Source organism: Artemia sp. Qi Xiang Cuo, chromosome 2 (assembly GCF_049724085.1).
Source record: "Artemia sp. Qi Xiang Cuo chromosome 2, ASM4972408v1, whole genome shotgun sequence".
Taxonomy (NCBI): domain Eukaryota; kingdom Metazoa; phylum Arthropoda; class Branchiopoda; order Anostraca; family Artemiidae; genus Artemia; species Artemia sp. Qi Xiang Cuo.
This window is the reverse complement of record NC_142795.1, coordinates 14,956,783-15,028,871: the sequence shown is the minus strand read 5'-3', so window position 1 is coordinate 15,028,871 and position 72,089 is coordinate 14,956,783.

Genomic DNA, 72,089 nt, shown 5'->3' with positions numbered 1-72,089 from the left:
TTGTCTCCAGGCTATACCCTAGAGTCACTTTGGGAATCTTGGTTCACCGAAAAGCCCACATTAGCTCCAAGCAGATCGCAAAACCAAGACCAAACATGGTTGCATTTTCTTTTATAGCCTGTCCGTGAGCAATGGATGATTTAAGCAATTTAGCAAAATTGCCCTGGGGCTCTGGGTAATGTGACCCTTGAGGTATACCTAAAAGACCTTTCGTTGTTTTCAAACACTGTAACTATATCAGAATTACGTGTTTACGTGGTTGAAACAAACCTTTATACATTATAAGATAAACAGTTCCCCATATACAATTTATTATGAGCTGTATCTTCATAACAAAATACAGCTGATTCAAAATCCATCAAATTTTGATTCGTTTGTTTTTCTATCGTTCGATTTTTACCGAGAATCTGAAATCCGAAAATCCAAAATCCGAAAATCTGAATTAGTTTTTTTTTTCTTTTCTTTAGGTGCAGTTTATAATGGTGCTTGTTTGTATATTTTACATTATGTAAAAGTTTATTTATCACTTTGGTTTTTAGATTTGACTAACTTTAATTTGGCGTTCAAGAACTTCCATGAATATCAGCCTGAGATATCTGCCACTTTTTTTGTTTGCTATATCAGCCCAATGTTGTGGGTATCGTGAGATATTCCTAAGGTCCTGATTAGCCTTCTGTATATAAGTACACAAAAATCAATGCATAATATGCCCAACTTTTTATAAATATATTTGACAAATACCTACTCCCATCCCCCTCGAAAGGTGTGGTGGTGTTGAAAAGTGTTTTCACCCCCCTTTTATGGGCTAATTATTCTATTAATTTAGTTTAGATAAAACGTTTAAATCAGATGTTAATATTCTTTCCTTTCAATTTGTATTACCTAGTATTTGTAAGTTTACTCCGTCCTAAGTAATTCAATTTGTCGCTGATACGGCCCGGATATTCATATTTGGTTTCTAAAGCTATATGCTTATTATATAGCCTTTTTTTCGTAGTTCTTATCCTTTCTGTATTTTATTCTGTTTATTTCTCATTCTTTTAGTGTCAATTTACAGTTTTTTTTGGTAGTTGTAGATGTGAAATACCGGGATTCCGGTTCAGTCACTAATAAATTATAAATCTATTTTCCTCGAAACAAACCCTGCTATCTTTTTTCTTCCTTTTTTTTTATCGAAGCTCGTTTTGATCGAGAGGTAGATTTTTCGTCGAGTTCTTTGAGGCCTTGTGATAACCTTACCTTAGACCTTAGCTCCTCCTGTACCTCCAGAGGCACACAGGGCGTTTTTTTTTTTTTTTTTTTTTTTTTTTTTTTTTTTTAGTGATAACCACGAACTTCAATTCCAAAGAAAACAATTTCAAGAGTTATGTTTATGCAGGACTCGAACTCACCAACAGGAGGTGCTTTAGGGGCGAAAAGCCAAAAAGGAGTTAAATGAGGAATATAGGCCTACTCTTTCATTGTTACCACAGTAAAAACAAATCTACAAATTACTATAAATCTTTTCACGAATATGCAGTACAGTTTACAATAGCTCAAGTTATAGCAGCATAATTATAATACAGCGCTACTATAACTCTGCACCATTATCGTGATAATACTCAGGGGCAACCCAGGTCATGGTATGATTGACGACTGTAGAAGTATGTATTTTGATTACATTGATGAGATTCAGTTATTATGATTATCAGACTGAATCATAACAATGAAAAATTGACATGGCAATCTACTATTTATCAACAGTTCACGAAGTACTTTTCTTTTGTTTTATTAAATAAAAAACTAGTTTTTTCAACTCAAAGTAAGGAGCAACTTTAACATAGAGTCTTAAAGTTCTTCCGGAATACTTATCATTCAAATTCAATGGACCTTGTGTTTGAGCAGTCTTTAATAAGGAATTGTGACAAAAAGTCAAACTTTAGCGTGAAACCAAGGGTATAGGAATGGGCAGCTCCCTCATATATGAATAATGTCTGTTCATTTTAAGTTTGAATGTTGGTCCTTACTTTTTGTTTAAGAAAACTCGTTTTTTATCTAGTTTCTGATAGATTTTTAAATAATACCGGCAAACCCCGTTCCCCCTCAACGGAAAATTCGCCCTCTGAAAATCCCTTTTTCTAAAGTTCCTCCCATGTAAAATACCCCCCCCATACATGATAATTCTCCCCAGGCAATTCCTTTCTCGCCAAAAATTCCAACCGGAAAAAATTCTTGCGGACCATTCGGCTTGAAATATTTTTCATATCACGCTTTCATCTGAAAAAGACTTTAATTTCTGATTGTTTTTCAAATCATGCAAGAAATCCCTTCCTCTCTGTAAACTTTTTCCCGTAAGTCAACCTCCCCCTCCCTAGTAAAAATTATCTTCACGCAGAAAATTCCCCCTGGAAAATTTATCCCGTGGAAAACTCCCCCATGGAGAATTTTTCTCGTGGAAAATCCCCCTCCCCCTACGGAAAGATTCTCTTAGACAATTCTGACCTGGTGAAAATTTTCCCTGGACAATTACCCTTAAGATTTTCACATTGAATCGGTAAAGACAAAGTAAGACAAATAAAAATAATTTTACAGATTTTTTTAAAATTCAATTTCTACCGTTTTCAAATCATGCCAGAAAATCCCCTTCCCTCCTCCCGTGTAAAATTTACCATGGAAAACTCCCCCTGGAGACTTTTCTCTCTACGGAAAATTCCATATATTTCCCAATAACAAATACTTTATGTGAGGAGCGGGCAACTTTCGTAACTTACAACCCTTTTCCCAGGTACTATGGGGGGTTATATCACCCCAAAGGCAAAGCTATTGGCCTATTCTATCATGCTGAATCAAATGGCTGTCTAAAAATTTTGATCAGTATATATTGTCTTTATTTAATCTGTCTCTTATTTTGTGTTCGAATGTTTTGATTTGAGATTATTTGTAGAAAATGTACAAAATATCGGATGTTTGTAGGCTATATTCATGAACTAGGATACAAAAGAATATTTTGCTTCCAGGCGGGCGAACTACGCCTAGATAACGATAAAACCTTTAAACCACGAATCTTCAAAATACTAAACAACAAGAGGTATTTACAAAGAAACTGCACTCTAGCGGGAAGTCTTGACAATAATGGTAAGTGCTCATTGTATTTTATTGATTTGATAGTTTATGTCTTATATTTTCAAAAGTGTTTAAGTTAATGTAATTTTATAAAATAAAAACACCAGTTTTCCTTGGTTCCAGTTTAGTGGCTGGCTTCTCCAGAAGGAAACAGTACAATTATGAAGACTAAAAAAAAAAAAAAAAAATCTGAAATACCTGCTTATATCTTACGTCAAATTCTAGTTTAGCTACTTTTTGCTATCTTGAAAAGGCATTAAGTTAGGGAACTGAAACTTTCAGGAATGAATCCAGGACCAAAAACATAATTTGGGAAGGTATTGCCAACCTATTGAAATTTTGACAAAAAAATATTTTACCTTAATTTTCAGTTATCAGTTTCTTTTTCTCTGGTTTTACTTCTTAGAATGCAATTCCTGTATTTTTTCATTTTTCACTGTCATTTTTACTTGACTTGGGAAAATTGGCTCCAATTCTGCCCTCCCCCCTCCCCAAGATTTCTAACAAAATTACGCAAATGCATGCTATTTTAACGAGTCAGAAATAAAGAAAGGTTTGATCAGGTCTTTATTTTCTTATACTGCTATCATTCCTACATAATCTTTGAAACAGTCTCCCGGGCGGGTTCTTTCGGGTATGATCGTTATCTAAAAATTAATTAAAAAAAGCTTTCTTAAACATAAGTTATTCAAAGAAAAGTAAAGGCCATTTTAAACTTAAGCTCAGCAGATACAAATACCTGTTAAAATTCAAACTCAAAACCACCAGAAATTACTATTAAAGAATAAATAAACCCCAAAACGAAGAGAAATTGAAATAACAATCATAGAAAAAAAAACATACAACAGGTAATAATATAAATGAATAAATAGATCTTAAAGCGAGTAATGCTTAGATTGAATATGAAAATCAAGCTTAAAACGAAAGAAAATATTTCGCTACTGAAGTAAAAATGAAACCCAAAACGAACAGAAATTAAATAAACAATAAATACAAACAAACATACAATAGATACTAATATAAATGAATAAACAAACTTTAAAACGAGTGAAACTTAAATTGAATATGCAGATCAAGCTTGAAACAAACAAAAATCACTACAAACAAGAGTTTGGGTGTCGCCTCCTTCTCTCACTGTGTAAGTCTAAGACCTACTGCCTCATTGTCTCTTTACTGAAAACCAATTTTATTACAAATATTTTATTATGTACTTATTATTGAAAATAAACATTAAAATTATAGTAAAATTTTGAACTGATGAGCTTTCAGCAATTAATATCGTTATGCATCAAATATTCAGCTTAACTTCTTAGTTCTTTATAAAGTTCTTCTAGACGAGTATACTTTCACTACAAACAAGAGTTTGGATACTGCCCCCTTCCTTAACTGTAAATAAAAACCCAAACCCTATTGCGTCATTGGCGCTTCACTGAAAACGAATTATATTACAAATATTTTCTTTTCCAATTCTTACAGCATTGAAAATAAAAATACAATTACAGTGAAATAAATTCTTGAACCCATGGAACTTTCAACAACTAATATCATTATATATCAAATATTCAATTTGAGGTTGTTTATACTTTCCAAGACTGTTCAAGACGCATATAGTTTTCAAAAAGTGCCAATGATTTTAAAAAGTTTTCAAAAAGTATGATTTTATAGTTGATATTATAGTTGATAATGATTTTATAGTTTTCAAAAAGTAGATTTTAAACTTTTACAATGAGAGAAGGAGGCGATACCCAAACTCTTGTTTGTAGTGATTTTTGTTCGTTTCAAGCTTGATTTGCATATTCAATTTAAGTGTTGTTCGTTTTAAGATTTATTCATTCATTTACATTAATATCTATTGTATGTTTGTTTGCATTGATTGTTTATTTAATTTCTGTTCGTTTTAAGTTTCATTTATACTTCAATAGCAAAATACTTTTTTTTTTGTTTTAAGCTTGATTTTCATATTCAATCTAAGCATTACTTGCTTTAAGATCTATTTATTCATTTATATCATTACTTGTCGTATGTTTTTTCATATGATTGTTTATTTAATTTCTTTTCGTTCGGGGTTTCATTTACTCTTTAATAGTAATTTCTGGTTATTTTGAGTTTGAACTTGAACAGGTATTTGCATCTGCTGAGCTTAAGTTTAAAATGGCTTTTAATTTTCTTTGAAAAACTTATTTTTTGGAAAGTTATTTCTAATTAATTTTTTTTCATTATTATTGCAAAAAGTTTCAAGTTTTGAAAAATTCCTTATTTCAAAATCAAAGTTAAAAAAAAAAATCAAATCTTCATCAAAATATCAAAACTGGTATCAAAGTAAGAATATCAAAGTGAAAAAAGTTTGCCTCCTTTAAAATGAGCCTCCTTTGAAGTTTATACGACGACCCCTTCTATATGAAGTGCGTCTAGGAAAAAACTAAATGGAGAGTGGGGGGAGGTTACCTGCCCTCCAATCACGTTTCACTCTTAAAAAGTGAATTACAACTTTCAATTTCCAATCAAACAAGCCCTCTATGAAGTTTGTACGAGCATCCCTTCCATAACAACCATATATGCCCCCAGGGCATATCTTTTTTTATTCTTAAAAGTTGAACAAGAACTTCCAATTTCCAATCAAATGAACCCTCTCCGAAGTTTATACAAGCATCCCTTCCATAAAAGCGATATATGCCCCCAGAGTATTACTTAGAACGCCTGCCTCCAGGCCATGGTTGCGTCGAGACAGGAGTTTTTCTTGTCTGACCTTTGAATTATTTTTATTGAAATGGCTATTTTAAAATGTTATCGGATAGCCTTGGTGAAAAACGGTGTGTGTGTGTGGGGGGGGGGGGGGGGGTTAGTTGCCCTCGGATATATTTTGACTCTTAAAAAGTGAACTACAAATTTCAATTTCCAATCAAATGAACCCTCTCTGAAGTTTATGCGAGCATCCCTTTCATAAGAACCATACACGCCCCCAGGACAACACTTACACCGCCGACCCCCTGGGCCCTGGGGGGTTGTGTTGACACCCGAGTTTTGTTATCTTATTTAAAAAAAACTGGCTATTTCAAATTTTATAGCAGATGGGTTTGGGGAAAAAGGGCATGGAGGGGGGCTAGGTGCCCTTAAATGTCTTTAGTTTGAAAAACTGAACAAGAACTTTCAATTTCCAGTCAAATGATCCCTCTATGAATTTTATGCGACCGTTCTTTCTATAAATATCATACAAGCCCTTAGGGCATAACTTCAAATGCCTTTTCGCGGGCCCTGGGGGTTGTATTGACACCGGAGCTTTTCTTACCTGATATTTGAACTATTTTTTTTGTCTATCTCAAATGTCTATCTCAAAATTTTCATCAGATGGGCTTGGAAAAAGAAGACGTGGGGGAGGGGGCTAGTTGCCCTCGGATCTCTTTTAACTATTAAAAAGTGAACTAGAACTTTCAATTACCAATCAAATGAGCCATCTCTGAAGTTTATACGAGTATCCCTTTCATAAGATCCATATATGCCCCAGGCCATAACTTACAAGGCCTGCCTTCGGGCCCTGAGGGAGGGGGGGGGGGTTGTGTCGACCCCAGAATTTTAGTTATATGGTAATTGAACTATTTTAAATAAAATAGCTATATCAAACATCTTATCAGATGAATTTGAGGAAAAAAAAATGACGTAGAGGGGAGGATAGGGGCTCTTCAATCTCTTTTGACTCTTAAAAAGGGAACCAGAACTTTCAGTTTACCATAAAATGAGCCCTCTTTGAAGTTTATACGATCCCTTCCATAAGAACCATAAATGCCCCCAGGGCATAACTTACAACGCTTGCCCCCGGGCCCTGAGGGGTTGAGTCGACACCGCAGTTTTTGTTATATGATCTTTGAACTATTTTTAACAAAATAGCTATCTAAAAATTTTTATCGGATTTATTTGGGAAAAAAGGGCATAGGGGGGGGGGGGGCTGGTTACCCTCCGATATCTTTTGACACTTAAAATTTGAACTAGAACTTTCAATTTCTAATCAAATGAGTCCTCTAGAATGTTTATACGAGCATTCCTTCCATAAGAACCATATATGCCCCCAGTGCATAACATGTAACCCTTGCCCTAAAGACCTTGGAGGGGAGTGTTATGCTCAAAGATATAATTTCCAGAATTTTTAACTACGTTGAACAAAATGACTATCTCAAAATTTTGATTGGATGTGTTTGGGGAATGTTGGGCGTTGAAGGGGTGTTAGTTGGGTTCCAATCACTTTTGACTATTAAAAAGGGTACTAGCCATTTCAATTTCCAATCGAATGAGCCCTTTTTGAAGTTTCTACGACAACGCTTTCTATAAAAACCATATATACCCCCAGGCCATAACTTACAGCCCTTGCCTGAGGGCTGAGGGGGGGGGATCCTCAAAGACTAAATTTCCAAAATTTTCAACCACTTTGAACAAAATGGCTATCTCAAAATTTTGATTGGATGTGTTTGGGGAAAAGGTGGGCGTGAGGGGGCGGGGTTAGTTGCCCTCTAATCACTTCCGACTATTAAAAAGGGCACTAGCCCTTTGAATTTCCAATCGAATGAGGCATTTTTGAAGTTTTTACGACAAAATTTTCTATAGAAAACTTATATGCTCCCAGGGTATAACTTACAACCCTTGCCCTGAGGGCTGTGGGGGAGTGTCCTCCTCAAAACATAATTTTTATGCGGAAAACAACTACTCAGAACAAAATGGTTATCTCAAAATTTTGATTGGATGTGTATGGGGAAATGGTGGGCATGGAAGGGGTGTTCGTTGCCTTCTGATCACGTCTGACCCTTAAAAAGAGCACTAGAACTCACGATTTACAATCGAATGAGGCTCCTTTGAAGTTTTTACGACGACCTCTTCCATATGAAGTGCCCCTGGGAAATAGATAATAATAATATAAATAAATCAGAGGCAACGCTGTAGCGTTGCCTATAGTAAAGGCCATACGGCTCCAATGTTTTATTATTTATTTATTTTTTTCCTCAGAGGCACTTGATATGGAAGGGGTCGTCGTAGAAACTTCAATGGGGGCTCATTCGATTGGAAATCGAGAGTTCTAGTGCCCTTTTTAATAGCCGACAATGATTGGAGGAAAACTAGCTTCCCCCCCCTCCGCCCATCATTCCCCCAAACACATCCAATCAAAATTTCGAGATAGCCATTTTGTTCAGCGTAGTTGGTTTCCTGATGGAAAATGTGTTTTTGAAGAGGACACTCCCCCACAACCCTCAGGGCAAGGGTTTTAAGTTGTGCCCTGGGGGCATATAAGGTTTTTATAGAAAGAGTTGTCGTAGAAACTTCGAAAAGGGCTAATTCGATTTGAAATTGAAGTGGCTATGGCCTTTTTCTATAGTCGAAAGTGATTGAAGGGCACCTAGCCCCCCCACGCTCATCATTTCGCCAAACACATCCAATCAAAATTTTAAGATAGCCATTATGTTCAGCGTAGTTGATTTCCAGATAGAAAATATATTTTGAGGAGGACACTCCCCCACAACCCTATGGGTAAAGGTTTTAAGTTGTGCCCTGGGGGCATATAAGGTTTTTATAGAAGGCGTTGTCGTAGAAACTTCAAAACAGGCTCATTCGATTTGAAATTCAAAGGGCTAGTGCCTTTTTTAATAGTCAAAAGTGATTGGAGTACAACTAGCCCCCCCACGGCCATCATTCCCCCAAACACAGACAATCAAAATTTTGAGATAGCAATTTTGTTCAACGTAGTTGGTTTTCGGATAAAAAATATGTTTTTGAGGAGGACACTCCCCCACAACCCACAGGGCAAGGGTGTTTAAGTTATGCCCTGGGAGCATATAAGGTTTTTATAGAAGGTGTTGTCGTAAAAACTTCAAAAAAGGCTCATTCGATTGGAAATTCAAAGGGATATTGACCTTTTTAATACTCGAAAGTGATTGGAGGGCAACTAGCTCCCCCCCCCACGCCCATCATTCCCCCAAACACATCCAATCAAAATTTTGAGATAGCCATTTTGTTCAGCGTAGTTGATTTCTACATAAAAAAATATATTTTTGAGGAGGACGATCCCCCACAACCCTCAGGGCAAGGGATTTAAGTTATGCCCTGGGGGCATTAAAGGTTTTTATAGGTGTTGTCGTAGAAACTTTAAAAAAGGCTCATTCGATTTGAAATTCAAAGGGCTAGTGCCCTTTTTAATAGTTGAAAGTGTTTGGAGGGCAACTAGCCCCCCCGCCCCCACCCCCATCATTCCCCTAAACACATTCAATCAAAACTTTGAGATAAACATTTTGTTCGGCGTAGTTGACTTCCAGATAGAAAATATGTTTTTGTGGAGGACACTCCCCCACAACCCTTAGGGCAAGGGTTTTAAGTTATGCCCTGTGGGCATATAAGGTTTTTATAGAAGGTGATGCCGTTGAAACTTCAAAAAAGGCTAATTCGGTTGGAAATTCAGAGTGCAAGTGCCCTTTTTAATAGCCGAAAATGATTGGAGGGCAATTAGCCCCTCCCCACGCCCATCATTCCCCCAAACACGTCCAATCAAAATTTTGAGATAGCCATTTTATTAAACATAGTTTTAAGTTCTGGAAATTAGGTCTTTGAGGATGAAAACTCCCCCACAGCCCTCAGGGTAAGGGTTGTAATTTAAGGATTTTCCAAATCCTTCCCATTATTTCTTATGGAAGGGATGGTCGTATAAACTTTAGAGAGGGCTCATTTGATTGAAAATTGAAAGTTATTGTTCATTTTTTAAGAGTCAAAAGAGATTGGAGGGCAACTCGCCCCCCCCCCCTCCACGCCCTAAATGCATCAGATAAAAATTTTGAGATAGACATTTTGTTAAAATAGTTCAAAATTCTGATAACAAAAAACTCTGGTGTTGACACAGCCCACCAGGGCCCGGGGGTAGGTGTTGTAGGTTATACCCTGGGGGCATATAAACAATCAAACAATCATTAAATAAACAATCAATGCAAACAAACATAAAATAGATATTAATGTAAATTAATAAATAAATTTAGTGTTGATATTAATGTAAATTAATAAATAAATTCCTGCTGGGTGGAATTTACCGCGGGGGAATTATCAGCAGGAAAAGAAAATGTTCTTTGAGGGGGGAGGAATTTCCCAGGGGTGGGTTTTCCAAATGTGAATTATTCAGGGAGGGGACGACTAAACCCATTCGATAATATTCTAAATTTTACATCTGAAAGTAAAGGGAATAAAGAATCAACGGAAATGTCAGAGATAGCACTTCAGGTTCCTTAGACGATTTTGTTCGTGTCTTTTGAAAAAAGACATTTTCAAAAGACAGATTATTTTCATTTGTATTACTTTCTCTGTTTCTGCTCAATTACGCATGTGAGGAGAGACTTCCCCCCACCACTGTCTACGCTAAGGTTTCAGTTTTTATGTCAGGGCTTAAAAATGAACGCAATGCGATAAAAGTATAACTCAAAATAACATATATAGAATAATATATGCACACAACACGGAACAATTACTCAAAATTGCATATTATGAGTTGAGGCTCACCCAGATGATGGGCCAGGAGGCTCATCATTCCACAATCTATGAAATCAATTCTGCAATAACTAACAATATAAAGTATTTTTGAGCATTTTAACGTCATCCAAAACTCAAACGGTCCAACATTCTACAGCCCAATGAGTCTGTCTAATCTCCTAAATCGGGAACGGAGGAGATAAGTGACGTTCCGCCCTATATTGGATGAGTCTCCAACCTTACCCTCCTCCTCTCCTACTGTCTACGCTAAAGTTTTCTTCTTTATGCCAACTACGCCACCCCCACCCCAAAGACTTTAATAAGGTAAAGTTTTGTATCGGAAGAACACATAGTAAGTCTATTATAATTATCCAATTATAAGGTTAAAATACACACTCTGTGATAGATGCAACATTGCTTTGGCACACAAAATCCTATTAAGGTCAATTCCAAACAGTCGTGATCCCCCTAAGGGGGTCTAAACCCCCTTATTGGAGCTATTTTTTCAATTCATTCATCGCTGTCCGCAAGCTATGCAAGCTGTCCATTGTTCATATATAAGGTTTTTATCAAAGAGGTAATTGTATAGACTTTGAAAAAAACCTCATTCAATTTATATTAAAGTTCTAGATCCGTTTTTTGAAGTCAAGAATAATCGGACAGTAATCGGACCCCATGCCATAAATCTTGAAACTTTTTGAAATAAAAAACGAACAAAAATTATTAAAAAAAAACTTTCCGAAAAATAAGTTTTTAAAAGAAAAGAAAAGGCCATTTTAAACTTAAGGTCAGCAGATACCAACACCTTTTGAAATTTAAGATGCAAACGACCAGAAATTACTATTAAATAATAGATTATACCCAAAACGAACAGAAATTAAATAAATAATCCTAGCAAAAAACATACAACAAGCAATAGTATAAATGAATAAATAGATCTTAAAGCGAGTAATGCTTAGATTGGATATGAAAATCAAGCTTAAAACAAAAAAAAATATTTTGCTATTAAAGTATAAATGAAACTTAAAACGAACAGAAATTAAATAAACAAGCAATGCGAACAAACATACAATATATGTTAATATAAATGAATAAATAAATCTTAAAACGAGTGAAACTTAAATTAAATATACAAATCAAGTTTCAATCGAATAAAAATAACTATATAACTGAAAAAATTTTGCTAAGCCCTGAACATTCTTTTTTTTACATGTACCCTGAATTTTAATAAATTCCCCTTCGATTGTCTATCAAAATACAGAAATTCAATCATTAAACAAAAACTTTAGGCTATAGCAATTTTTAACAGTTCCCTCCGAATATGAGTACCATTACAGCATTCACACAGTAATGGGATATGTATCAATTATTGCTTTCCAAAAACTGTCTATTTCCGGGTTGTGGCAGTTACCTTTTGGCCCATGGTTCATTTTAGACTTTGAAAATAACGGAGGAAAATAGCTTCTTGAGGTTTCAAGTTACTTCCGGAATATATCCTTTTCCAGCAAGAATGATATTCAATGGCAGTTTAGGCTTCCATATGAGCTGTCAGATAGTGTTAAAAAGATTTAGAAAAAATTGATTACAGGAATAGACAAAAAGGAAAAATTGATAGAAGAAGAAAAAAAAAACTAGAACAGAGTTCAGAGTTTGTCTATTCAACAACAAATCATTACAAAACACAAAAATAAGCACACCCCCTCCCCGAAAGCTCTATCGCTCCACAACAACTTTATGTTTATTATACCAAAACAAAATTATAACAATTGAAATACACTAAAAATACTTCAACAATAATAATAATGAACAAAAAGTTTACAATTTACTATTAAATTTAGAGTTTCATTTTAAACCTATAAATTAAACTGAACTGAAAAAAAAAGAAAATCCAACACCAATTTTTCGGGGGCTACCAAGTTAGAATTTGTAACCGGAAAAAGTTTTTTTTGTAAGACTGATCGTCTGAGTTGAAATCTACTGTTAGTTTTTTTGTTTTGATTTTTGGAACATTTTTTTTTTAATCTGACGTTTAAGATTGAATTAGATTTATTAGATCAATTTAACTTTCCGATTTATTTATCCGCAAAAACGTAATAGTCACAGGAGAAAATATACTGAAATCAGTTAGAAACTACACCAGCAAAATTTTTTTTCTAACAGTTCGTGGTAATGAACTGTAAGTAAGGAGCGCCGCGGCTCAATAGTAACCGCAAGTCTAAAAAATAGAGTTCTGATATCGATAGTTATATCAATAGAATCGAATTAATATGCTGATTCCAAATATATAAAATTCATTAAATTTAGCGCTACCCATCAAAAGCTTGGAGCAAATTTACAGAAAATTTCCCTGATCTTCAAAGGGGGGATATTCCCTAAAAGTCAAGGAATCTTGGAGAAAATCACATAATCAAATTCAGTGTATCCGAGAACCCTATTGTAGAAAATTGTTTGATTTTAGTTTTTGTATCGTTTTCTGATTTATTTGAAAGAGAAAAGGTTTATTTTTTTAACACTGCTTAGAAACGCGTCCTTCTCACAGCTTATGTAATTTTTAATCTGTGTATGAAATTGAACATAGATACATAAACGAAATTTAAGACAGGAATCATCCAAAGATGGGTATGTGAAAATATAGTGTATGGGTATTCCGCTGGACAGAGAAATCTTCCAAGAAATTTCACTAATAGTCAATGACCAAAAGCATCCTACGCGTTGATGTGGTGAAATTCAGTTCATCCGAAGCAATTAAAATTTTGGCTTAGGTGTTCAAAAATAATTGTAGCTAAAATCATACTTCTATAAAAGCTGATACATAATAAGCAACTTTAAATAACGGAGAAACTTGTAATAAATTCGCTACTTAGCTGCAAAGGAGCAATGGGCCAAGACTTATAAGATGTCTCATACACACTCTTGCCAAAAATAGTCCAATTTCAATTTACTCTCGCGCATAATTAGAGCCTGAGCAATTATTTTATTTTTGCTTTCACTACAGCCCATGAACAGGGTTGCCGGCTTAATGCTATACTAGTCGAAATGGCAGGAGTAATTAGCCCAATTCAACGCAATTGGACTGATTTTGCTAATTCTTTAACACAAATTATTTTCACCTAGCTTTTTACTTAATTGAACATTTTACTTTTTTCATTTGCTGAATTGAACTTTTACTAGCCTAACCTGGCAGCCTTTCTTATGAATAATTAAGTAAAAAAAATGTTTTGTCATCTGAAAATAAGGAGCAACGTTAAAACTTAAAACGAATAGAAATTGTTACGTATATAAAGAGAGTCGCCGCCTCCTCAATACCTCGCTCTTTACGCTAAAGTTCGAATTTTGTCCCACTTCTCTAAGAATGACTCCTGGATCACAAAGGCAGAATAATTAGTATTGAAAGCTCTTATGAAAGTACAAAAAAAAAAAAAAAAAAAAAACGTTAGCGCAAAGAGTGAGGTAATGAGGAGGCGGCGACTCCCTTCATATACGTAATAATTTATGTTCGTTTTAAGTTTTAACGTTGGTCCTTACTTTCAGTTGAAAAAATTTGTTTTTTTAAATTTAATTTCTGATTGTTTTTTAAAGAAAGAAAAACGAGCAAAAATGGGGTTTTTAAAGGCCAAATGAAAATACTGAAAAAACACGTCAAAGCGAATATATCGAGGGGACAAACGCCTCTCTTCTTCAGCACGAAACGAAAAAATATAATCAATGCGAGTGTCGAAGAACAAACCAACAAATAAAACGTGGAAAGTCAATATGAATACTAAAAAGAAACTAATGAAAAAAAACAAAAAATTAAAAGATGAATAAAAATCAATACAAACCAAAAAAATTTAAGATTTAAAACCAAATACATAACAACAATAAAAGTGAGTCATTCAGCAATATAATCTTTTCTTTTGCTGAGTTTTCAATAAGTGAATCCAGCAAACCTGTGTAACTTTATAGATATAACTTATTTACAAAAATAGAATTCTCGACACAACCATGGATTATTGATATTCAAAATAAGAATGAATCAAATTGAATAAAATAAGAATGGATTATTGAAAGGAAGATATTCAACTGGAATCAAAATGGAAAATTGAACTGTAACTGGTGAAAGTAAATGTTAATAAAGGTAAAGGTAAAGAATGTGGCATTAGATTTCACAATCCCTACCGGCAGTGTTCATCTCCATGGTGGCCCTTCAGCCAGGGAGTTCAATGGGGTGTTGGGGGATAGGCATCCTGTACTTTCACACACCCTTCCTGTTCACCTTCCCCATATTTTTCCACATACCTATTTAGAGTTGGGTTGACTCTGGCTAAGCTTACAGAGTCACGTTACTGACCCTCGTTCAAACCTAAAAGCTAATAATCTTCCCTAATTTCAAAAAATACGCAGAATTAAAACCTTTATTCTCAGAAATTCGTTGTACTATGTGCATGCACGGTGCACAAACTAAAATCTTTTAAAAATAGTTGCCTTCCAATCACTTTCGATTATTAAAAAGGGCACTATCCATTCCGATTTTCATCCGAATGAGCCCTTTTCCAAGTGTCTACGACAATTCCTTCGATACGAAGTGCCCTGGTCCAAAGAAAAAAAACAATACACTGTGCCAACGCCGTTCTTTACTTAGGCAGCGCGATTGCGCTGCCCATGATTTATTACTATTTTTTTTTCCCAGAGGCACTTCATATGGAAGGGGCCGTCATATAAACTTCAAAGGGGCTCATTCGATTGGAAATCGAGAGTTCCAGTGCCCTTTTTAAGGGTCAAAAGTGATTAGAAGGAAACTAATACCCCTTCCACGCCCACTATTTCCCTCAACACATCCAATCAAATTTTTGAGATAGCAAATTTGTTCTACGTAGCTGATTTCCAGATAGAAATTATGTTTTTGAGGAGGACACTCCCCCCACATTCCTCAGGGCAAGGGTTATAAGCTTTGTCCTGTGAGTATATAAGGTTTTATAGAAAGCTTTGTCGTAGAAACTTCAAAAAGGGCTCATTAGATTGGAAATTGGAAAGTCTAGCTCATATTTTAAGCGTCAAAAGATATTGGAGGGTAACCAGCCCCCTACGCAATTTTTTCCCAAATGAATCCCATAAAATTTTTGAGATAGCCATTTTGTTGAAAATAGTTCAATGATCAGATAACAAAACTCCAGTGTTGACACAACCCCCAAGGGCCTGGGGGCAGGCGTTGTAAGTTATGCTCTGGGGGAATACGTGGTTCTTATGGAAAGAATGCTCGTATAAACTTCAGAGAGGGCTCATTTGATTGAAAATCCGAGGCTAACCAGCCCCCCTTCCCACACCCTTTTTCCCTAATGCATCCGATAAAAACTTTGAGATAGCTGTTTTGTTAAAAATAGTTCAAAGATCATATAAAAGAAACTTCAGGAAGGGCTCGTTTGATTGGAAAATAAAAGTTTGAGTTCACCTTTTAAGAGTCAAAAGAGATCCATGGGCAACTAGCCAAACCCCCCCCCCCACGCCTTCTTTTTCCAAACCCATCTGATGAAAATTGGGATATAGAAATTTTGTTAAAAATAGTTCAAAGGCTGGATAAGAAAAAACTCCGGTGTCAATACAACCCCCCAGGGCCCGCGGGAAGGTGTTCTAAATTATGCCCTGAAGGCAAGTATGGTTCTCATGAAAGGGATGCTCGTATAAACTTCATAGAGGGCTCATTTGATTGGAAATTGAAAGTTTTAGTTCACTTTTTAAGAGTCAAGGGATTGAAGGGTAAATAGCACCCCAAGCCCAGTTTTCGCCGAACCCATCCGCTACACATTTTGTGATAGCTGTTTTTTTTTAATTTTTCCAAAATTTAGATAACAAAAACTACGTTGTCGAAACAACTCGGCAGGACCCGGGGAGTAGGTGTTGTATGCGTTGTCCCGGGGGCGTATATGGTTTTTATGAAAGGGGTGCTCGAATAAAATTCAGAGAGAGCTCAATTGATTGGAAATTGAAAGTTTTAGTTCACTTTTCAAGAGTATAAAGAGATCTGATGGCAACTAGCCCCCCCCCCACACACCCTTTTTTGCCAAACCCATCTGATAAAAATTTTGAGATAGCCATTTCGTTAAAAATAGTTCAAATGTCAAATAAGAAAAACTCCTGTGTCACCGCAACCCCCCAGGACCTGGGGGCAGGCGTTGCAAATAATGCTCTGGGATCATATATGGTTGCTATGGAAGGAATGATCGTATAAACTTCGGAGAGGGGTCATTTGATTGGAAATTGAAAGTTCTCTTTCACTTTTTAAGAGTCAAAAGAGATCGGAGGGAAAATAGCCCCCCTCCGTGCCCTATTTTCTTCAAAACCATCCGATAGGAACTTTGAGAGAGTTTTTTTTTTCAAAATGGTTCAATTATCAAATAACGAAAACTCCGGGGCCAACACAATCATTTAGGGCTCGTGGTAGGCGTTGTAAGTTATCTCCGGTGGGCGTATATATCTGTTATGTAAGGGATGCTCGTACAAACTTCAGAGAGGGTTCATTTGATTGGAAATTGAAAGTGCTAGTTCAGTTTTTAAGAGTCAAAAGAGATCAGAAGGCAACTACCCCCCCACGCATCTTTTCCGCCAAATGCATGCGATACAAATTTTGATACAGCTATTTTGTTAAAACTATTTCAAAGGTCAGATAACAAAAACTCCGGTGTCGACACAACCCCCCGGGGCCCTGGGGCAGGCACTGCAAGTTACGCTCTGGTGGTATATATGGTCCATATGGAACGGATGCTCGTATAAACTTCATAGAGGACCCATTTGAATAGAAATTGGAAGTTTTAGTTCAATTTTTAAGAGTCAAAAGAGATCGGAGGGTAGCTAGCCCCCCCCCCCACACCCTTTGTTCCTTTAAACTATCCCATAAAAATTTTGAGATGGCCATTTTTTGAAAAATAGCTCAAAGGTCAGATTACAAAAACTCCGGTGTTGACACACGCCCCTAGGGCCCGGGGGCTGGCATTGTAAGTTATATACTGGGGCCGTATATGGTTCTTATTAAAGGGACGCTCGTATAAACTTCAGAGAGGGCTTATTTGATTTGAAATTAAAAGTTCTAGTTCACTTTCTCAGTCAAAAGAGATCGAAGAGCAACTAGCCCTCCCTCCACGCCTGTTGCTTTCCCAAACCCATTCAATAAAAATTTTGAGGCGGCCATTTTGTTAAAAATAGTTTCAAACATCAGATATTAAAACTCCGGGGTCGAACCAACCCCCCCCCCCCGAAGCCCGGAGATAGGCGTTGTAAGTTGTGCCCTGGGTGCATATATGGTTCTTATAGAAGAGATGCTCGTATAAACTTTAGAGAGGGCTCATTTGATTGAAAATAGAACGTTCTAGTTCACTATTAAAGAGTCAAAAGAGATCGAAGGGAAATTATCCCCCCATGCCCTTTTTTCCCCTAACCCGTCCGATAAAAATTTTAAGATAGCCATTTTGTTAAAAATAGTTGAAACATCAGCTAATAAAAACTCCGAGGTGGACATAAACCCATTTTTTTTACTTTAATATTGTTACTTTGATACTAGTTTTGATAATTTGATGAACAGTTGATTTTGAAAAAAAAGTTTGATTTTGAAATAAGGTATTTTGAAAAACTTAATAAAAACGAACCAAAACTAATTAAAAAAAAACTTTTCGAAAAAGAAGTTTTTCAAAGAAAAGTAAAGGCCATTCTAAACTTAAGATCAGCAGACACAAATACCTGTTAAAGTTCAAACTCAAAACGACCAGAAATTACTATTAAAGAATAAATGAAACCCAAAACGAACAGTAATTAAATAAACAATCATAGCAAAAAAACATACAAGTAATACCATAAATGAATAAATAAATCTTAAAGCGAGTAATGCTTAAATTATAATATGCAAATCAAGATTAAAACGAAAAAAAATATTTTGTTATTGAAGTATAAATGAAACTCAAAACGAACATAAATTAAATAAAGAATCAATGCAAACAAACATACAGTAGATACTAATGTAAATGAATAAATAAATCTTGAAACGAGTGAAACTTAAATTGAATATGCAAATCAAGCTTGAAACGAAAGAAATCCCAACAAACAAGAGTTTAGGTATCGCCTCTTTCTCTCATATTAAAAGTCTAAATCCTACTGCGTCATGGCACTTTACTGAAAACTATAGGTATCTTGAACAGTTTTAGAAAGTATAAACAAAATCAAATAGAATGCTTGACATATAATGATGTTAATTGTTTAAAGATCCATCAGTTCAAGATTTTATTTCACTGTAAATTTATTCTAATTTTTAATGCTGTAAGAACTGGAACATAAAATATTTGTAATACAATTCGTTTTCAGTGAAGCGCAAATAACGCACTAGTCTTTGGGTTTTTACAGTTAAGGAAGGGGACAATTTTTAGGGGTCTTGAACAATTTAAGAAAGAACTGATAAATTAAACTGAGTATTGGATGTATAAGGATATTAATTGCTGAAAGCTCATTAGTTCAAAATTTTATTGTATTTTTAATGTTTATTTTCAATATTAAGCACAAAAGAAAATATTTGTAATACAATTCGTTTTCAGTAAAACGCCATGACGTAGTAGGTTTTAGACTTTTACAGTGAGAGAAGGAGGCGATACCCAAACTCTTGTTTGTAGTGATTTTTTTTTTCGTTTCAAGCTTGATTTGTATATTCAATTTAAGTTTCCTTCGTTTTAAGATTTATTTATTCATTTACGTTAGTATCTATTGTATGTTTTTTGCATTGATTCTTTATTTAATTTCTGTTGATTTTGAGTTTCATTTATACTCCAATAGCAAACTATTAATATCGTTTTAAGCTTGATTTGCATATTCCAATTCAAGCATTACTCGCTTTAAGATTTATTTATTCATTTATATTATTACTTGTTATATGTTTTGTTGCTATGATTGTTTATTTTATTTCTGTTCGTTTTGGGTTTCATTTATTCTTTAATAGTAATTTCTGGTCGTTTTGAGTTTGAATTTTAACAGGTATTTTTATCTGCTGATCTTAAGTTTAAAATGGCCTTTACTTTCCTTCGAATAACTTCTTTTTTGGAAAGCCTTTTTTTTAATTAATACAAGGAAAGATCCGTAACCTAAGGTAGAAGAAAAAAGTTCTCTTGCTAGTTCTGGCTCTGAAGATCAAGTGTCGCTTGGCACTGATGGCTGACGAGGGGTGGGTTACTCTCCTCTCTCTTTTGAGGCCCGCCCAAGTTGGTCTGAAGCTGGTGAGTGGGGTTCTTCGGACGAGCGAAAGTAATGGTGAACACCTTGATGCTACGAAGGGTATAGGTTCATCATAAAATGGGGAAAGAGATAGCCCTACCGCAAACTACCAAGGTCGGATATTCCAACAGCTATCGTGTAAATTATGCAAAAAGATGTTTCATTCTCTGTAAGACGTAAATGACACTTCAGCCTTTTAGTAGAAAGGCCTCATGAGGTCCCACCCCTCACCCCTGCTGCCACCTACAACTTTTTTACATAATTTATGCATGTTTTTATGTCTGTTCGTTGTCAGTGAGAATTAAAAAATAAAATTTTTCTCTATTTTATGGATGTTTTTTTGGACGGTTATGAGTGTTGGTCAATTTATTTGATGTTTTTCATGGATGTCAACATCAATTTATGTTTGTTTTACGGTTTTTGTCAGTGAGAATGAAAAAACAGGATTTTTCTCACATTGATGGATTTCAACATCAATTTATGGATGTTTTATGGTTTTTGTTAGTGAGACCGAAAAAATATGATTTTTCTCACTTTGATGGAAGTCAACATCAATTTATGGATGTTTTATGGTTTTTGTCAGTGGGAATGAAAAAACATGAATTTTCTCACTTTTATGGATGTTTCAAGGTCGATTTATTTGTTGTTGTTTGTCCAGGTGTAATGACAATGGGGTGATTTACATAATCAAGGGGAATTATTGATTCACGAAAGGAGAATTAAGAAACAAACATGGCTTCTTTGATCTTTAGGCTAACCTAACCTGAGAAATTGATTTACATAATCGGCTAGGGAATTGTATATTCACGAAAGGGGGAATTAAGAAATAAACATGGCTTCTTTGATCTTTAGACTAACCTAACCTGAGAAATTTATTTACATAATCGCTCGGGAAATGTATTGATTCACAAAATTGGAATTAATAAAAAAACATTGCTTCTTTGTTGTTTGGCTAACCTAACCTGAGAAATTGATTTACATAATCGGCGGGGGAATTATTGATTCACGAAAGGGGAATTAAGAAACAAACATGGCTTCTTTGTTGTTTGGCTAACCTAACCTGAGAAATTGATTTACATAATCGGCGGGGGAATTATTGATTCACGAAAGGGGAATTAAGAAACAAACATGGCTTCTTTGATCTTTAGACCTGAGGGATTTATTTGTTGTTGTTGTTTTGGCCAAGTGCATGCTAGGGATGGATGTCAAGGTGTCCAGGAATAGGAAACCGGAAGTACATGCATCCTTCTCAGCCAATCAGCGACTCGGTTACATATCCTTTCTCAGCCAATCAGAGGCTTGCTTACATATGGTTTCCTCCACCTTGAATTTATCCGTCGGCAGGGACGATCAGTTTCGTTTTAGCTGTGATAGAGTTGACATCGGAAACCAAAAATGTTCTATACATGTCCACTGTGCATGTACACTATTGGCAGTTGGACTCAATGTGAGAATTGTACAATTATTGATGACTATAGTGAAAAGTGCAAATTATGTAATACTTGTAAATTACATAGAGACGGTGCAGTACAGATTAAAAGATGTGATTCATGTCTTGAAGAGGTTTGTGACTCAATCTAGAAGGAACCTGTGCTCCAATTGTCACTATGATAAATGTGATCAGAGGGAGAATACTTACCCCGCCATGATTAGAAAGAATCCCAAACATGATTTTAGTTTATTGCTACGAGATTGGTGTCGTCGTGGATTTAAATTATTCTGGGAGGAGGAGCCGGGTCAGCGATTCAACTATTGGAACAGCAAAAGAATATGGTTTCTACGTCATCGTTGTGACGAAACTGTCTATTATGACTATAAACCAAATGATTTTTATTTGGCAGATACTGAATGTGATTTGCCATTTGAAAACACTGTTTATAGTATTGCTTCAATTAGTCAGATTGAAACTCGTCAATTATATAATCTAAGTACAAATAGCATCATTGACTATACAAAGAGTTGTGAGAAGAGTGAAGTTACTTTGGACTGTAGAAAATGTGACCCTGACTTTGCGTTGAATCAAGATCAATATATAGTGAATCCAAATTATTTACCAGCATTAGTGGTTCACGACAGTTGCCTATACACCGAAGAAGAAATCTAAATTGAAGATTTAAAGACATTGTTTTATAAATATGCATTTAATTAATAAACAAATTCACAAACATTCTTTAAGCCCTTTACTTTTAGGGCCCTTTTCTCACTTTGATGTATTTTCATGGTTTCGATGAAATTTATTTACATAATCGAGGAGAATTATTGATACGCGAAAGGGGAGAGAATTTTTGAGAACTTGATTTAGATAATAGCTAGAGGAATTATTGATTTACGAAAGAGGGAATAGAGAAACAAGTATGGCTTCTTTCATCTTAGGTCTGAGGGATAAACACTCTTTAGGTTAGAGAGAAAAATTAATATTCTATTTTTCAATAAGGCTTCTTTGATCTTTAGTGTCAGGAATTAGAAATGACATCATTTGTTATCTTGGAATTATGCGGGAGTCTAAAGAGATAGAAATTCTATTTTTAAATATGGCTTCACTGATCTTTAAGTCGGAGAGATAAATTGATATTCTAACGAAACCTTAATAGTGTAGCTAGGAGCATTTATGAGATGACGAGATTAACGCAGAAAAAGGTTTTCTTAGTAATTTGAAATGTGACAGCGCAGGGATGCCAAAAACAAAAGGAACACGCAGAAATTACGTTTAGGGGTTATATAAAAAGCTTCCACTTCAGTTCATATTTGTTCTCAAAGAGTTGAAAAAATTTAAAATACTGTTCCAAATTTTTCTTAGAAGATAGAAAAGTTCAAGTTCTCTTATAAGTTTTATCAAAGAACATAATTAAATTCTAATTTCTACAGAGAAAATAAAAAGCTTCAACTTCAGTTTTAACTTCACCAAGACATAAAAAATTTAAAGTTCACTTCTAAATTTTTTAAAAGTGAAACTTTTTTAAGAATTAAAGTGAAACTTTTTATCTTCATAGAAAATAATCACAATCATAGTATAACTTTTCCTATCTTCTACTGAAAAATTTAGAAGTGAACTTTAAATTTTTTATATCTTGGTGATTTTTTATGTCTGGTTTGCATGATGGAAATTCTTGGGTACTCCAAAGGAATCTAACTTCTCGCTGTCATGACAACGCATGCATACATTTCCAATAGTTTTACCACTTGCACTCGTTTCATAGTTCAGGTATTTCTCCTTGTCAGCATTCAACACGACGATGATTTTATCATGTGTACATACTTTCGTCGAATAATTCATCTTCACTTTTTTACAGATATAAATTGTGTGTTTATCCTTCCACTGCGTAAAAAATACTGATTTAATGCATGCAATAAACTAGGTAGTGTCGATAACCTGCCATAGAGTACCAGAGGGAAAGCCGCGTCGTGTCTATGAACAAGCACAGAGTACGATTGGTAGAGTCGTAAGCATATTTCATGTCATTTTAAGATTTAAGAAAATTTAGAATTAAACTGAAACTTTTTATCTTCATGGAAAATAATCACAATCATAGTATAACTTTTCCTATCTTCTACGGAAAAATTTAGAAGTGAACTTTAAATTTTTTATGTCTTGGGACTTTTCTTCTTCCGGGAAAATATTTGGAACAGAACTTTAAATTTTCCATCTCTTTGAGAAAAGTCGGAACTGAATTTAAGAAAATTTAGAATTAAAGTGAAACTTTTTATCTTCATGGAAAATAATCACAATCATAGCATAACTTTTCCTATTTTCTATTGAAAAATTTAGAACTGAACTTTAAATTTTTTATGTCTTGGTGAACTTAAGACTGACGTGGAAGCTTTTTTATTTTCTCTGGAGAAATGAGAATTGATTTATGTTCTTTGGTAAAATTAAGAAGAGATCTTAAACTTTTCTATCTTCTTTGACAAATTGAGCCTGCTAGTAGTATCTTTATCTCTAAAAATTCTTTTTCTTACATCTCTGACCTTTTAATAGATATTCTGAACGTTTGACGTTCTAGTATACCCTAAAAATAATGAGCACTTAACAAAATAATGCATAAGATATTTTAATGAAATAACGACATGTAGAATATTAATATAAAAATACGTTAAATACATTATTATACATTATTAGTACACTTGCGCTTCACTTTCCGTCAATTCATCTTTATATTCATTGATGATATTGTCTGCTAATGTCCTTTTTATTCTGCCTGCGATTTCACTGTCTATTGTCAATTATTTTTACATAGATAGCAGTTTTGGCATATTGACAAGATATGATTAATGACATTATTGCAGGAGTATGCTTGTCTTCTTCTTGTTCTCTTTAAAATGCTAATACCGGAAAGATGATTATAGGATGTATCAACAGGTAATGTGTTACCAGCATCAGTAGCAAGGAGTTGTCCCCGATCATCGACAATTATTTTTATGTTTGCATTCTCTTTGAGCACTAATTTCTCTGGTAATTTTACTCTCGCATATCCACCATTTACACGATTGGAATTCTTGGGTACTCTAAAGAAATCTAACTTCTCGCTGTCATGACTATGCATGCATACATTTCCAATAGTGTTACCACTTGCACTCGTTTCATAGTTCAGGTATTTCTCCTTGTCAGCATTCCACACGACGATGATTTTTTCATGTGCACATACTTTCGTCGAATAATTCATCTTCACTTTTGTACAGATATGAATTGTGTGTTTATCCTTCCACTGCGTAAAAAATACTGATTTAATGCACGCATTAAACTAGGTAGTGTCGATAACCTGCCATAGAGTACCAATGGGAAAGTCGCGTCGTGTCTATGAACAAGCACAGAGTACGATTGGTAGAGCCGTAAGCATATTTCATGTCATTTTAAGATACTTAAAAAATTTAAAAAAATACCCATGTTAAAAAAATTCAAAAATTATTTTTAAAAAATGGGGGGGAGGGGTCCCGGTGGTCTTGGGGGGCTCGAGGGGCATTAGGGGGACCGGGGGCCTTGGGGGTTGGGTAGGGAGACCTCACGACACTGTTCAAATGGAACTTGTGTATTATAACGACCACAGAGTTTCACCCTCAAATCCTCTCCTATAACATCTTCTAAAATCATCTTTTAAAATATCTCTAACTGTTTCGCCGAAATAATTCCCTAAAACATCTAAAACGGTTTCACTCAAGTAACCCCTAAACGTAGTTTCAGCTTGTTCCTTTTTGTTTTTGGCATCCCTGCGCTGTCACATTTCAAATTACTAGAAAAAACTTTTCCCGCGTTAATCTCTTCGTCTCATAAATGTTCCTAGCTACACTATTAAGGTCTCGTTAGAATATCAATTTATCTCTCCGACTTAAAGATAAGTGAAGCCGTAATTAAAAATAGAATTTCTATCTCTTTAGACTCCCGCAGAATCCTAAGATAACATATGATGTCATTTCTAATTCCTGACACTAAAGATCAAAAGAGCCTTATTGAAAAATAGAATATTAATTTTTCTCTCTGAACTAAAGAGCGTTTATTCTTCAGACCTAAGATCAAAGAAGCAATACTTGTTTCTTTATTCTCTTTTTCGTAAATCAATAATTCCCCTAGCTATTATGTAAATCAAGTTCTCAAAAATTCTCTCCCCTTTCGCGAATCAATAATTCCCCTCGATTATGTAAATAAATTTCATCGAAACCATGAAAATACATCAAAGTGAGAAAAGTGCCCTAAAAGTAAAGTGCTTAAAGAATGTTTGTGAATTTGTTTATTAATTAAATGCATATTTATAAAACAATATCTTTAAATCTTCAATTTCGATTTCTTCATCGGTGTATAGGTAACTGCCGTGAACCACTAATGCTAGTAAATTATTTGGACTCACTTTATATTGATCTTGATTGACTGTAAAGTCAGTGCCACATTTTCTACAGTACAATGTAACTTCACTCTTGTCATATCTCTTTGTAAAGTCAATGATACTATATGTATTCATATTATGAAATTCACGAGTTTCAATCTGTCTATTTGAAGCAATATCGCATACAGTGTTTTCAAATGGTGAATCACATTCGGTAACTGCCAAATAAAAATCACTTGGTTTATAGTCATAATAAACAGTGTCGTCACAACGATGACGTAGAAACCATATTCTTTTGCTGTTCCAACAGTGGAATCGCTGACCCGGCTCCTCCTCCCAGAATAATTTAAATCCACGACGATACCAATCTCGTAGCAATAAACTAAAATCACGTTTGGGATTCTTTCCAATCATAGCGGGGTAAGTATTCTCCTACTGATCACATTTCTCATAGTGACAATTGGAGCACAGGTTTCCTCTAGGTTGAGAGTCACAAATCTCCTAAAGACATGAATTACATCTTTTAAGTTGTTCTGCATCGCCTCTATATAATTTACAAGTATTACATAATTTGCAATTTTCACTATAGTCATCAATAATTGTACAATTTTGACATTGAGTCCAACTGCCAACTGTGTACATGCACAGTGGACATGTATAGACCATTTTTGGTTTCCAATGTCAACTCTCTCACTGCTAAAACGAAACTGTTCGTCCCTGCCGACGGATAAATTCAAGGTGGAGGAAACCATATGTAAGCAAGCCTCTGATTGGCTGTGAAAGGATATGTAACCGAGTCGCTGATTGGCTGAGAAGGATGCATGTACTTCCGGTTTCCTATTCCTGGACACCTTGACATTCATCCCTAGCATGCACTTGGCAAAAACAACAACAACAAATAAATCCCTCAGGTCTAAAGATCAAAGAAGCCATTTTTGTTTCTTAATTCCCCTTTCGTGAATCAATAATTCCCCCGCCGATTATGTAAATCAATTTCTCAGGTTAGGTTAGCCAAACAACAAAGAAGCCATGTTTGTTTCTTAATTTGCCTTTCGTGAATCAATAATTCCCCTGCCGATTATGTAAATCAATTTCTCAGGTTAGGTTAGCCAAACAACAAAGAAGCCATGTTTGTTTCTTAATTCCCCTTTCGTGAATCAATAATTCCCCTAGCGATTATGTAAATCAATTTCTCAGGTTAGGTTAGTCTAAAGATCAAAGAAGCCATGTTTGTTTCTTAATTTCCTCTTTGTAAATAAATAATTTCCCCGCCGATTATGTAAATCAATTTCTCAGGTTAGGTTCGCCTAAAGATCAAAGAAGCCATGTTTGTTTCTTAATTCCCCTTTCGTGAATCAATAATTCCCCTCGATTATGTAAATCACCCCATTGTCATTACACCTGCGGGGGGGTGCTACTCCCACGAGAACCACGTGGTTTATGGTTTTGTCACTGAGAATGAAAAAACAGAATTTTTCTCACTTGAAAAAACATGATTTTTCTCACTTTGATTGATGTTTTTGGACGGTTATGTGTGTTGGTCAATTTATTTGATGTTTTTCATGGATGTCAACATCAATTTATATCTGTTTTATGGTTTTTGTCAGTGAGAATGAAAAAAACAGCGACGAGTACAGCAATTTATGGATGTTTTATGGTTTTTGTCTTACTGACAAAAAACATAAAAAATCAATAAATTGCTGTACACGTCACAGTTTTTCTCATTCTAACTGACAAAAACCATTAAACAGAAATGAATTGATGTTGAAAGAAATGGAAAAAGTCCAACAAATCTAACAACACACAAAGACATCCAAGAAACATCAATAAAGTTGGGACACATCATGTTTTTTCATGTGAGAAAAATTCTGTTTTTTCATTCTCACTGAGAAAACGATAAACCACGTGGTTCTGGTGGGAGTAGCACCCCCCCCCCTTTCTACTCCTTTTGAGGTTTGAAGGCAGCAGTGTCGCCCTAATAAGTGGCAAATAATTGCTTTAAGTTTGGCTACAATGTTCATTGTAGTTTCTGGTTGCTGTAGGCTTCATTTCTTCATTCGTTATATTATTGTTTGTTTTAGGTCTGAGATCTTATGTAACCTAATTTCCAGAACTTTTTACGGTTTAAATTCACTCTTTACCTTTCACGGAAAACTTTGCTCTTTTAATTTGCACTAGATTAAAACTTTACTGTTCTTCTTTAAGTACCAAGGATATGAAAATAAAAACATTTTTTTCTCTCTCTGTACCCATATTAGGTATAGGCTATTCATACTTGAAAACAGGAATTTTCTCTGATTTTTCCTTTTCTTTTTAAATTATAAAGCTTCTAGGGCAGTACTACACTCTCATCAGTGTTGCCCAGTTGAACCGTGAAAATATATAAGAAAAACTATTTAGTTAAATCTGACTACTCTTTTCTTCTTTAAAATCCAAACAAGGGATCATTGATCAGTTCTTGGAGTTGTGTTTTATTTGTGTGTTTATATTCAATTAAGTCAAAGTCATTAACATTTTGTTAACTCTCGGAGACAACAACACCTTCAAAGAAAAGCCACATCGTTCTTAAGCTGTTTGGCATAAGTTTTAGCTGATTTTTGTGCTGATTTTTCCCCCTCGTTACTTTTTATTTAATTTAGTGCTATAGTAATTCAGTTTATAAATATTCGTGTTTATGTTATACATGTTTTAATATGTTTCCACTCGACCAATTCAAACAAACGGATTTCATTTTCACTGTCCTTTGTTAATTTAAAACTTCTATTTGGTTAACCTTCTTTCGAAAGGCGTCTATTAAAGTTGTATCCTGGGTTAAAAAAATAATTGTTGTTAAAATCAGTCTATTAAAAAAGCCGATGTATGAGCAAGCTGATAAGCAGTTTAAGATAACAGAAAAACTTTAACTAAACTCTGTACTTAAGTTGAAGTACTTTTCTCCTCCCTAGTCTTGCCAAAAACAGTATAATTTCAATTTATTCTTGCTCATAATTGGAGTCTGAACAGTTATATCCATTTTTGCTTTCACTGCAACCTATGAATAGTCAGAGGGCCTTCAGGTGATAGCAAAAACCAATTTTTTTTTCCTTCCTCTATTATCTATGCCTTCAGGAAGGCGAGTAGATCTTAGTGTTTGACTTAACCAGCTGGTTCAATGATATGATTCTGTCAAAGTCATTTATTTATGTTAGGATAACAATTTATGGATGAATAGTTGAATGAAAGTCTATTCTGATAACTATCTGTGCATAATCAAACAAGTATTTTCATGTATGTATATAGCAATCAATTTATTTAAAATAAAACTGGCTTTTACAACCTACTGAGATATTAGAATTAAATTTATTCAATCTTGTTTTTGTTAATTATGCAGACACAAAAGGTTTGTTGATGTAATCTTTCATGTTTGAAAAAGTGGCTGTTGCCGGAGAGAGTCTGTTGTAGTTGAATAGACAGTTGCGCGTATTAAAGGGAAAAGCGGGGCAAATGCCTCCTTCTAAATTCCAAAAAACACCTTTTTTATGTTTTTCTTTTAAAAATATAAAAAACTCAAAATGTCGCCCTCCTAGATTATGGAAAATACTTTTTTTGTACTTATAATTTAAAAATCAAAAGGAACACCCTACCAGGTTTGAAAAAAACATCTTCCATTAGGAAAATAAAAAACTTCTTGGCTCTCCTACAATTTCGTGAATTAAAATCGTTTCCTGTCATCATTTCGAGACTGTGGATATACCTAAGTAGGTACCCGCTTAATGCGTTTCTTGGACTTTAAATCACGCATGTGAAGAGTTTGCGATTTGTTTTTTATTGATGGTCCTACTAGCGGTTTTGAAGCATGATTTTCAAAGAAAATTTACTTAAAATTTAGCCTAGTTTCTTAATATGAATATGACTATTATTTTCTTTGGTACTCATGCATTATATATAACACAGCGCTATAGACTGCACAAGGAATTACAAATGGAAACCAATCAAACGGGTATTTGCAAGAGATAATGGATTGCAAAGCGGAATTTCTTATCGCGTTTACAATATTAAACTGTTGTTTTTTGGGGATTAGGGGGGGAGGTACCTAGGTTAGGTTAGGTTACGTATTTAATATATGCTATGCTTTACCCCTCACTCTTGCTAATGTGCAAATATATAGCCCAAATTTGTTTCTAAACTATTACATTTTCATCCTATTTTATTTTATTTCATTAGCTTTAACCAAACTTGACTTCTTTCGTGTGTTATATATAAAGCATAAGTACCTTTTCTTTTTTCGTAATTTGTTGAAACTTTAAATAAATTTTGGCGTATTAATTATTTGAATTATGGTCAAATTTCATGTTATTGTATACCCCTGAGAGTATACAAATGAATAAATTGGTGACCAGGGATATCGGTGCCCTATGCATATATAGATGCTTTATTACATGTCCTGTTTATCAAACAAAAACTATCATCTTTGTATCTAGAAATCCCAAAAGTTTCGGACATTTTCAACAAATTTCATCAACTGCGTGCAAACTTCTGTATCACTTGAGGTTTATTTCAGTCTCAAAGCCAAATTAACTGATTGTATTTTTTCCAGTTCAGCGAGAGACAGAATAAAGGAGGTCAAAAGTGAAAACGTACTTCTGTTGAACGAACCAAGAGCTTAAACCACTGGCGTCAATTCAAGATTTTTTTTTTAGGGAGGAGATGCATTTTTCAGTATCTAGAGGGGGAGATAAATTTGTTATTGTTTTTAATTTTCAAATGAAAAAAAAAACCTGAAGAAGGGCATTTTCCTATGAAACGAATACAACTACTTCTTACAACTCAATGCAGCACCAAGCCGTCTGAGGCCAACACAGCTAGGCACGCCCCATCTTCATTCCAATCTATTCAAAGCCTCCCTTTTTACACCCTCCCATGAGGCTCCTATTCCCCTTAAATATTTCTTTACGACATCCTCCCACCCCATTCGGGGACGACCTTTTTTTTCGTTCTGGCGTTAAATAGGTGGCTGACAAGGACTATGTTTAGCAATCAGTCATCTTACCTCTGCAAATCATGTCCAAGTCATCTCATCCTTTCTCTCATTATATATTTTTTTTATTTACAAATGGGTCACAAAAAAAACAACATAGAAATCTCCATATAATACTAACAATATCAAAATAGGTCCCGACGCATATTAGCGTGTTTTAGACGACCCAAAAAAGGAACACTTCAAGTACTGATACACGAATAAAATTCCTCGGAAAAAAACTCTCTGACTCCTCCTCCATTCTCCCACCCCCACAAAAAAATTAACCAACATTCTAAAGATAATGTATTTTTTCAAGGAACTTAAAGAAATCCCACAATCATACTCAATGATTCGTCATGCTTCCTTTCACATACCATATTCACCTCAATCAAGACACTACTACTACTACTAATAACTCACCGCAGCACCAAGATGCCTGAGGCCAACACAGCTACGCACGATCCTCCTCCACCCCAATCTATTCAAAGCCTCCCTTTTTACACCCGCCCACGAATTTCCAATTTCCTTTAAATCTTTCTTTATGACGTCCTCCCACCCCATATGGGGACCACTTACTTTCCCTTTAGCTCTAGATGGTTGGCTGTAAAGAACAATCTTCGGCAATCTGTCATCCTTCATCCGCACAACGTGCCCTAACCACCTCAACTTTTCCTTCATTATAGTCCAAGAGAGCAGTATTGAACCACACCTTTCGTACAGCCTATTGTTTGAAATACGGTCAGTCAGCCGGGTACCCGGAACAATCCTTAAGCAATTCTCTGGAAAACATCTAGCAAATCTTCATCCGCTTTTCGGAGCGTCCATGCTTCAGAGCCATATTTGACCACTGTCATCACTTTAGCTTCGAATATTGTAATCTTGGTTTGCAGACTTATCTTCCTATTCTTCCAAACTTTTTTTAACTGTGAAAAAACACCCTGACCCTTGAGTATTCTATTTTTAACATCTTCAGTGCTCCCACCATCTTTATTAATAATACTACTAAGGTAAGTGAAGCTGCCCACCTGATCAATCTTATCTTTACCCAACGGCACCTTTTCATCTTCACTCATTCCTAGCCTTAGTGACTTAGTTATCTTAATATTCATTTTCAAACCAATTCTAGCACCCTGAACTCGCAAAACCTCTAAAACTGCATTCATTTTGCTCACACTTTCATCTAGGATGCTTAAATCATCAGCATAATCCAAGTCCAGGAGACTCTTTCCTCTCCATTTGATTCCGTGGTCTCCCATTGCCTTTCCTGTGCTCCTTAAAACAAACTCCATCAAAATAATTCATATAAAGGGGGATAGAACACAGCCCTGCTTAACTCCTGATTTAATACAGAACCAGCTGCTAACCTCATTTCCTGCCTTAACCGCAGCAGTGTTATTCTCGTACATAGCACTAATCACTTTAATGTATTTGTCTGATATTCCGTACAAGAATAAAATCTTTGATGAATTTATTCTAACAATAGAATTGAATGTTTTCTTTTAATCTATTAAAATGAAAATCGATGGTATTTGGATATTCAGGCCCCAGTCAATTAAGAGCTTATAGATGGCTCTTTGATCGCTACAAACCCTACTTTTCCTAAAACTGCTCAGCTCGTCTCAGTAGACTTTGTCTGTTACCTCCTGCAGACATTAGATCATCATATTACTAAGGAACTTCATACCCGCAAAGACTAGACTAACATTATAATAACAACCAAACTTCTTTTTATCACCTTTCTTATAAAGTAGCTTAATTATGGTCTCCCTAAACTCGTTAGGTACTTCCCCTTTTTCAAAAATCATATTCATAATCTTCAATAACTTATTTCTAACCTCAGCGCCACCATATTTAAGAAACTCATTTACCACCCTATCAGCACCTGGAGCCTTATTATTCTTTAATCCTTTTAGTACTGTTGCAAATTCCTCCTCACAAAACAAATCTTTCTTCACATCAAAAGTATCACAAACTTTTTCATTTTCCTCTATATTTTTTCCTGCAACTCTATCTCGGTTAAGCAAGTTCTCAAAGTGTTCGGCCCATCTCTATTTAGTTTTTTCTTTATCGCTAATTGCGACCCCATTCCTATCTTTAACTGGGACAAGTCCGGATTGACTACCCCTCTCAGTTTGTTAACGTGCCAGTACAATATTTTACTATTATGCCGTCCAGCTGCATCTTCCAGATCCTCGGCAATATTATCCATGGCCTCCACTTCACACCTCCTTACTTCATGTTTTAATGCTTTCTCCAATCAAGACACGAATCAGTTTAATTCGTGCCCTATAAAGTTGCACGAAGAGTATTACAAAAGTATTATGGTATTATAGTAAAAGTATTATAGCCCTAGAAAGTGGGATTGAACAAAAATTTTTGTACAACTTACTGTTTGAGTACGGTCAGTCGGGTATCCGAAACAATCCGTAGGCAATGTCTCTGGAAAATATCTAGCAAATCGTCCTCCGCTTCTCAAAGTACCCACGTTTCAGAACCATATTTGACCACTGTCATCACTATAGCTTCCAATAGTCTAATCTTGGTTCGCAGACTTATCTTCCTATTATCCCAACCTTTTTTCAACTGTGTAAGACACCCTGAGCCTTGTCCTTTCTATTCCTAATATCTTAAAAGATCTACTTTTAAGAAAATATTTAATAAGAAAAACCTTTCCGAAAAAGAAGAAAGAAAAGTAAAGACCATATTAAAATTAAGATAAGCAAAAATAAATTCCTACAATAATTCATACTCAAAACGACCAGAAATTACTATTAAAGAATAAACAAAACCCAGAACAAACAGAAATTCAATAAGCAATCATAGCAAACGGACATATAAATGGTTCTAATATAAATGAATAACTAAATCTTAAAACGAGTAAAAACTAAATTGAACATGCAAAACAGGCTTAAAACGAACAAAAATCACTACAAACATGAGTTTGGCTACTGCCCCCTTCCCTAACTGTAAAAGACTAAAGCCTATTGCGTTATTGGCGCTTTACTAAAAACGAATTATATTACAAATATTTTTTTGCACTTGTTACAACATTGGAAATATAAAAAAGAATCTGAGTAAAATTTTAACTGATGAAATAAAATCTTGAACTGATGAGTTTTCAGCAATTAATATCATTATATATTAAATATTCAGTTCAATTTTATTAATTCTTTCCAAAACTGTTTAAGACACATATAGTGTTTAGCAAAGCGCCATTGATGCAGTAGGATTTAGAACTTTTACACTCTTTTTTATAATTTTTAGACTTTTTTTGTAGATCCCATAATTTAAAGGATGTGCAATGCGTTCGTCAACTGCTTCATCGGGGTCTAAAAAGTACATTTGGCCATATGAAGGTGGTTCATTTTTATAGTTACAGTTCCTGCAATTGCAAATAAAATTCATGTGAATCACTACTATCTCCATCAATCGGTTATACAGGGCCATATCCTACTATGACTAAAACCCTGCACATTTTAGTCACAAAATGAGCATTCTATTATTAATATAATAATATTATCTATTATAATAATAATAATACTAATAATATATATATTAATAATAATGAGCATTCATAGCATTCTATTATTAACACCTTCCCTATTCAAACAAGACTTGGCAGCTTCCCTACTCATCATGAGCACTACTCCCTGCCTATGCACTACCCCATCCTTCCTGCATGAGAAAATAAATGCTATATGCCCTAATTTCATGTTTCCTACTCGTAGGATATGAGTTTCTGAAACTCTTAATAAGTTCAGTTTAAAGCGTCTGAATTTTTCAGTCAAAATGTCGATACGGTAGTTGTCTTATAACGTTATAACATTCCATGTTACAATTTTCATATTCTTCGAATCATTGAAATCATTATGGCCTCTGGAAAAGCGATGGCCCCAGAACCAATGCAGGATGGGGACTAATACATCTTTTCATAAATATATATATATATATATATATCTATATATATATATATATATATATATATATATATATATATATATATATATATATATATATATATATATATATATATATATATATATATATATATATATATATATATATATATATATATATATATTATGCATATTAAATATATATATATATATTTTTCCATAGCGGAAAAACGCAAAACGGCGCGACTATCGCGTCAAAAAAATGTGTTTCTGATCCCAGTCAGATTCTCCATATTTTTCTGCACATGTCTGCCAAATTTCATGCTTTTACCATAAAATGAACAAACCTGACGCTTATGTACCAAACTATTTGTTTTAATTATTGGGGGAGCATCTTAATACCCTATTGCAATTTCTTTTTTCGGCGTTCATATTTTCAGTGTATGCGACTCATGCGTTAAAAATATATTCTCAAGTTGAATCTTGGTTAAATAAAATTTAAAAAACATTTTATAGATAAATGAAAAACTAAGAATGAATTTTTATTGTAAATTTTACAAGTAGAAATGTAATTTAAAAACTATGTATCGATTGAAACACTTTTAATATAAAATCGTAATAAAGACTGTTAAAGTTTCTAATACACTTATATCATCATTTCAAAAACATTTACAATTTTTGTATAGCCTCAATAGCGAGAACCAGTTAATGCCGGTCTCTCTAGATTGAGGCTTCAATTAGTATATCCTGGGTTGGCACCATTAGTAGGTTTACTAGGTCTAGTAAGTTCAGAGAATCTAGCCAGTGCTGCCAGACGTGGTACAATTGTACCATTTTGCCACGTTTCACCTCACCTCTACTGGTGTAATTTAGTACAATCCCACAAAATATGGTACATTTTACAAAATTATGGTACAATTCAGTATTTTTGTGCCAATGTTTGTATTCTTTCATCTGCAAATATTTCACTTCACCCTGATCTGTTCAGCATAGTCAAGATAAGAGACAGACAAGCAGTCACCTATTTTCCTTTTTTCGTAAACAGACACTTCCCGCGTCCAAAGGTCGACAAAAACATCTGTCTGTGTATCAAGTCTTACCGATTGAAAATGCAGGACTAAAAAAAAAAAAAGCTATAATGACACTTGGATTCGTGATGGTTGGGAATCTAGTGGAATAAAAACAAAAGCCGGCAACCCAAGGTAAATCTCCTCAGTTTGAAATTTGTATTAAGGATAAAGGAGCCTGCTGAGAGAAATTAAAAGCAAGTATAAATTTAAAATAAGGTGATCTAGCTCAACTATATATATATATATATATATATTTATATATATATATATATATATATATATATATATATATATATATATATATATATATATATATATATATATATATATATATATATATATATATATATATATATATATATATATATATATATATATATATATATATATATATATATATATATATATATATATATATATATATATATATATATATATATATATATATATATATATATATATATATCAAAATAAAAGCCAAGCATCCACCATTATCAATCAAAGCATCAGCATCAAGTGCCATCAAGCATGAATTCCGTCAGTTTGAAAATTTTTAAGGAAAGAGCGATGTAGCCACAAGGTATTACTATTTTTTTCTGACAAAGGCACTTTTTCTGACTTTTTCTATTTTTTTCTGACAAAGGAGTTAACGCAGAAACCTCGAAAGGAGCTCTTTCGTTTAGAAAGCTCTAGTGCCCATTGTAAAAATCAAAAGGGATTGAAGAGCAGTCAGCCATTTCCCAAAACACATCAAATCAAAATTTTGCTATTGCCATTTTGTTGAAAACAGTTGAAAGGTCCAGTAATTACGTTTTAAAAGGTGACACCCCTCCCTCAAAACCATCAGGGCAAAGCCAATGAGCTATGCTAGTTGCCTACTGTTAACATATAAGGTGTTTATGGAATGGCTGGTCGTATAAACTTCAGAAGGGGTTCATTGAATACGAAATCAGAAGTTTTAATACCCTTTTTAAGTGTCGTAAGTAATCAGAGAACAAATAGCCATCCTCTCTTATCTTCTCTTCCCAAATGCATGTGATGAAACTTTTGAGATGCCAATTTGTTATAAAAAGACAAACGATTATATAAAAAATTCTGCAGGGTTAACCCAAACCCCCAGAACCTGGGGATAAGGGTTGTAAGTTAAGCGCCGGGGCACATATGGTTTTTATGGAAAGGGTGGTCGTTTAAGCTTTAGAAAAGGCCAATTTGATTTGAAATTGAAAGTTCTAGTTCTCTTTTAAGAATTAAAAGTGATAGGAATGCAACTATCCCTTCCTCCCAAAGCCCTTTTGTTCCAAACATATCTCATCGACACTGTGATATAAAATAGTCCAAAAACATTTAAAAATCCAGAAATAAATTCAGCAGATATAAATCCTTATAATAATTGAATCTCAAAACGATCAGAAATCATACGCAGCGCAATAGCACTGCTGAATTAAAGAGCAATGTAAGCACAATGTATTATTTATTATTATGTTTTCTCTTTTATCCTGACCAAAGCACTTCGTATACGAGTTGTCGTATAAAATTTGAAAGGAACTCATTCGATTGTAAATTGAAGTTCTAGAGCTCTTTTTAAGAGTCAAAAGTAATTGATATCTGGCGTTCCGGAACTTCATTTGACTACTGAACTGTACCTTGTGACATAAGCAAGAAGTACTCTGATTAGCAAAAAGCTACCAAAGCAAGTGAATATGCTGACCCTCGTGCCGATCATACCTGTCAAGAGAAATTCTCTTGACAGAAATTTTTTAGAGTTTCGGTTACTATTGATCCGGGTCACTCCTTACTTACAGTTCGTTACCACGAAGTGTTTGATTCCAGACAAATACATCAAAGTCAGTAGTGCTTTGTACGAAAATAACACTGCTGTGGTTAAGGTAGGAAATGAGGCTAGCAGCTGGTTTTGTATTAAATCAGGAGTTTAGCAAGGTTGTGTTCTATCTCCCTTTATATAGATCATTTTGATAGACTTTGTCTTAAGGAGCACAGGAAAGGCAATGGGGCCCAGACAACGGAATCAAATGGGGAGGAAGAACTCTCCTGGACTTAGATTATGCTGATGATTTAAGCATCCTAGATGAAAGTTTGAGGAAAATGAATTAATTTTAAGAGGTTTTGCGAATTCAGGATGCTAGAATAGGTTTGAAAATTAATGTTAACTAGACTAAGTAACTAAGGGTAGGAATAAGTGAAGATGAAAAGGTGACGTTGGGTAATGAAAAGATAGATTAAGTGGGCAGGCTCACTTACTCTGGTAGTATTATTAGTAAAGACGGTAGGAGCAAAGAAGATTTAAAAAGTAGAATAGCCAAGGCTCAGGGTGTTTTTTCACAGTTAAAAAAAGTTTGAAAGTTAAGTCTGCAAACCAAGGTTAGATTATTGGAAGCTACAGTGATAATAGTGGTCAAATATGGCTCTGAAGCATGGCCGCTCCGAAAACTGGATGAAGATTTGCTAGATTCTTTCCAGAGAAATTGCCTACGGATTGTTCTGGGTACCCGTCTGATTGACCGTATTTTAAACAGTAGTCTGTACGAAAAATGTGGTTTAATCCCGCTTTCTAGGGCTATAAGGAAAGCAAGGTTATATGGCAAGGGCACGCTGTGCAGATGAAGGATGACAGATTGCCGAAGATTGACCTTTTCGGCCAACCGTCTAGGACTAAACGGAAAGCATGTCGTCGTTGTCTGGGGTGGGAGGATGTCATAAAGAAAGATTTAAAGGAAATGAGAACAAGGAAATGGGAACTTCATGGGAAGGTGTAAAGAGGGAGGCTTTGAATAGATTGGGACGTAGGAGGAGCGTGCATAGCTGTGTTGGCCTCAGGCGGCATGTTGCTGCGTTGAGTTCTTAGTTGTAGTAGGAGTAGGGAACATATTCATGCATATACTACTTCCACTAGTATATGTTACTTCTACTGTGATTATAAGTTACTAGTGCAAAAAATTGTTTAGCTATTGAAATTTTTGTAAAGCTGGTAAGCTTCAAATCACGGTAACTCTGAATTCGAGTCTCAGTCTAAAACGTTGTTGTGTCCATCTCCTGTGTTTCCTGTTGAAGTACAAGCTCTAATGTTTTCAATGGTCATATGAGAGGTATAATCGAAATCCTATTATATTTCTATATTCTCCTTAGCCTCATGATTATTGCAATTAGTGCTGCCCTGCAGGGTTGGTGAAAAAGGTCAATTTTCACGAAAGTAGTACTTTTTTTCAGTATTTTTTTTAAGCATCCAGGTTTTGCCAGAGATGTCGTAAGTAAAAGATTTTCTCCAGAGAAAGGAATTTAAATGATGAATTTTGTGCTTTCACACTAAGTAATTTCATATGAATGCTTTATATGGAATATTTCATTTTCATTATAACTGATGTTAACTGGCCACTTTGAAAGAGGTTCAAAAGCGTTTTTTGGTCAATCATACAACTGGTAAAAAAATACCTCTAGTTTTTGAAATTTCAAGATGGATACATATTAGCTAAAAAGGACACATTTTTGGATGCTCAGGGGACACATTTATGGACCAAAAAGTTGGCAACCCTGCTGCCCTGTTAAAAATACAACATCAATATTTTAAAAACTATTAAGGACGGATGTGGGTGAAACTGGACTTTATAATCCTACCGGTATTGCTGATCTCCGTTTCTTTGGCTTTCAGCAATGGGGGTGCAATAGTAGGGAGAGGGGGTATAGAGGCATCTTGTGCTTTTGCATACCCCTGGTGCTAGGAAAGGCTCTTTAAAACAAAGTTTAGGCAAAAAGTTGTAAAATGTATACATTGTTTTTACATTGAATTATATAATATAAGCTAGGTTATAATAATAATAATTTATTTTTGACCCACTAACGTTATAAAAAAGTGGAGTAACAAAAGAAAGTAAAAGATAAAGACATACAAAAAAACACATGAAAAACAATATCAAATATAAAAAAAAAAAAAAAAATTCAAATCAGAATCACACGAGAGGATGAAAAGGACCTAATAATAATAATAATCATTTATTTCTGACCCACTAATACGGTGGTAAACAAACACATACAAAACAATATTAAATATATTTAAAAAAAGACAACAACAAAAAAAAAACAACAACAACAACAACAATACAAATCAGAATAATCGCACGAGAGGATGAAAACGACCCAACCGCTTGCAGGCCTCATCTTTTAACTTGGAACCCAGCTTATTATATGACGTCAATATATCAGCTGCATTAAACATTCGAATAATAAGCAAGGAAGTGCAATGGTAGAGAGAGGGGGTATAGAGGCATCTTGTGCTTTTGCACAAGATGCGAACGAAAGTTCGCATCATCATCGCATCATCAACTGACTTCGCATCATCATCGCGAAGTCAGTGTCCGAACGAAAGTTCGAATCTACATGGCACTAGTCCGCACCGTTCTCCTTTACGGATGCGAAACATGGTCGGTAAAACTACAGCATGAGAATACGCTGAAGGTGTTTGAGCATACCTGTCTGCGAAGAATTCTCAGAATACAGCTGCGTGACCGTATCTCCAGCACGGATCTACGTCGAATGTGCAATATTCAGAGAGATGTTGCGCTCACTATTAAAGAACGCCGTTTGAAATGGTTGGGCCATGTTTTACGGAAGCCGCCAGAATACTTGCCTCGCCAAATACTTCTAGTCGAGCCTATTAGCTCCTGGAAGAGACGCCAAGGAGGACAGAGGAAAAACTGGTGGAACCTGGCCAAATCAGACCTTGAACCTATCGGGGGACTCAGAAAGTTCGGACACAGATGGTCAACTCAGTGGCTTACTTTTGCAGAGCAGCTGGCAGAAGATCGCTCAACATGGTCCAAGAAGGTCTCCAAGATCATCGATGCCGGGCAAGGTGGAAACGCCTGATTCCCGCCACAAGTACAAAAAGTAAGTAAGTTGTGCTTTTGCACACGCCTGATGCTAGGAAAGACTCTTTAAAACAAAGTTTAGGCAAAAAGTTGTAAAACTTATACATCGTTATTATATTGAATTTGTCATAAAATATAAGCTAGGTTATGACACCTCTCGTGCCAAAGATTTTTTTCAATCCTTATTATTAAGGATATTCTTGTCCATAATGTATTTAATATTTTTAGCAAACAACTAAGTTCCCGGGGGTATGAAAGTTTCCGGGGGTGAACTTTTAAGGGGAAATTTTACACGGGGGGGGGGGGGGGCTTTTCCAGAATTCATATACATATTTCGTTTAATTTGCCTTACTCTTTCATTGGTGACACCATTTTACACGTGGAGATGTATTGGGGGAACTTTGCAGGGGAAATTTCAGCGTAGTTGGAATTTTCTAAGCAACTTTAACATGAAGGGATTTCCCATGAGAGAAATTGGGGAATTATCACCAGGAGAAATTCTTCATGGGGAAAATTTCCACGAAAGAAAATTTTCATCGGGGTGGAGGGGTGGGTGTTCAAGGATATATTTTCCATACGGGGGGATTCTTCCATGTTCTAAAAAGGATCAGCAATTAAAAAAAGTCTTTCTTCAAATGAAATTATGCTAAGGAGTGTTTTTCAGGTGGAATCATAAGTAAAAAATGTTCTGGTTGGAATTCGCAGCGAGGAAGAATTTCACGTGGGAGGAACTTTCTATGGAGAAATTTTTCGTGTCGGGGGGAGGGGTTCCACAAAATGGGGTGGGTAAACCTGGTAGTATTTGAAAAACGATCAGAAATTAAATTAAAAACGAATAAGTAAATTTCAACCGAAAGCAAGAAGCAAAATTAAAACTTAAAACGAACAGAAATAATTCCGTATATGAACGGGCTGCCTTCTCATCAATACCTGGCTCTTTACGCTAAAGTTTGACCTTTGGCCTCAATGTCTTAAGAGCGATTTTTGAAACACAAGGGCCGTATAATTAGAATCAAAACCTTTTTTAGAAATACTTAAAAACTTAAAAACTTAAATAAAGAGAATTGTATTAGGGAGAGGGCAGCCCCTCTGATGTACAGAACAATTTCTGTACTAAACTAAGTTTTAGTTTTGCTCCTTTTTTTCATTTAAAAAAAAGTTCTTTTTTTTAATTTAATTACTTAGAAAGGGCACTAGATATTGACAAATTGTGTCAAATCATAACCAAAGTCTTTGATTAATTAATCTCAAAAGGAGCAAGAATTTTGATGTTCATAAAAAAATATATAGTAATATTAATTAAACCTCTAGAAATATTAAACCTCTTAGAAATATTGAAAGATTTTAATCTTAAACAACAAAAAACAAGAAGAACAATGGCGAATTCTTTTCATAAGACAGTGAAGATAATTTGAATGGATATTTCGGCCCTATGTCCAATGGCCGTTCTCAGCAAAACAAAAATATATAAAAGAAAAAAAGACTCACAACAACATGCGACCAATAAAACTAAAACGCGATTTTTTTTTCATAACAGTCGTGGCATCCTTACTGCAGCGAAGTTCAGCCAGGACTGATAAATAAAATGAGATAAAACAAGGCGATTCATTAAAATGGAAGAAAAATAATTAAAAACATATTCTTATCACTTTCCACAAATAATGACTGCGGTAACAAAAAACTATACAGGTTTAGGCAAAGCCGAGAGTTACTCCTAATATAAAAGAATCTCGGTAAAGACCTGACTGGTTCACTTCACACCGACGCAACTTTTACGGTATTACCTCAAGTTACATTGTAATTGTTACCTTGATCTAAACGTAAGATTTTGGTATTATGACTAAAAACGATGAAAATAACTATTTTCATCGCAAAATTTTTGCAAACCCAAACTATTATGTAATTCAAGAAGGGAAATGGTCAACGTGATCTTCACAATTTCAAACTTAATAGCTTCTATAACTTCAAAAGGAGTTTCTTCTTACAAAAATAAATAGATAGTAATATAAATAGCTAATCTCCTGAGGTATTGGCACTTCCTTGCCTTTCTAATCTTTTTGAATGAAGGACAGAACTCTTGCCATATAACCAAATGATCTGACACAGAAAATTGCCTCGATAGAATGGATGGAGGAACTTGTTTCCACAGTATGATTTTCTAACCTCCTTGGAAATCGTGGAATTTAAAATAGACCGATTCTGATAACCCAAAATTAAAATAACAAGGACTGTCTTGTGCAAAAACCGATACAGCGGCATCTTTATCATACAACTAGTCCAGACGTCTTAGGCTTAGTTGTATTTGCTCCTTCTAATGCAACGAGTTTCTCAGAATAACCGAGCATGAATCTAAGAATTGTTTTTGGTTAAACAAAACAATTTTCTACTGAAAGATATAGGCTAATCGGTTGATTTTAAAACATACATTTAACTACATAGTGCATACAAATACTTCTACGGGGGGGGGGGGGACTGGGAGCGTGTGCTCTACCTTAGAACTGCATAGATATTTTCTTTATTGTTTTTAATGTTTTATTATATATTTTGTATGTTTCAGATTTTTTCTTACCAAAATCAAGCTGCAGTAGGCGAAGGTTTGTTATATTTATATTTTGCTATTTTTGTTAGTTAATAGTAAACTAATAGCTGTATTTTTTTATAATGTTTTTAATAGTCTTACAGTCTTTTATATGTTTCGCAAAATTCGCCTAGTTTTTGTAATATTGTTCGCCCCCCAAGGTAAATTCCTAAGTACATACTTATAGGATACATAGATTTATGATTCGTATAGGTGTATACATATCAGACCTTGGACATGGGGTACTATATTATCTATTTTTACATTTTTGTTTCTTTCAATTTTTTGTGGTGTTTCTAAATAAGTAAATTATTTGTTTGTTTATTTGAAGTAAGGAATTTTTTACATTTTAAATTTTTTTGCTTTTGGCTTGGAGTTTGACTGTATGTTGGTTAAATTCAAAGAATAAAAGAATAAGAAAGAAGCAATATTTAAAGGTACTTTTGAAATGTAAACCTTATGATGTACGCCTAGTGGAAGCATTCTGGATTACAAGGGGTCAATTGATATCATTTACTATTGATTTGGATCCCAGAACAAGTCCACGGGAAGTAATTACTCGTCCTTTTTAGTCGAGCTTGGGGTCTAACGTATATCCCACTGGATTGCTCCCCGGGGAAAAATCTCCCGGCAGAAAACTCCCCTTGGAGGATATTACTCCAGGAAATCACTCCCCTCAAAACTGTAACTACGGAAAATTCCCCCCACCGAAAATTTTCCCCGAAAATTCCCCCTGGAAAATTGTTCCCGCAAGGAAAATTGAGCACCCAAAGGGAAATTAAAAAAATAAAAAGATTGAAAAAAAGAAGAGATTGTGGAACAGTATGCATGTGTTTTGCGTGGATCTATTTATAAGGTGTAGAATCAAGGAGCGACTGGGGCCAATTGTAACCAAATAACTAAGAAAAAGGAATTTTAACAACAGTTAATACACAAAAGGAATTGCCTTTTCGTGCTGATTCAAAACATATGGAGTCCATTAAGTTTAGTATTACGCATCGAAAGCCACGAGCCTCAGAAAATTTATCTGATTTTCGAAACAAGGGAAAAAATTCTTCAAAATTCAAGTGATCTCAAAGAAAATCTGACCATTAAGTTCAGCATATTAGAGAACCCTAATGTGGAGGTTTCAAGCTCCAATCTTGAAAAATGTCGAGTTTTGCGTTTTTCTTTCAGAAGGAAGATCATGGATGTATATTTGTTTGTCTTTTTTTCCCTGGGTCGAGGGTACCGAAGCAACTGTCGTAGAAAATCGGAAGAGCGATCATTTTACGGAAATTAATACATATATGGCTATATTAAGTTTACCAAAAAGGACGTCTTACGAAAAAATGGCGTTTTCTCCCATTTTGTGGCACCCAAGTACGATTTTGCCCCATGGGAGACCAATTTGCAATCAATTATAAATTCAGAAATAACCAATCCATTTTAAAGTCTCAAATACTCCATTTGGAAATAATACCCCACGGTCGTGTATTCGATCCTTAGAATTCACGTAGTCCATTCAAGTAAGGGTACTTAAGACTAAAAAACCTTCTGACGTAGGGCTAGTGAACGATACCCAATACCTTTTTTATGAACATGACTTGATGACTTTTAGAAAACTTTCATTACTTAAACCATAGATCGCTTATATAAAATAAAAATTTCCTCCAAATCTTATATTTGCTTGGTTCTGACTTAGATTTTGACTCCCCGTTATTCAACTTAAATTTTAAAAAGTGTCCCTTAAAAGTGCTTCAGATTAAAAACCCTTCTGACGTACGCATAGTGAACAAGGTCTTGATCGCAAGAAGTGAACTGGCATAGCTATAGTTGTTGGCAGGGTGTCACGTATGTGAGAGGAGGGAAGCCCTTCTCTCAATGTTTTAAGCCAGTCATATAAGAAAATTAAGCTGGTACAATAGGGCCGTAAAGCGCCACTATTTTCCTGGCTCAATTTCTTTTTTATTGGGAAAAATGGGATAATGGAAATATATGACGCGAAATCAATGAAACAAGATCTGTCTCAGTCAGTAAATAACAAAAAAAAAAAAAAAAAAAAATCAAAATTTCATTCTTTGCTTCATTATTTTTACTTGTCATACTTTCTCTTTGGCTTCTAAATGTTGTACGCGGAGGGAATTGCCATGGTGATGGGGAGAGCAAATTATCCGTAGGGGGAATTTTTCGATTTGGTGGTAATTTGGTGTTGCTCCTTACTTTCAGTTAAAAAGACTTCCTTTTATTTAATTTATATTAAAGAAACGTAGTGAAAAATCATCAAAAATAAGCCACAGACATTAGGCACCAAAGAGTTTATGAAGGAGTATTTTTTTTTTTTTTTTTTGAAGGAGTAGTCATCTTTTGGGAATCAGCAGATTGTTAATATTTGAATTTTTAAATAAAAAAGCGTTGTCACATTTAACTAATTAGATTTGTTCATTCAATTTCAAGGTTTAAGGAGGCAGCACTCACAAAAAATATAATACTGGGCTCGAACGTTTTGTAATTTTGAAACAACCAAATGAAAAATGGTAGAAAATCGAAATTTTCAGCTATTTGTAGAATTAAGATTTTATTTCGATATTATTGGTACTTTGATAATTATGGTAATGACGTGCTGTTTAGACCATATTGTTAATTTAGCCACGCATTCAGGTTGAAAAAAAAAAAATACACTTTATGGTTATAACTTTCACGAGAGTAGTTAACAATTGCGGTAAAAGGTAATAAGCCTGTGTTCTACAACATCTGTCAATACGGTCGAAACACCTACTTTTCGCTTAATTAATTTCCCTGGTAGGCTTCTCTCTTGTTCTTTAATGAATTAAATAAAAAAAACAAGTTTTTTTTAACTGAAAGTAAGGAACAACGTTAAAACTTAAAACGAACAGAAATTATTCCGTATATGAAAGGGGCTGTCCCCTCCTCAACGCCTCGCTCTTTACGCTAAAGTTTTTTTATTGTTTAACAAAATAGAGTTGTGAGAAAGTCAAACTTTAGCGTAAGGAGCGAGGCGTTGAGGAGGTACAGCCCCTTCATATACGGAATAATTTCTGTTCGTTTTAAGTTTTAACGTCGTTCCTTACTTTCAGTTAAAAAAAACTTGTTTTTTTTTATTTAATTTTTGAACGTTTTTGAATTAATGCAGGTTTTGATTTTGGCTCCCCGTACATGAATAATTAAAACAAAATTTGCATATTATAATTGGTTAAATGGCTTTCTCGAAACTTGTTTAATTTTATTTACGAACGTTTTTATTAGTAATAAATATACGTAACTTAGAATTAACTTACGTAACGAACTTCTATATTCATAAATTTTTAACACGTATACTAGGGGGTTCGCCCCCTAGTCAATACCCTGCTCTTTAAACTATAGTTCGAATTTTTTTTCCAGTTCTTTAAAAATGACCTCTTTAGCACAATCAGTTGATCAGTTGAAAAACTTGTTTTTTTTATTTAATTCCTGATCTTTTTCTTTAATAATGCTGGGAAATCCGGCGCCCCCTTCATAGCAATGTCCCTTCCCCCATGAAAACTTCCTTCATGGAAAGATCCTTCCATATAGCCCCCGACCCTCTCCTTCCCCCACCTACCAGAAAAAATCTCCTCTGAAAAAGTCTGTATACTTCCCAATAACCAATACTATATGTTAACATTGAGTAAAGTTCATAACTTTCAGCCCTCCCTCTGGGGACTTTGGGGTATCAAGTCATCCTAAAAGACATTTTTATCATATTTTCGACCATGCTGAACAAAATGGCTATCTCAAAATTTTGATCGGGTGACTTTGGGAAAAAAATGAGCCTGGGAGGGGGCCTAGTTGCCCTCCATTTTTTTTAGTCACTTAAAAAGGGCACTAGAACTTTTAATTTCCGTTCCAATGAGCCCTCCCACGATATTCTAGGACCACTGGGTCGATACGATCGCCCCTGGGAAAAAAAAACAAAAAAAAACAAATAAAAAAACAAATAAACACTCATCCGTGATCTTTCTTCTGGCAAAAAATGGAAAATTCCACATTTTTGTAGATATGAGCTTGAAACCTCTACAGTAGGGTTCTCTGATACGCTGAATATGATGGTGTGATTTTCATTAATGTTCTATAGCTTTTAGGGGTCTTTCCCCCTTTTTTCGAAAATCAACCAAATTTTCTCAGGCACGTAACTTTTGATGGGTAAGATTAAACTTAATGAAACTTATATATTTGAAATCAGAATTAAAATTTGATTCTTTTGATGCATCTATTGGTATCAAAATCTCGTTTTTTAGAGTTTCGGTTACCATTGAGCCGGGTCGCTCCTTACTTACAGTTCGTTACCACGAACTGTTTGATCCATATTTTTGTAATACCAGCATCTATAAAACTAGTACTTTCAATTGATGACGTAATTTCCCTGGTAGGCTTCTCTTTTTTCCTAATTTTAGATCTTTCTTGTTTCTTAATGGATAGTATGTTCAGTTGATGACGTAGATATATTCAGTTTGACATATAATCCATAAAACTAGTATTTTCAGTTGATGACGTAGACATATTGAGTTTGACAGATATTACTGAATTGATTATTTAGAAGTCATGGGTTCAGATAGACAACCTAGGAAAGAGTGAACCATGGCCCATAGCGCAATTTCTTTGTATAATCAATTTCTTGATATGCACAATTTCTTAGAAACTGTCTAGTGAGAAACATTTTCCGGGGTGTGCTTGTAACTGCCCCCTCGTGTAACTGAACTCCCGTGCAACTGAACCCTCGCGTAACTGAACCCTCGTAAAACTGAAACTTGTTTAACTGAACCCTTGTGCAGCTCAACCCCTTTGCTTAGTTTTTTAGTATTCTACAAGCATTAGGCAATAACATAGGGTAAAACAGAAGTTAGAATTTTTGCATGTTCAACTTTGTTGTAATTGTTTGTTGTTTAAAGTCATGAAATAAATGCCTATCAAGATCATTCATAAAAAAGCTCTATTTTGTCGTCACAAAAAAAAAAAAAAAAAAAAAATCATTCGTCACAAACCATTAAAGCCAAATTTATTTCTTCTTTTTTTTCATGTAGGTTAATGGGGGTTCCCTTGGCCCTGTCCCTGTCTGCATACTGTGGTAGTTTTCCTTCATTGTTTAGTTGTTTTTATTTTTGTTTTCACTTAGTGATATTTCTCGGCTCGTAGTTCATTAGTGTTTGGTTTGAAAAAGGTTAATTACATGTATTTGCATAGAGCCGAGACACGAGCTATTTTAGCCTTGTATGAATCTTTTGATATGATTTTTTTTTTCACAGTAAATCAGACCTTTCATGAACATTGAGCAATAAACATCTCTGTCGAAAATCTCAGAACCTTGTGACTTTAGATAGCGAAAAGTGTTCATAATTTCAGGCCTTGTGGCCTGATTTTTAGGACTTGTGAAACGATTTATGGTTGCTGAGGCAAAATTTACCACAACATACTCTATAACTTTCAAGCGGATGAGCAAAGTTTTGTTATTGTGCGCTTTTTAAGAGTCAAAAGGTATCGGAGGGCAACCACTCCCCCACGACTTTTTTTCCCAAACACATCGGATCAAAATTTTGAGTTAGCCATTTTATTTAAAACAAAAGTTAAATAGCTATGCCTCCGGGGATCACAACCATCCCCCGGCCCCCGGTGCAAGGGCTGTATGTTATAAACATTGCCAATTTTTAACATATAAGGTATTTTATTAACGAAAGAGGGCGTGCTTGATCCTGGATATTTGAAAAGGGTTAGAGTATTAAGGTTAAACTTTAAAGTAATATCAAGAAGGATTCTCATATCTCGAGAACAGCTGAGGGCATTAAGTTCAAAGTTTTAGGGCATGTTGAGGGGAATGTCTAAATATGGTCTGAGGGCAACCATTCCTACTCCCACTCCCTTTTTAGCTGACATCTCCCCAATGACATCTGATCAAAATTTTGCTATTGCCATTTTGTTCGAAATAGTCGAAAAGTCAAATAGCTACTCATTCAGGGATGACAAAACGCCCCGTGGCCCCATGTTTCTGTTGCCGCCAAAAGTCCTATGTTTCGTATGATCGTTTATTTAATTTCTATATCTTTTGGGCTTCATTTAATCCTTAATAGTACGTTCAGGACATTTTGAATTTCAATTACTATAGGAATTTTTTTCTCCTGGTCTTAGGTTTGATACGGATCTTAACTTTTCTTTGAAAAACCTTTTTTCCGGAAAAAATCAGTTTAATCAATTGAAAGAAAGCGCATGTAATGCATTAACTAAAAAGTCTTTAAAGTGATTTTGGCTGCATGACTTCTTGACATCCGGAAATGGACCAAAAGTCAATTCTATCCTATTGATAAACACTTTCGGTGTGTATAGACTGAACCTAGGGGACTTTGGCGAAGACATCCGACTTAGGAAGAAAATTGGTTTAAGGGTTTTCAAATTTTCCAAAAAATGTATTGATTTTTGGTGTGAAAAACTCATTTTTCGCTATTTCAAAGTATATGGCAACTTTTGCCACAACAACGAGAAATCAAAAGACAAGTCATAAAATCAGTCTAAAACCGTGAGCCCTTTTTGATATCTAAATTAACAAAGTTCAGAGATTTTCAACACAGGAATACTTAATGTTCAGGAAAGGTCTGATTGATCTAAAAAAATTCATACCTAAAAATTAATATAAAACGATAAAAGCTCTGGTCTCGCCTCTCCACCAAAACAGATAATTAGACTTATTCAAACACGGGGGTTCAGCTGCACAAGGATTCAGTTGCACGGGGGTTCAGTTGCACGGGGAATCAGTTACACGGGGTTTCAGTTAAACGAGGTTAAGTTGCACAGAGGTTGAGTTATACGAGGGTTAAGCTGCACGGAGATTCAGGTGCATGAGTTTTTAGTTGCACAGGCGTTCAGGGTTCAGTTGCACGCGGGTTCAGTTACAGCGGTTCAGTTACACGAGGGTTCAGTTGCAATAGAACCATTTTCCGGAGAACACTGATTCAAAAAAATAGCTGATAACAAACTTCATATCAAAAGGTTTTTTATGGCATTTTTTGGCACAAAATACCATATTTTTTTTTATCCACAGGTAACAAAACGCAAAGGAATACAGTTTTATTTTGCTTAAACGTAAACGTAAGAAGTTGAAGTATATCAAACTTTTTCCGTCAGAGCTCTAGAATTGCGTTTTGACTTACGGGTATGTTAACGTAAGGTCTTATGGAGGGTTATGAGCCTTACGGAAGCCTTACGGAATCCAATGTGAAGGGGAGAACGGAAAGCCAAAATTCAATGTGAAGGAACCTTACAAGTGCTGACATAGCCAGTTGATTTTTCATGACATAAACTCCTCAAATTGAGGCTTACAGCTCCCTATTTAGAAGATTGAGTCAAATCTGATCTTAAAATCGGTAGTATATCTGTCGCGTCTCCACTTTTTCTTTTTTTTTCGTCAGAGGGAGCATAGTGAATCAAAGGTCAGAGAAAATTCTGAGTGACCCCATTTGAAAATAAATCAACTTTTCTAGCGTATTTTTAGGTCAAGAAGAAGGTTGTATCCCACAAAGCGACATTCTCCTTAAAAAAACAGAGATTTTGCCACATAAGGCCACAGAACCAGCAAGTGCATATTTCTAGATTGCCAATCCACCCCTCCCCTAAACCGCCTCTCCCTGAAATCTCAAGCTTCTGTTTTGGCTTGTCCCAAAATTTGTCCTTTAGCGCATAATTCAGGCAATATTTTTCAACCCATGCTTTGGTTTTCTGAAGTATTTGTCTTCACCACTTCTCCTTCCCAACGGCACTGAACTTTGGTGAGTTTTACAAACTTCGGGTCTCATATATTTTCGAGTATCATATGTTCCATTTATTTTAGCGTTATCGCATGTGCAAGGGACTCTACGGGAGATGGTGGTGGTAAGGACAGCCAAGAAATTATGTGTTCTACCTAAATAGAGTAATAATAATCACTGTCCTTGCTAATATTCTTTGGAAAAAAAAATGAATAAAACCCAATATTTTTTTTTCACAATAAATGTCTTTGTTGATGTTTCGGGTATATAATTCACCTTTAGGATAAAATTTTCTGCAATATCTGAAAGAAAGCGGCTGAGCTAGGTAAATGTAAAAATGAGAGGATTTCAGGAAGTAGCAATTGGACTTATTCATAACAATTAACTCCGGAAATATTCGTTCACCTGGCTAACCTTCATTCTTGAAAATACAAAGAAAGTTGTTCGAAAATCTATTTTAAATATGAGACAGATAATGTGGGTTTGGGTTCCAAAATATTTGTTTATCTTTCGCTGTTTTTATAAGCTTTACCTATTTTGACAATTTGACAAAATTCGCCCCCCTCCAGCCCCCATGCGCATGCCTCTGATAAATGACTTACCTAATGTGCCAAAAGAGAAAAATTATACCTTTTGTGTATAAGTTTTAAAGTGGAAAGGGCTTGTTGTTTTCCAACGAAAAGGGAAGCAATTCAAACTTGATTTTCAAGGCATGCCTATAGATTGTGTTCACATACCAAAAGGAGAATATCTGTCAACGTTGTACTTTGGATGTCTTCTTACCTCTTGTTGTGCTGTTTGTGTCAATTGTCTGGAAAGAATACGGGCAAATTCAGACCAAATATCTCAAATACGAAAATCACATTTAACTGTCTCGCTGGGAAGCCAAAATGAAATCACATGCAAATACTCAAGTGATCTAGAACAAGTCTAATTTAGTCCGAATAGTTTGAGAGATTACAAGTAACAACTCATCAAATATTTATATTTTTTTAAACATGAGTTTTCCTTTCGTTTTTGTTTTTGTTTCTTGTATAGCGTTTGTCGTGTTTTTCTTTGTGTGTTTTGTTTAGCCTGTTTTTTTTTCGTTGATCAGCGCGTTCGGATGTGAAGCTGAAATGTTATTTGTATCATTTTTTTCTCTGTCAAATTAAAAAAAAATTCTCATAAAACATATTTTCTATCTGGAAATCAAGTACGCTGAACAAAATGGCTGTCTAAAAATTTTGATTGGATGTGTTTGGGGGAATGATGGGCGTGGGGGGGGGGGCTAGTTGCCCTCCAATCACTTTCGACTATTAAAAAGGGCACTAGCCCTTTGAATTTCCAAGCGAATGAGCCTGTTTTGAAGTTTCTACGACAACGCCTTCTATAAAAACCTTATATGCCCCCAGGGCATAACTTAAAACCCTTACCTTGAGAGTTGTGGGGGAGTGTCAGTAGTAAGTATCTATTGAATTCTAGCAGACTATGTTCCTTCCGGTGTATTTCCATCACTTTACATTCCCTGGCACCTTTCCACCAGACTGATTGAGATTCAGAGCTCCCTCACATAATGGAATTTGAGGGTCGATAAAGTGAAATTATGTCACTATTCTAGTTTTTCTAAACCAGTATTGCCTATAACTTAATTTACGTAGACAATGAACGATATTAATTAATGTTTTGAATAATAGGAGTGTGAATGATTCTAATTAGTGATTGGATTGTATGAAGATGGAGAAAAAAAGGATTATGAAATTATGTCACTATTCTAGTTTTTCTAAACCAGTATTGCCTATAACTTAATTTACGTAGACAATGAACGATATTAATTAATGTTTTGAATAATCGGAGTGTGAATGATTCTAATTAGTGATTAGATTGTATCAGTGGTGAAAACAAAGGATTAAACTGATTAGCAGTTAAGATAACCCCGAAGAAGTTGTTAACTCAGGTAATTTGTTATAAATTTGAAACAACATCAGTCTATGAAAAATGCCTAACGACGAATCGGAAATGTTTGATTAGCATTTGCAAAAAAAAGGGTAATGGCATTTGCGAATTGGAGGAGATGGGGTGATTGTGTACTGTATAATACCCAATTGATGGTTCGGAGATCATTGTCAATTTAAAATACTTTTAAAATAAAAAAAAAAATTAACAAGAACTGGCTGAAAAGTGGTTTGAGGGAGATGGGGTGCATGGTGGGTTGAGTTGCATGAGGGTTCAGTTAAAGGGGGTACAGTAACACGGGGGTTTAGTTAAATTGAGTAGAGTTGCACGAGGGTTCAGTAGCACGAGAGTTCAGTAGCACAGGGGTTCAGTTGTACAGGGTTTCGGTTATACAGGGGTTCAGTTACATGGAGGGTTCAGTTGCACGGGGGGCTGAGTTAAATGGGGCTTGAGTTGCACGAGGGATTCAGTTAAAGGGGTACAGTTACACGGGGGTTTAGTTAAATTGGGTCGAAGTGCAAGAGGGTTCAGTAGCACGAGGGTTCAGTTGTACAGGGTTTCGGTTATACAGGGGTTCAGTTACATGGAGGGTTCAGTTGCACGGGGGTTGAGTTAAATGGGGCTTGAGTTCCACGAGAGTCGACTATAAATAAGGCTTTTTCGTCTTTCTGAACTTTCTGTGAGAGGCGGGGGTAAGTATTTAGTTTAAATAATTCCAAGAGGAAATCTAACGTTCCCTTCGTTCCCCCATTTCTGAGGGCAGGGAGGGGAGGGGTCAATTTTGGAGGGAAAACCAAAAATACTCAGAATCGAAAATAAACGGGATCTGCCTCAAGGGGAAGGAGCAAAGACCTTTCGTTCCTCCATTTCTGAGGGGCAGGAGAGGGGGGGTCAATGGGGGATGGAAAACTACACAGTCTCAGAAATTTCCTTTTGAAGGTCTTTCATTGAAATGAAAGAGTTTGACTATGTAAGGATTGTTTTGCTGTACTTGTCATAGTCACAGTGACAGTCTCTTAATTTTTCATATTTAATTTTTTACTTATTTAATTGAAATACAATAGGTTTACGCTTTCATTAGTGTGTTGTTGTGCCTTACATTATCACAGTTTGGCAGCTTCATTCTCATGATTTTTCAAAATTCATTTTGGATTCCTTTCGTTAAATGCAAGAGTTGGAATATTTCAGGAGTGTTTTGTTGTGCTTTACCTTGTCACAGTTACATTCTGTTGATTTTCATAGTTTATTTTGAATTTCTATCTTTGAAATGCAAGAGTTGGAATATTTCAGTAGTGTTTTGTTGTGCTTTCCCTTGTCACAGTTACATTCTCCTAATTTTTCAAAGTTTATTTTGAATATGTTTGATTGAAATGAAAGAGTTGGAATATTTCAGTACTGTGTTGTATTGCCTTACCTTGTCACCGATAAATTCTCTTGATTTTTCAAGGTTCATTTTGGATTTCTTTCGTTGAAATGCAAGAGTTGGAATATTTCAGTAGTGACTTGTTGTGCTTTACCTTATCACAGTTACATTCTCTTAATTTTTCAAATTTTATTTTGAATTTCTGTCGTTAAATGCAAGAGTTGGAATATTTCAGTAGTGTTTTGTTGTGCTTTACCTTGTCACAGTTACATTCTGTTGATTTCCATAGTTTATTTTGAATTTCTTTCATTGAAATGCAAGAGTTGGAATATTTCAGTAGTGTTTTGTTGTGCTTTACCTTGTCACAGTTAAATTCTCTTAATTTTTCGAAGTTCATTTTGAATTTCTTTCGTTGAAATGCAAGAGTTGGAATATTTTAGTAGTGACTTGTTGTGCTTTACCTTGTAACAGGTACATTCTCTTAATTTTTCAAAGTTCATTTTGGATTTCTTTCGTTGAAATGCAAGAGTTGGAAAATTTCAGTAGTGTCTTGTTGTGCTTTAATTTGTCACAGCAACTTTGTCATGATTTTTCAAATATACTTTCGAACTTCTGTTGTGGAATGCTAGAATTGGAATATTTCAGTAGTTTTTTATTACGGTTTACCTTGTCACTGTTACATTATCATGATTTTTCAATGTTCCTTTTGAATTTCTGTCGTGAAATGCAAGATTTAGAATATTTCAGTAGTGTCTTTTTGTACTTTACCTTCTCAGAGTTACATTTTCTTAATTTTTCAAAGTTTATTTTGGATTTCTTTCGTGAAAAGCAAGAGTTGGAATATTTCAGTAGTGTCTTGTTGTAATTTACCTTGTCACAGTTACATTCTCTTGAGTTTTCAAAGTTCATTTTGAATTTCTGTCGTTGAAATGCAAGAGTTGGAATATTTCAGTAGTGTTTTGTTGTGCTTTACCTTATCACAGTTACATTCTGATGATTTTCAAAGTTCATTTTTGATTTCTTTCGTTAAAATGCAACAGTTGAATTATTTCAGTAGTGTTTTGTTGTGGTTTACATTGTAACAGTTACATTCTCATGAATTTTTCAAAGTTCATTTTGAATTTGTTTCATTGAAATTAAATAAATGGAATATTTAACTAGTGTCTTACCGAGGTTTACGTTGACGTTGCTACAGTCCCTGGATTTTTCAGGCTTCATTTTGGATTTTTTTTGTTGAATTGCAAGAGTTGAATTATTTAAGTGTTGATTTTTTACGCTTAACCATGTCAAATTTACGACCTTTTAATCTTTTTAATTTGATTTTGGATTTCTTTCATTGAAATGCAAGAGTTGGAATATTTCAGTAGTGTTTTGTTGTGGTTTACCTTGTCACACTTACATTCTCTTAATTTTCAAAGTTCATTTTGAATTTCTTTCATTGAAATGCAAGAATTGGAATATTTCATTTGTGTCTTGTCGTGGTTTACCAGGTCACAGATACATTCTTTTTCAATATTTATCTTGAATTTCTGTCGTGAAATACAAGATTTGGAATATTTCAGTAGTTACTTGTTGTGCTTTACCTTGTCACAGTTACATTCTCTTGATTTTCATAGTTCATTTTGTATTTCTTTAATTGAAATACAAGAGTTGGAATATTTCAGTAGTGTTTTGTTGTGCTTTACCTTTTCACAGTTACATTCTCTTAATTTTTCAAAGTTCATTTTGAATTTCTTTCATGAAATGCAAGAATTCGAATATTTCAGTAGTGTCTTGTCGTGGTTTACCTTGTCACAGTTACATTCTCTTGATTTTTTAAAGTTCATTTTGGATTTCTTTCGTTGAAATGCAAGAGTTGGAATATTTCAGTAGTGTCTTGTTGTGCTTTACCTTGTCACAGTTACATTCTCTTGATTTTTCGAAGTTCATTTTGAATTTCTGTCGTGAAATGCAAGAGTTGGAATATTTCAGTAGTGTTTTGTAGTGCTTTACCTTGTTACAGTTACATTCTGTTGATTTTCATTGTTCATTTTGAATTTATTTCATTGAAATGCAAGAGTTGGAATATTTCAGTAGTGTTTTGTTGTGCTTTACCTTGTCACAGTTACATTCTCTGAATTTTTCAAAGTTAATTTTGAATTTCTTTCGTGAAATGCAAGAATTGGAATATTTCAGTAGTGTCTTGTCGTGGTTTACCTTGTCACAGCTACATTCTCATGATTTTTCAAAGTTCATTTTGAATTTCTGTCATTGAAATGCAAGAGTTGGAATATTTCAGTAGTGACTTGTTGTGCTCTACTTTGGCACAATTACAGTCTGATGATTTTTCGAAGTTCATATTGTATATTTGTCGTGAAATGCAAGAGTTGGAATATTTCAGTAGTGTCTTGTCGTGGTTTACCTTGCCGCAGTTACATTCTCTTAATTTTTCACAGATCATTTTGAATTTCTTTTGTGAAATGCAAGAATTGGAATATTTCAGTAGTGTCTTGTCGTGGTTTACCTTGTCACAGCTAAATTCTCATGATTTTTCAAAGTTCATTTTGAAATTCTTTCGTGAAATGCAAGAGTTAGAGTATTTCAGTAGTGTCATGTCGTGGTTTACCTTGTCACAGCTACATTCTCATGATTTTTAAAAGTTCATTTTGAATTTCTGTCATGAAATGCAAGAGTTGGAATATTTCAGCAGTGACTTGTTTTGCTTTACCCTGTCACAGTTACATTCTCTTGATTTTTCGAAGTTCATTTTGAATTTCTGTAGTGAAATGCAAGAGTTTGAAAATTGGGGTCTTAGTCCACCAGCCTGAATGGTGGAAATCCACTAGCTCAGTATTGGAGGCTCAGTCCACCAGCCTGAATGATGGAAATACACTAGATCAGTATTGCTGTCAAAGTCAACCCGCCTGAAAGGTGGAAATGCACTAGCTCTGAATTGGGGTCTTAGTCCACCAGCCTGAATGGTGGAAATCCACTAGCTCAGTATTGGGGTCTTAGTCCGCCAGCCTAAATGGTGGAAATCCACTAGCTCAGTATTGGGGTCTTAGTCCACCAGCCTGAATGGTGGAAATCCACAGCTTTACCTTGTCACAGTTACATTCTCTTGATTTTTCGAAGTTCATTTTGAATTTCTGTCGTGAAATGCAAGAGTTGGAATATTTCAGTAGTGTTTTGTTGTGCTTTACCTTGTCACAGTTACATTCTGTTGATTTTCATAGTTCATTTTGAATTTCTTTCTTTGAATTTGTGTCGTGAAATGCAAGAGTTGGATAATTGGGGTCTTAGTCCACCAGCCTGAATGGTGGAAATCCACTAGCTCAGTATTGGGGTCCCAGTCCACCAGCCTGAACGGCGGAAATTCACTAGCTCAGAATTGGGGTCTTAGTCCACCAGCCTGAACGGTGGAAATTCACTAGCTCGGAATTGGGGTCTTAGTCCACCAGCCTGAATGGTGGAAATCCAAAGCTTTACCTTGTCACAGTTACATTCTCTTGATTTTTCTAATTTCATTTTGATTTTCTGTCGTTAAAAGCAAGAGTTGGAATATTTCAGTAGTGTTTTGTTGTGCTTTACCTTGTCACAGTTACATTCTGTTGATTATCATAGTTCATTTTGAATTCGTTTTATTGAAATGCAAGAGTTGTAATATTTCAGTAGTGTTTTTTTGTGCTTTACCTTGTCACAGTTACATTCTTTTAATTTTTCAAAGTTCATTTTGAATTTCTTTCGTGAAATGCAAGAATTAGAATATTTCAGTAGTGTCATTTTGTTGTTTACCTTGTCACAGCTACATTCTCTTGATTCTTCTAAGTTCATTTTGAATTTCTGTCGTGAAATGCAAGAGTCGGTATATTTCAGTAGTGTTTTGTTGTGCTTTACCTTGTCACAGTTACATTCTGTTGATTTTCATAGTTCATTTTGAATTTCTTTCATTGAAATGCAAGAGTTGGAATATTTCAGTAGTGTTTTGTTGTGCTTTACCTTGTCAAAGTTACATTCTCATAATTTTCATATTTCATTTTGAATTTTTGTTGCGAAGTGCAAGAATTGGAATATTTCAGCAGTGTTTTGTTGTGGTTTACCTTGTCACAGTTAAATTCTCTTGATTTTTCGAGGTTCATTTTAATTTTCTGCCGTAACATGCACGAGTTGGAATATTGGGGTCTTAGTCCACCAGCCTGAATGGCGGAAATCCACTAGCTCAGTACTGGGGTCTTAGTCCACCAGCCTGAATGGTGGAAATCCACTAGCTCAGTATTGGGGTCCCAGTCCACCAGCCTGAACGGTGGAAATTCACTAGCTCAGAATTGGGGTCTTAATCCACCAGCAGTGGAAATCCACTAGCTCAGTATTGGGGTCTTAGTCCACCAGCCTGAATGGTGGAAATCCACTAGCTCAGTATTGGGGTCTTAGTCCACCAGCCTGAATGGTGGAAATCCACAGCTTTACCTTGTCACAGTTACACTCTCTTGATTTTTCGAAGTTCATTTTGAATTTCTGTCGTGAAATGCAAGAGTTGGAATATTTCAGTAGTGTTTTTTTGTGCTTTACCTTGTCACAGTTACATTCTGTTAATTTTCATAGTTCATTTTGAATTTCTTTCTTTGAATTTGTGTCGTGAAATGCAAGAGTTGGAAAATTGGGGTCTTAGTCCACCAGCCTGAATGGTGGAAATCCACTAGCTCAGTATTGGGGTCTTAGTCCACCAGCCTGAATGGTGGAAATCCACTAGCTCAGTATTGGGGTCACAGTCCACCAGCCTGAAAGGTGGAAATTCACTAGCTCAGAATTGGGGTCTTAGTCCACCAGCCTGAACGGTTACACACCGCGAAGGCGTATACATAGTGAGAGAGACATGCAAAGTCGACATAGCTTTATTTTATTTTTAAGGTTAATTTAGACGAGGTTACGTGCGCGCACGTAACCTCGTCTAAATTAACCTTAAAAATGAAATAAAGCTATGAAGACTTTGCATGTCTCTCTCACTATGTATACGCCGTCGCGGTGTGTAACTCACTTTCCCAATAGTATCTATTCATTGTCTCAGCTCAGTTAAGAAAATCTGAGCCAATTTCCACTTTTTCAAATATACGGTCACTTGCCTGAGACTTTGGGCAGGTGAGGTGGGCACCTCCAAAAATTTGTGCCAACTTCCACTCTTGCCTTAGAACTTATTCATGGATACCTAAAACCGTCAACGGTTAGACTGTTGCCCTAGCGGTAACCATGCCATGCTCTACACACAGACCAACAATATATTTTTGTTTTTTGTTTTCCATTTTCGCAATGGGGTCCCAATCGAGCTCATGTCCGTCGCTTAGCATTCAGGCCTTGACAAATAAAGCCCAGATAGTCGGACCCCAACGCTCCAATCTGAACACTGACTAAGACCCTAATTCTGAGCTAGTGAATTTCAATCATTCAGGCTGGTAGACTAAGACTCCAATTCTGAGCTAGTGAATTTCCACCATTCAGGCTGGTGGACTAAGACCCCAATACTGAGCTAGTGGATTTCCACTGCTGGTGGACTAAGACCCCAATTCAGAGCAAGTGAATTTCAACCATTCAGGCTGGTGGACCGGGATCCCAAAACTGAGCTAGTGGATTTCCACCATTCAGGCTCGTAGACTAAGACCCCAATACTAAGCTACTGAATTTCCACCACTCAGGCTGGTGAACTAAGACCCCAATTTTCCAACTCTTGCATTTCACGACAGAAATTCAAAGAAATAAATTCAAAATGAACTATGAAAATCAACAGAATGTAACTGTGACAAGGTAAAGCACAACAAAACACTACTGAAATATTCCAACTATTGCATTTCACGACAGAAATTCGAAATGAATTTCGAAAAATCAAGAGAATGCAACTGTGACAAGGTAAAGCTGTGGATTTCCACCATTCAGGCTGGTGGACTAAGACCCCAATACTGAGCTAGTGGATTTCCACCATTCAGGCTGGTGGACTAAGACCCCAATACTGAGCTAGTGGATTTCCACCGTTCAGGCTGGTGGACTAAGACCCCAATTATGAAATAGTGAATTTCCACCGTTCAGGCTGGTGGACTGGGACCCCAAATCTAAGCTTGTGAATTTCCACCATTCGGGCTGGTGGACTAAGACTCCCAATATTGAGCTAGTGAATTTCCATCCTTCAGGCTGGTGGACTAAGACCCCAATTTTCCAACTCTTGCATTTCACGACAGAAATTCAAAATGAACTTTAAAAATCATGAGAATGTAGCTGTAACAAGGTAAACCACGACATGACACTACTGAAATATTCCAACTCTTGCATTTCACGAAAGAGTTTCAAAATGCACTTTGAAAAATCATGAGAATGTAGCTGTGACAAGGTAAACCACGACAAGACACTACTGAAATATTCCAATTCTTGCATTTCACGAAAGAAATTCAAAATTATATGTGAAAAATTAAGAGAATGTATCTGTGAAAAGTTAAACTACGACAAAACACTACTGAAATATTCCAACTTTTGCATTTCACGACAGAAATTCAAAATGAACTTCGAAAAATCAACAGAATGTAACTGTGACAAGGTAAAGCACAACAAGTCACTACTGAAACATTCCAACTCTTGCATTTCAATGAAAGAAATCCAAAATAAACTTTGAAAAATAATGAGAATGTAGCTGTGACAAGGTAAACCACGACAAGACACTACTGAAATATTCCAATTCTTGCATTTCACGAAAAAAATTCAAAATTAAATTTGAAAAATTAAGAGAATGTAACTGTGACAAGGTAAAGCACAGCAAAACACTACTGAAATATTCCAACTCTTGCATTTCAATGAAAGAAATTCAAAATAAACTATGAAAATCAACAGAATGTAACTGTGACAAGGTAAAGCACAACATAACACTACTGAAATATTCCAACTCTTGCATTTCACGACTGAAATTCAAAATGAACTTCGAAAAATCAAGAGAATGTAACTGTGACTAGGTAAAACACAACAAGTCACTACTGAAATATTGCAACTCTTGCATTTCAACGAAAGAAATCCAAAATGAGCATTGAAAAAGCATGAGAATGTGGTTGTGACACGTTAAACCACGACAAAACACTACTGAAATATACCAATTCTTGCATTTCGTAAAAGAAATTCAAAATGAACTTTGAAAAATTAAGAGAATGTAACTGTGACAAGGTAAAGCACAACAAAACACTACTGAAATATTCCAACTCTTGCATTTCAATGAAAGAAATTCAAAATGAACTATGAAAATCAACAGAATGTAACTGTGACAAGGTAAAGCACAACAAAACACTACTGAAATATTCCAACTCTTGCATTTTACGACAGAAATTCAAAATGAACTTCGAAAAATCAAGAGAATGTAACTGTGACAAGGTAAAGCACAACAAGTTACTACTGAAATATTCCAACTCTTGCATTTAACGACAGAAATTCAAAATGAACTTCGAAAAATCAAGAGAATGTAACTGTGACAAGGTAAAGCACAACAAGTCACTACTGAAATATTCCAACTATTGCATTTCACGACAGAAATTCAAAATGAACTTTGAAAAATCATGAGAATGTAGCTGTGACAGGGTAAACCCCGGCAACACACTACTTAAATATTCCAACTCTTGTACTTCGCGACAGAAATTCAAAGTCAACTTTGAAAAATTAAGAGAATGCAACTGTGACAAGGTAAAGCACAACAAAACACTACTGAAATATTCCAACTCTTGAATTTCAATGAAAGAAATACAAAATGAACTATGAAAATTAAGAGAATGTAACTGTGACAAGGTAAAGCACAACAAAACACTACTGAAATATTCCAACTCTTGCATTTCACGACAGAAATTCAAAATGAACTTCGAAAAATCAAGAGAATGTAACTGTGACAAGGTAAAGCACAACAAGTCACTACTGAAATAATCCAACTCTTGCATTTCAATGAAAGAAATTCAAAATGAACTTTGAAAAATTAAGAGAATGTAACCGTGACAAGGTAAAGCACAACAAAACACTAATGAAATATTCCAACTCTTGCATTTCAATGAAAGAAATTTAAAATGAACTATGAAAATCAACAGAATGTAACTGTGACAAGGTAAAGCACAACAAAACACTACTGAAATATTCCAACTCTTGCATTTCACGACAGAAATTCAAAATGAACTTCGAAAAATCAAGAGAATGTAACTGTGACAAGGTAAAGCACAACAAAACACAACTGAAATATTCAAACTCTTGCATTTCAATTAAATAAATTCAAAATTAACTATTAAAATCAAGAGAATGTAACTGTGACATGGTAAAGCACAACAAAACACTACTAAAGTATTCCAACTCTTGCATTTCAATGAAAGTAATTCAAAATGAACTTTCTGAGTATTTTTAGTTTTCCCTCCCAAATTGACCCCCACCTCTCCTGCCCCTCAGAAATGGGGGAACGAAGAGTCTTTGAGCCTTCCCCTTGAGGCAGATCCCGTTTATTTTCGATTCTGAGTATTTTTGGTTTTCCCTCCAAAATTGACCCCTCTCCTCCCTGCCGACAGAAATGGGGGAACGAAGGGAACGTTAAATTTCCTCTTGGAATTATATAAACTGAATACTTACCCCCGCCTCTCACAAAAAGTTCAGAAAGACGAAAAAGCCTTATTTATAATCGACTCTCGTGGAACTCAAGCCCCATTTAACTCAACCCCCGTGCAACTGAACCCTCCATGTAACTGAACCCCTGTATAACCGAAACCCTGTACAACTGAACCCTCGTGCTACTGAACCCTCGTGCTACTGAACCCTCGTGCAACACGACACAATTTAACTAAACCCCCGTGTAACTGTACCCCTTTAACTGAACCCTCGTGCAACTCAAGCCCCATTTAACTCAAACCCCCGTGCAACTGAACCCTCCATGTAACTGAACCCCTGTATAACCGAAACCCTGTACAACTGAACCCCCATGCTACTGAACTCTCATGCTACTCAACCCTCGTGCAACTCGACCCAATTTAACTAAACCCCCGTGTAACTGTACCCCCTTTAACTGAACCCTCGTGCAGCTCAACCCTCCATGCAACCCATCTCCCTCAAAACACTTTTCAGTCATTTCTTGCCAATTTTTTTTTTATTTCTAAACTAGTTTAAATTGACAATACTCTCCAAAACATCACTTGTGTATTATACAGTACACAATCACCCCATCTCCTCCAATTCGCAAATCCCATTACCCCTTTTTTTTGCAAATGTTAATCAAACATTTCCGATTCGTCGTTAGGCATTTTTCATAGACTGATGTTGTTTCAAATTTATAACAAATTACCTGAGTTAACAACTCCTTCGGGGTTATCTTAACTGCTAATCAGTTTAATCCTTTTTTTTCTCCACTGATACAATCCAATCACTAATTAGAATCATTCACACTCCTATTATTCAAAAAATTAATTAATATCGTTCATTGTCTACGTAAATTAAGTTATAGGCAATACTGGTTTAGAAAAACTAGAATAGTGACATAATTTCATAATCCTTTTTTTTCTCCATCTTCATACAATCCAATCACTAATTAGAATCATTCACACTCCTATTATTCAAAACATTAATTAATATCGTTCATTGTCTACGTAAATTAAGTTATAGGCAATACTGGCTTAGAGAAACTAGAATAGTGACATAATTTCACTTTATCGACCCTCAAATTCCATTATGTGAGGGAGCTCTGAATCTCAATCAGTCTGGTGGAAAGGTGCCAGGGAATGTAAAGTGATGGAAATACACCGGAAGGAACATAGTCTGCTAGAATTCAATAGATACTTACTACTAGTGTCCTCCTCAAAAACATATTTTCTATCTGGAAATCCATTACGCTGAACAAAATGGCTATCTCAAAATTTTGATTGGATGTATTTGGGTGAATGATGGGCGTGAGGAGGGGGGGACTAGTTGCCCTCCAATCACTTTCGACTATTAAAAAGGGTACTAGTCCTTTGAATTTCCAATCAAATGAGCCTGTTTAGAAGTTTCTACGACAACGCCTTATATTCAAATCTTATATGCTCCAAGGGCATAACTTAAAACCCTTGCCCTGAGGGTTGTGGCGGAGTGTCCTCCTTAAAAAACATATTTTGTATATGGAAATCAACTACGCTGAACAAAATGGCTATCTCAAAATTTTGATTGGATGTGTTTGGGGGAATGATGGGCGTGGGGGGGGCTAGTTGCCCTCCAATCACTTTCGACTATTAAAAAGGGCACTAGCCACTCCAATTTCCAATCGAATGAGCCCTTTTCGAAGTTTCTACGACAACTCCTTCGATACGAAGTGCCCGGGTATGGAGAAAAAAAAACAAAAAACAACACATTGTGCCCACATCGTTCTCTTACTTAGGCAGTGCTAGCGCGCTGCCTATGATTCCACAGAACCTGACCTCGCCTAAAATTATAACTAAAATTACAAACAGAAATCAAGCAACCATAATCAAACAATTCATGGTAACGAAGTATAAGCAAGGTGCGTCTTGGCTTAATAGTAACAAAAATCTTAAAAAAGAGAAATTCAGTTGCAATTATTACATTAAAAGAACTAACTTTTTATGCTGATTCTAAATATATAAAATTCATTTAGTTCACCGTTACCCATAAAAAGCTACGACCCTAAGACAATTTGCCTTATTTACTAAATAAGGCGGAGAACCACCCGGAATTCATAGGATCTTGTTGAAAATCCCTCCATCATATTTACCATATTATGAAACCTTGTTGTAGAGGTTTCTAGTTCCTCTCTACAAAATTGCGAAATTTTGTATATTTTGCCAGAAGAAGGATCACGGATGTGTGCTTGTTTGTTTTTCTACTGCAACTAACTCGTATTCACGTGCTTTTCAATTTACATTTTTGTTATTCCGGTTGTATTTGTCCTTGCTAAGGCCACAAGTTGAACGGTAGGTTTTTCTTTTTCTTGTTTTCTGAGTGCTTCATTTACTTCTTATCTTGAATTAGTATATAAAGAGTTAATATAATTAGCTATATTAATGTTGAAATCCCTTTCTGGTCCAGAATTTTCTGCAGTACCTGATCTAACTACATCACAACCTGAGTTTCTTGAAAGTCCTCTTGTGACAAAATTGATGGAGAAATAATGTTTGTACTAGAACTCTTTACAGAATATTTTCACCCGCTTCTCCTCCCAACCCCGAACTTCAAATTTGAGGCCTCAAATCGACCGATCGCTCTTACAGTTATAGTTTGATTATCAGATTAATTTCCAAGATGTTGTAGACAAAGTATTTTGTAAATATGAGTCCTTGCCTTTCAATTCACCTTTATCACAGGCAGCGCATTCGCGATGCCTAAGTAAATAACGATGTTGGCATGATGTCTTTTTTGTTTATTTTTTTTCCCCCAAACTTCAAATTTGAGGCCTCAAATCGACCGATCGCTCTTACAGTTACAATTTGATTATCAGATTAATTCCCAAGATGTTGTAGACAAAGTATTTTGTAAATATGAGTCCTTACCTTTCAATTCACTTTTATCATAGGCAGCGTAATCGCGCTGCCTAAGTAAAGAACGATGTTGGCACAATGTCTTTTTTATTTTTAATTTTTTTTTCTTTAGACCAGGGCACTTCTAATCGAAGGAGTTGTCGTAGAAACTTCGAAAAGGGCTCATTCGATTTGATTGGAGTGGCTTGTGCCCTTTTTAATAGTAGAAAGTGATTGGAAGGCAACTAATACCCCTTCCACGCCCACCATTTTCCCAAACACATCAAATAAAAATTTTGAAACAGCCATTTTGTTCAGCGTAGTTGATTTCCACATAGAAATTAAGTTTTTGAGTTGAACAATCCCCCACAGCCCTCAGGGCACAGGTTGCAAGTTATGCCCTGGGGGCATATATGGTTTTGTTTTCATAGAAAGCGTTGTCGTAGAAACTTCAAAAAGGCTCATTCGATTGGAAATTCAAAGGGCTAGTGCCCATTTTAATAGTCGAAAGTAATTGGAGGGCAACTAATCCCCCTCTCACGCCAACCTTTTCCCCAAACACATCCAATCAAAATTTTGAGATAGTCATTTTGTTCAACGTTGTTGAAAGTCCTGGAAATTAGGTGTTTGAGGATGACAACCCCCTCATAACCCTCAGGACAAGGGTTGTAAGTTATGCCCTGGGGCATATAAGGTTTTTATAGAAAACGTTGTCATAGAAACTTCAAAAAGGGTTCATTCGATTGAAAATTGAAAGGGCTAGTGCCCTTTTTAGTAGTCGGAAGTGATTGGAGGGTAACTAACTCCCCTCTTACTCCCACCATTTCCTCAAATATATCCAATAAAAATATTGAGATAGCAATTTTCTTCAACGTAGTTGAAAGTTCTGGAAATTAGGTCTTTGAGAATGACAACCCCCCCAGCCCTCAGGGCAAGCGTTGTAAGTTATACCCTGGGGGCATATAAGGTTTTTATTGAAAGTTTTGTCATAGAAGCTTCAAAAGGGCTCATTCGATTGAAAATTCAAGGGGCTAGTGCCTTTTTCAATAGTTGAAAGTGATTGGAGAGCAACCAATACTCCTTTCGCACACACCATGTCCCAAAACACATCCAATCAAAATTTTTAGATAGTCATTTTTTTCAACGTAGTTGAAAGTTCTGGAAATTAGGTCCTTGAGGATGACAGACCCCTCACAGTCCTCAGGGCAAGGGTTGTAATTTATGCCCTGGGGGCATATAAGATGTTTATAAAAAGTGTTGTCTTAGAAAGTCAAAAAGTGCTCATTCGATTGGAAATTGAAAGGGCTGGTGCCCTTTTTAGTTGTCGAAAATCTCCCTCCCAGCCCACCCTCTCATTTGCCCATTATGTTTAAAAACTAAATGTTGCCTTAAGATTAAATCAAAATGCACTGTTTTAATGCTAACTCCCAATAAGGCATTTCAACAGTATCCCAAGAACGACTGAGGGTATTATGTTCAATCTTTCGGGGCTACTTCTGCTCTTAAAATTTAGCCAAATCAAAATAGCGTAAGTGTATCCAAGCAATCAAAGAAGGTAAATAGATTTTTTGCGAATGGTATAAAGTTTTCTATTTCAGGTCAACTAGAGGAGGTATAAAACTAAATTAAACTCTACTATTTGTGTCCAGATTTTTAAAAGGGTGTATGTCGTTAAAAATTGCTGAAATTTTTCTACAGCATACAAATAGCAGGCCAAACTATAAAGTCTTAAAAAAACGAAAACATTTAAGGTATTATTTTCTTTTTACCTGAAACGGCTATGTCAAAATAAAACGAACAGAAATTAATTAGAAACTTTTTCCCCAGAATAAGTTTTTCAAAGAAAAGTAAAGAACTCCATTAACCCAAAAATGAGCAAAAATAAAATCAAATAATCTACCCAGCGTGAAACTACCATAAATCAGCATCGATAAATAAATGAAAGCCAAAACGAACGGAAATCAAACAGCTCGTGGTAACGAAAAGTAGGAAAAGAGCGACTCGGCTCAATAGTAACCGAAGCTCTAGAATACGGGATTTCGATATCAATAGATACATTAAAAGAATCAGATTTTAATGCTGATTTCAAATATAAAAGTTTCATCAAGTTTAGTCTTACCTATCAATAGTAACGCGCCTGAGAAAATTTGGCTGATTTCCCAAAAAGGGGGAAAGACCACCTAAATGTTATAGAACCTTAAAATCACACCATCATATTCAGCGTATAAGAGAACCCTACTGTAGAAGTTTCAAGCACCTATCTAAAAAAATGTGGAATTTTGCATTTTTTGCCAGAAAAAAGATCATGGATGCGTGTTAATTGGTTTTTTCTTTTCCCCAGGGGTGATCGTATCGACCCAGTGGTCCTAGAATATCGTAGGAGGGCTTATTGGACTGGAAATTAAAAGTTCTAGTGGCCTTTTTATGTTAAAAAAATGGAGGGCAACTAGGCCCCCTCCCAAGCTAATTTTTTCCCAAAGTCACCCGATCAAAATTTTGAGATAGCCATTTTGTTCAGCATGGTCGAAAATATGATAACTATGTCTTTTAGGATGACTTAGTCCCCCGAAGTCTCCAGGGGGAGGCCTGAAAGTTATGAACTTTACCCAATGTTAACACATAGTATTGGTTATTGGGAAGTATACAGACGTTTTCAGGGGGATCTTTTCTGGTAGGTGGGTGGGGGGGGGGGTCATGGGTTATATGGGAGGATCTTTCCACGAAGGAAGTTTTCATGGGGGAAGGGACATTGCTATGAAGGGGGCGCCGGATTTCCAATAATTATTAAAGAAAAAGATCAGAAATTAAATAAATAAAAAAGTTTTTCAACTGAAAGTCAGGAGCAACATCAAAACTTAAAACGAACAGAAAATATTACTTATATCATTGGGTTCACACCCTAGTCAACACCTCGCTCTTTAAGCCAAAGATTTCTTAGTACTTTCATAAGAGCTATTTATTCTAATTAACAGCCTTTGTGATTAAGGGGCCATTTTTAAGGAATTGGAACAAAATTCGAACTTTAGCTTAAAGAGCAAGGTAATGACTAGGGGGCAAACCCCCTAATATACGTATTAAAAATCTATGAATATAAATGTTCGTTACGTAAGTTAATTCGTAAGTTACGTATATTTATTACTAATAAAAACGTTCGTAAATAAAATTAAACAATTTCCGCGAAAGCCATTTAACCAAATAAAAGTAAAATTAATATGCAAATTTTGTTTTAATTATTCATGTACGGTGAGCAAATATCAAAACCTGCATTAATTCAAAGAAGTTCAAAAATTAAATAAGAAAAAACAAGTTTTTTTAACTGAAAGTAAGGAACGACGTAAAAACTAGGGGGTCTTTCCCCCTTTTTTCGAAAATCAGCCAAATTTTCTCAGGCGCGTAACTTTTGATGGGTAGGACTAAACTTGATGCAACTTATATATTAGAAATCAGCATTAAAATCTGATTCTTTTGATGTATCTATTGGTATCAAAATTTCGTTTTTTAGAGTTTCGGTTACCATTGAGCCGGGTCGCTCCTTACTTACAGTTCGTTACCACGAACTGTTTGATATATATATATATATATATATTTATATATATATATATATATATATATATATATATATATATATATATATATATATATATATATATATATATATATATATATATATATATATATATATATATATATATATATATATATATATATATATATATATATATATATATATATATATATATATATATATATATATATATATATATATATATATATATATATATATATATATACATCCTCAAGAGGAATATTGGGTTACGTCTGATTTAATAATTTAAAAGATGTGAAAGGTGTTCCTCATCACCTCCATTGGTGTCTAAAAAGTGCATTTGGCCTTATGAATATGGTTCAAAATCACCTTCAGAGGTATGTGATGGGTGTACCGCTAAATTTATTTTGTGATAAATTTGTCTAGCTGTTTTGAAGCTTAAAACATTACGACTAAATTTGGTTCGATCATCGCTTACGTTGAATGGAGTTAAAGCAAAACATGAGCTCCAGTTTCGTATTTGTTTGTGGAACTCTTAGAGAGCAAGTGATATCCTATAACAGGCCTAAGAAATTTATTTGGAAATTGTTGATGCAGGAACAGGAATGCAATTCGACCAAGCAGGAAGCAGTCTTCAAGTAACTCATCTTTGCTGGCTACTTTTACTGCGGGATAATGGAGGACTCCACAGTGAATACATACAGAGTTGAAGGGCCCCAATGACTGAGGTAATTTTCCACGGTCCTCGTGACGCAATAGCACTGACTAAATAAAGAATGGAATAAGGTGTACCTATTAGCTATTTATTTAATTAACTTTTCACCGAGTCACCTTGTATGGAAGAAGTTGTCATAGAAATTTCAGAAGTTGCTCATGCGGTTGGAAACTGAATATTCTAGTGCCCTTTTTATAAGTTAAAAGAGACTGGAGGGCAACGAAACCCCTCATCCGTGTCCCTTTTTTACTTCCCTCCCCCCAGACACCTGATAGAAATTTTGAGATAGACATTTGTTTAATTTTTTTTTGTCTTTTTTTCTAGGGGTAATCGTATCGAGTCAATGTTCCTAAGAAGATCAGATAGGGCTTATTCAAACAGAAATTAAAAGTTTTAGTACCCTTTTCAAGGGACCATAAAGATTGGAGAACAACTAGCCTCCATCCCACGCCCCCTTTCCCCCAGAAACGCTTAATCAAAATTGTCAGACAGCCATCTGCTTCAGAATAGCAGCTAGGACCAATAAGTATGCCTTTGGGGATGACAACACCCCCCCCCCCCACATCTCCTGGGAAATGGGTTGTAAACTAAGCAATTTTTGGTACTTGTGCATTATAACTAAACCAGCGCTTTACACCAAAGAAGTCAAGTTTCGTTAATGCTAATAAAATCGAACAGTTCGTGGTAACGAACTGTAAATAAGGAGCGACCCGGCTCAATGGTAACCGAAACTCTAGAAAACAGGATTTTGATACCAATTGATACATCAAAAGAATCAGATTTTAATGCTGATTTCAAATATATAAGTTTCATCAAGTTTAGTCCTTATCTTTATAACGTGCTACTAAAAAGCAATACGGCACAATGAAAGGAGAAATTTGAAAGGTAAAAAGTGTTAAAAATGGTTCAGAACTCTTAAACATTCTCGTCAACTTGCACACGATGATGTCGCACTGTGTTTTCTGTAATCTCACTACTGATTACTGTAATAATTTTTTGTGATAAATTTCTTTTTGCCTTTAATATGGTTTTACACGTAAGTTCAGAAACTTCAGAGGTCATCTATAGAGTGTCTTGGTAATTGCTGACCTTTGTAAGGCTAATTTGCTTGCCAATCACGCACAAATTACGTCGTCCTTGTATGCTGGCTTATGTACATTTTTTGCTCAAAAATGTACATTGTAATTGTACATAAAGAAAATTATTAGTCAGCACTCTATTTTGTGATACATGAAATACTTGCTGATTTTCTGCCAGAGAAGAAGTGGGTATAATTATCCAAAATTGTCTCAAAATTGGACATCAATTTGGATATTCACAAGTAGTAAACACATTTTTGTTCTGAGGACACGATCCCATGGAAGTTAAAGACCTATCTGTAATTTATTAAATGTGTAATTACCTTTTGTTTTTACTATTATAAAAGCGATCCAGAATGCCAAGGAGATATGTACATCGTATGTTTTCTTCAGTTTGCATCGTCTGCGACATGTTCTTATTACGTTAACAAGTAAAGTGCTTAGATGAAAAGAATAACGTTTAAAAGTATAAGAATATGAATTCAATAAATTTCACGGTTGATGCAGCCGGAATTTCAAATAGCTTTTAAAATAGAATTTCAAACAAAATTTTGATACTAATAGATATATCAAAAGAATCAGCTTATTATGTTAATTCCAAATATATAAGTTCAATTAAGTTTAGTTTTAAGCATCAAAGGCTACGAGCCTGAGTAAGTTTACCTTATTTTTGAAAAAGGGGAAAACACGCCTTAAAAGTCTAAGAATCTCAATGAACATTACACCACCAGATTCAGTATATCAGAGAGCCTCATTGTAGAGGTTTCATGCTCCTATCTGTAAAAATGTTAAATTTTCTCTTTTTTTTGCCAGAACAAAGATTACGGATACGTTTTATTATTTTTTTTTCCAGGGATAATCTTATCGACCCAGTGGTCCTAGAATATTGGGGAAGGCCTTATTCAAATGGAAATTAAAATTTCTAGTGCCCCTTTTAAATAACCAAAAAGATTTGACAGCAAGTAGGCCCCCACCCTTTCCCTCCCGAAATTGTCCGATCCAATTTCGAGATGGCTATTTTGTTCATAATAGTTAAAAGGTCCGATAAATATGCCTTGGGCTATAACACGACCCCCACAGCCCCTGGGAAAAGGTCTTTAGGTTATAAAATTCGCCTATTGTTTACGCATAATATTTGTTATTGAGAAGTATGCATACATTTTCGAGTGGGGGAGGGGACTTCCTTCTGGTG